This window comes from Pinus tabuliformis, chromosome X, assembly GCF_031772625.1.
Source record: "Pinus tabuliformis cultivar Carrire ecotype Pingquan chromosome X, CPIR1, whole genome shotgun sequence".
Taxonomy (NCBI): domain Eukaryota; kingdom Viridiplantae; phylum Streptophyta; class Pinopsida; order Pinales; family Pinaceae; genus Pinus; species Pinus tabuliformis.
Window position 1 is genome coordinate 1,250,465,064 of NC_142308.1, and position 72,089 is coordinate 1,250,537,152.

A 72,089-nucleotide genomic window follows, 5' to 3' on the forward strand; every position below is an offset into this window, starting at 1 on the left:
ATCAGGGGAAGCTACGGTGAAGGCTTTGTGGGTCAAGTTAGGGACTTTGTACCAATCCAAGTCTCTGGTGAATAAATTGTTCCTGCGGAAAAAACTATATAACCTGAGGATGAAAGATGGAGACTCGGTGACAGAGCATCTGAATGCGTTTAATACTGTGGTAAGTCAGTTATTATCTGTTGATATTAAAATTTCAGATGAAGATAAGTGCATCAGTCTATTGTGTTCTCTACCAGATTCGTGGGATAGTCTGGTTATTGCAATAGGTAGCAATGCAACTGCTTTGCAGTTTGATGAAATAGTCTCAGCCTTGCTGACGGAGGAGATGAGACGGAAGAATATGGACAACCAGAATGGTGATGCCTTGTCTGTACGAGGACGGTCCCAGAACAGAAACAAAAATAAGTCATCGAGTGGGAGATCTAAATCTAGAGGGAGATCTAAATCTCCAGGAAAACCTACAAAGGTGGTGTGCTGGAAATGCGGAAAGGAAGGGCACTTCAGAAGGGATTGTAAATCTAAAGCTCCTGATAAAGGAAAGGGATCTGATGATGCTCCTTCTGCAGAGGCGAAAACCACCTCAGATGAAGGTGGGGATGTGTACTTGGCTTCTTCAAGTACACATGTAGATCATGAGGCATGGTTGATTGACTCAGGTGCATCCTTTCACTTCACTCCCCATAGAGAGTGGTTCTGCGAGTATGAGAAATACGATGGTGGTGATGTCTTCTTAGGAGATGATAGGAAGGCTAGAATCATTGGTTGGGGAAAAGTAAAGTTGAAGTTGCAAGGTGGAAGGGTTAGAACACTTCCGGGTGTTCTACATATTCTTGCATTGGCCAGAAATCTGATTTCTGTAAGCAAGTTGGATGATGCAGGTGTAAAGACGGTGTTCGAGAAAGATACCTGCAAGATGGTTCGAGGAGCACTGATATTGATGCGGGGAGTTCGGACTGGAACTCTGTACAAACTGCAAGGTAGCACTGTTGTTGATGGGTGCAATAGTTCTATGGTTCCTGAAAATGGAGTAGAAAATCTAGTGGTCTTTGGAGAGAAGACCATGTTGTGGCATCAAAGGCTTGGACATATTGGAGAGAAGGGCCTTCGAATACTTCATAGTATAGGTATGGTAGAAGGTATGAATGATAGCTCTTTGGATTTTGATTTCTGTGAAAATTGTGTGTATGGGAAGCAGAATCGAGTGAGTTTCCCCTCTGGTGGTAAGAGGACGAAACGGATATTAGAGCTTGTGCATAGTGATGTGTTTGGACCTGTGAAGGTTCCATCACTGGGTAAGTCTGTGTACTATGCATCATTCATAGATGACTTCTCAAGGAATACATGGATATATTTCCTTAAGAAGAAATCTGAAGTCTTTGACAGGTTTAAAGAATTTAAGGCTCTGGTGGAAAATCAGACAGAGAAGAAGATAAAGGTGTTGAGGACAGATAATGGTGGAGAATTTTGCAGCAAGGAATTTGAAGAATTTTGTAAGAAGTATGGTATAGCACGACAGAAGACTACTCCATATACACCTCAGAAAAATGGAGTCGCAGAAAGAATGAACAAGACGTTGATGGAAAGGGCAAGAAGCATGCTCAGTGGTGTCGGGTTAGGACAGGAATTCTGGGCAGAGGCGGTGGATACTGCACGTTACCGGATCAACAAATCACCCTCATCAGCGTTGGAGGATAAGACTCCGCAAGAAGTATGGACTGGTAAGAAACCCTCTCTTTCACATCTGAGGGTATTTGGATGTGATGCATATGTACATGTTCCAAAGGAGAAACGAGCCAAGTTGGATAGTAAATCTGAAAAGTGCATCTTTATTGGGTATAAGGATGGTTTAAAGGGTTATAAGCTTGGAATCCAGTCACACGGAAGGTTGTGTACAGCCGAGATGTGGTGTTCAGAGAGGTAAAAGATGTTATTCAATCTGAAGTCCAACCAAAGGAACCTGAGAAGATAGAGTTTGAGCCAAAGGAGGAAGAATCAGACTCTGCAGCAGAGGAGGAATCAGAAGATGAAGAGCCACAAACTCCGGCTGTGAGAAGATCAGGTCGAGAAAGAAGGCAGCCAGAAAGGTATAGTCCATCTGCTTTCAGTTCAAATTTTGCTTTGTCTGTTACTAATGATGATCCCAGAACTGTGAAGGAAGCAGTGGTTTCAGAGGATGGAAAACTCTGGAAAGAGGCCATGGTTGATGAAATGGCATCTTTGCACAAAAATGAGGCTTGGGATCTGGTAGAGTTGCCGGCTGGAAGGAAACCCATTGGCAGCAAATGGGTGTTCAAGAAGAAGACTAATGCAGAAGGAAAGGTGGAGAAATACAAAGCTCGGTTGGTAGAAAAAGGTTATTCCCAAGTGCCGGGAATTGATTTTGGTGATATTTTTTCTCCTGTTGCCAAGGTAGCTTCTATTAGATTACTTTTATCTGTTGCTGCTGCTTTTGATTTTGAGGTAGAACAGATGGATGTGAAGACAACATTTCTTCATGGGGATTTGGAAGAGGAAATCTACATGAAGCAACCTGAAGGCTTTGTGGTGAAGGGTAAGAAAGAACTGGTATGCAAGTTAAAGAAGTCTCTGTATGGGTTAAAACAGTCACCAAGGATGTGGTATCAGAAATTTGATACATTTATACGGGGACTTGGCTTCACCAGAAGTAAAGCAGATCATTGTGTGTATTTTAAATTAATTGGTGACCGTGTTATTTATCTGGTCCTGTATGTGGATGATATGTTGCTGGTTGGAAATGACAAAGAAATTATCCAGGATTTGAAGACCCAATTGTCCTCCAAATTTGACATGAAAGATCTTGGTGCTACAAACTATATTTTGGGCATGGAAATTAAAAGAGATCGGGCAAAGAGGAAGCTCTGGTTAAACCAGAGGAAGTATGTCGAGACAATACTGCAGAGGTTTAATATGCAGGATAGTAAACCGGTGAAGGTTCCTATTCTTGTAGGTGTGAGGTTATCTGCTGAACAGTGTCCCAAGACACAAGAAGAGGAAGAGGACATGTCCCGTGTTCCATATGCAAGTGCAGTCGGTAGCCTGATGTATGCAATGGTCTGTACTAGACCAGAAATTGCACATGCAGTGGGAGTATTGAGCAGGTTTATGTCAAAACCTGGGAAGGAGCACTAGACAGCAGTGAAGCGGGTTTTCAGGTATTTGCGTGGCACTAGTGATTATGGTTTGTGCTACCAAGGAAGACCAGGATTGGACAAAGTGTTGGATATTCATGGTTTTGTTGATGCAGACTGGGCTGGAGATCTGGATCAGAGAAGATCTACAAGTGGGTATGTGTTTAACCTATTTGGAGGTGCAGTCAGTTGGATGAGTAAGAAACAATCTGTAGTGGCACTATCAACTACAGAGGCAGAATACATGGCAGCCACTCATGCAAGCAAGGAAGCTGTTTGGTTGCAGAGATTGTGTTCAAGTATGGGGTTAGTACAGGGAGCTATAAGAATAAACTGTGACAGCCAAAGTGCAATTTTCTTGGCAAAGAACCCTGCTTATCATTCAAAGACAAAGCACATTGATGTTCAGTATCACTTTGTGAGGGATATGATAGAAGACAAAAAGGTGTTGCTGGTAAAGGTGGACACTTTGAAGAATACTGCAGATGCATTGACAAAATTTGTGAGCTCTGAGAAGTTCTCTTGGTGTAGAGAAACAATGGGTGTTTCAGGGCTGGAAAAATGACTAAGCTCTCCTGTGGCCCCTTGTGGAAAGAAAACAACAAGTGGGAGATTGTTGGGTTGTGTTATATTCTTTCCATGACTAACCTACGTAGTTAAATGGGGGGTTAGAGGGGGGTGGTAGCCCCCCTTCGTTGCGTCGATTGCGCAGCGGGGGGGGTCACAGGGGGAGCGGCAGGCCCCCCTGTCCGGGGGGTTTGAGGGGGGCGGATAGCCCCCCTCTACGGGGTCTGGGGCAGCGCCCCGGGAAATTTTTTTTTGGACCCTATATTAGGTTGGGCGAACCTACCTATGGTTTTGTGCATGATTTTCGCACATGGTATTGGACGCGATGGTTTTTCGGTCCATGGTATTGGATGCTTCGGCATGTATAAATATGTATTGTAACATTGAAAGGAACATAATGAAAAATCAAGCTGGTAGTCCCGGTTTTGGGATCCAGGGAAAAAATCTCTGTGCATATGTGTTTTATGGGTTATGCTCTCGCATTGTTTATTTTCTTTGTTTAAGAATTCGTATGCAGGTAATTTCTGTATAGGGTTAAAACCTACAACATCGTCTAATAATCATATCATAATTGGTGTAAAACAAATCTCCATTAAACCATGAGTATCTAGCACTCAGTTTGATCAGCCTCTTCTTTTCCTTTGGAGTAAAATATGGAGGTGTTTTTCCTGTGGACAAATAATTAGCCAAGTCAGCATACCAAGGATTCACTATTGAAATTGCAAATAAATATTCATCTGGAAAAGAATCTTCAACTAGAACAACCTCACCTGAATTTTGAAGTCTAGAAGGAAAATCTGCCACATGATTCTCCTTACCTAGTCTATCTAACACTGTAATATTAAATTCCTGTAGTAATAACAGCCATTTGGTAACTCTGCCATTAGTGATTGGTTTATTCATTAAATACTTAATGGCAGAGTGATCAGTATGTACAAAAACCTCATAACCAATTATATAATTTCAGAATTTATTCACAGTATGAATGATTGCAAGCATTTCTTTTTCAGTGACTGTGTAGTTTAATTCTGTAGGTGTTAGATTTTTGCTGATGAAATAGATGGCATAATTGAAGGACTCTTCTTTTTGGCCTAACGAGGCACCTACTGCAGTATCAGATGCATCTGTAAAGATGTGAAATGGTAGGGTCTAGTTAGGTCCTTTTAAGACTGGTGTGGTTGATAACTTTTCTTTGAGTGTTTCAAAAGCTTTCTGACAATTCTCATTCCAGTTAAAAGGTGTATCTTTTGCTAGAAGCTTAAACAGAGGTGAAGCTATTTTACTAAAATGTTCAATAAACCTTCTGTAATAGCTTGCATACCCAAGAAAACTTCTTACCTCTTTTTGAGTCTTTGGAATTGGCAAATTGACAATGATATGGATTTTTGATGGATCAACTTTAATGCCTTGAGAAGAAATATAGTGACCTAATACTATCCCTTCATTTAACATCATAAAACAATTTTCATTGCTTAGGGACAGATTAGCTTCAATACATCTCTTCAAAACTTTTTCAAGATTTTCTAATGAATGCTCAAATGAATTAACATACACTGAAAAATCGTCCATATAAACTTCAACACATTCATGAACTAAATTAGCAAAAATAGCTAATACAGCTCTCTGAAATGTAGTTGGAGCATTGCAAAGTCCAAATGGTAAAACATTATAGGCATAAGTGCCCCAGGGACAAGTAAAAGTGGTTTTTTCCTGGTCTTCTAAGGCTGTCCTGATCTGGTTATAACCACTGAAACCATCAAGAAAAAAGAATGATGATTTCCCAGCTAACGTGTCTAGCACTTGGTCAATAAATGGTAGTGGGAAATAATCTTTGAGGGTTGCTTTGTTCAATTGTCTGTAATCAACACAAATTCTCCACTTGCCATTTTTCTTGGGCACTACTACCAATGGGGATACCCACTGACTGTCAGAGATAGGATAAATAAAATTGACTTTCAATAGTTTTTGTAATTCATCTCTAACAATATCCTGAAGCATGGGATTCATTCTTCTCTGCGGTTGCCTCACTGGTTTGATATTACTATCCGTATAAATATGGTGAGTGCATGTTTCAGGGTGAATTCCGTGCATATCGGTGTAATCCCAAGCAAATGATTTCTGATATTTTCTCAATAATTGAATCAATTTTTCCTCCAAAGATGAGTCCAGGTGAGTGCTAATATTCAAAGTTTTTCTTGGACTAATCTCTATGGTCTTGCTCTGTGTATTTGTGATAGATTGAATGGGAAAAATGTTCTGAAATGTTGTTTGCAAAGAATGAATGGTGCATGTTTCCTGAAAATTCTATGCCAAAAGTTCATTTGCAGCATGGTATTGGTCATTTCTTAATCCTTCAGAAATATCAGGTTGAGAAAGGAACAATTCTACCAAATCATCATTATCATGTCCTTGAAAATCATAGATTTGATTGATGCTGAAAACAGATTGAAATTCTTCCTTATCATTGTATTTATCATCAAGCCATAAATTGTGTGCTACTGCTGGTGATTGTGTTGATGGGTAAAGAGTGAGTTGTTTTCTTTTAGTTCCTCGTGAAATAATCATATTACCCGATCTACATCCCATGAATTCATCAACAATTGCTAACCATGGTCTACCAAGGATGATAGGGTGTCCTCCTAAATTAGATTTTGGTTGAAGAACTAAACATTCCACTGGATACTCCTAAGAGTCCAGTGAAACAATTATGTCCTCCAAAATCCCTTCAGGAAGCACTTTAGACCTATCAGCTAGTTCTAGAACAATTGTTGTGTGCTGCAAGTTTGTGAGCTGCAGTGTTTTCATTGTTTCAAGAGTCATCACATTTATTGTGGCCCCAAGGTTAATTAAGGTGTTTGGTATATGTATGTTGTTAATGATTGTAGTGACTCTGGGAATACCAGGATCAACATACTTTTCCATTGAAATGGTGTTTGTCATAAGGCCGGCTAAATGTCCAATAGCATGAATAGTTTGTGGATCAACTCTCTTTTTGGTAGGCTTCTTGAGGCATAGTTCTTTGATTTCTTTAGTATATATGGGAATGTCTTTTATGGCTTGTAATAGTGGAATTTTTATATAGACATTCTTTAACTCATCTAAAACATCAAACTGTGGTATAGACATGGGAAGTTTTGCTTGGACCAATCGTTCTGGAAAAGGTGGTGGATGCAACGGTTGCATTTGTTTATTTTTGATGTCATCATTTTGTTTCCTTTGAGTTGGAGTTTCATTTTCATTTTCTTCGTTTTCTTCTTGTTTTTCAGCTATTGGAAGTTATTTTTGAAGTAACTTACCAGACCTCAGTGTGATATTTTGTAAAGGTAATGTGGGATATGATGGTCCCTCATGTACATTGTAAGCTGGTCTCTCTGCTCTGTTATTTGGATTTGGTACAGGTTGAGCAGGAATCTGGGTGGGTCTAGGAGGTTGGTTAGATGGAAGTTGTAATTGAGGTGGATTTATTGGTGGAGGAGCAGGCAATGCTTGTTGAGTGTTTTGGGGTTGATAAACAACTTGCTGCTGAGGATATGTTTGAGGATATTGCGAATATGGCTGATGATACTGTTGATATGGCTGAGAATATGGTTGGTATGGTTGAGGATATGGTTGATATTGTTGAGAGTATTGCTGGAATGGTTTCCATTGTTGTTGTGGGTAATTTTGGTGTTGCCATGGCATGGGTACATTCCAAGAATTCTGAACATACATCTGATCTTGTGCAGGAAATTGAAAATTTTGGTTTGGAAACATACCTGGAGGTGGAGGTCTTGGTTGCCACGGTCTCTTAGCGCCCATGAAATACACATTCTCCATATCTGTGTTAGCTTCCACATTACAATTCTGCAAAATCTTGACTTTAGAGCAATGAAATATATCATGATTTTCAGTACAAAAGGCACAAACTTGAATGTTTTCTAATGGGCAGTCTTTCAGAGCATGTTTCTTCCTTCATTTTGGAAAAAAGACAACCATTAATTGATCTTCCTCTTCTTGTCTTTTCTTTGCTTTCAGAGTGTCAATTTGAGTTCCTAAGGTACTTAATAGATCTGTTTTGAATTCTTCTAACAAGTTTCCTATTTCAGCCCTTGTGACACTTGCTGAAGCAGATTTTTTGGCTTTAGATGATAGAGCTCTTTTTCCATATCTGGCTTTGCTCCTTGAATACTTTTCACATAAATCAGCAATTTCTTCGAAAGGTAAAGTGGAAATATCACCCTTGCCCATCAAATTAAGATCATCTAAGTATTCCTCTTGAATGCCCTTCAAAAATATGGTTCGAATCAGATCAAGAGACATGGTTCTATGTTTTGATTTTTGTAAATTGTAAACAAATCGTTCCAAATACTCCTCTAAACTTTCATCCTCTTGTTGATTCATTCTAAAGATATCATCTTTACAATCTTTCGATCTACAATAAGGTTGGTATTATTTTAGGAATATTTTTCTCATGCCATCCCAATCAGTTATTGCATGTTCACCAAGTCCCATGAACCATCTTAATGCTGATGCGTTTAATGTTGCTGGGAAGAGTCTAAGCCTATGGGCATCATCTGTGTAACCATATGTTTGGCATACTATGTCAAATTCAAACAAGAATGAATTTGGATCTTCTAAAGCCATGCCATAAAAGTTTGGTAACACAGATGGAGGTATGTTTTTTGTTTTTATTTCCTCATCAGGATTTTCTCCTGGTTCTTGAATAGGAAATTTAAAGGTTGACTCTTCCTCCTCTCTTCGATCTTGATTTTGTGGTCCTCCTGTTGATCCTCCTCCTTCCTCAGCCATTTTTGATAGGTTCCTCTGTTGATTTAATTTCTTGTTCAGTGTCACTTGTTTCAAAGAGAAGTTGTTCTAATGGTTCTTCTCCTTCTTGAGATTTTTCAAAATCAGTAGGTTCAAGGAGAGATTGTTGAGTTATTTTGCTACTTTCTCTTTTTATAGAGGATTCAAGGAGATGTTTCTTCTGTGATTTGTGTGCCAATAGAAATTGTCTCTCAATAAGTGTGAGTCTTTGCCCTGATTTCTGTTTAACCTCTAATTTTTGTATGGTGACTTTCCCAGCTGGTGTTGTTTGTTCAACTTTTCCTAAAGGGTTTGCTCCTAGTGGTGAATTAGTTTTTGGATGGGGGGTTTTTATGAATCTACCTTTATCATCTCTAGATCTAGACATAAGTAAACATGACTTCTAAAATGATGAATCAAAATTAAATCTATGTTTTTGTTTATGTTTTTTTTTTTTTAGAAATCCTCTAGTTGCGCCTCCCCGGCAACGGCGCCAAAATGTAGTGACCAATCCAGGGGTCTAGATTAGACTAAATTTAATGTCAACCAAGGTAGGTAAACTTAGAGGCACGTGTCTAAAGTTTATAGACCTAAAAGGATCTCATCTATCTAAATAAGTGTCTATTGTGACAGGCTACAACACTCTTTTACAAGAGATTGAAATATGTTTCCTTTCACAATTTAAACACTTATATCATCTAATTTAATTAACTGTTCTAAAAACAGAGTGTTACTCGTTTGAGTTCTCAATCCTCTTACAAGGAAATAATTCACAAAAACTCTTTCAAGACAACACACTAAGCATACCAAAGATCAAATGCATACTAAGCATACCAAAGATCAAATTCATGAAAACAGAGTCCATAGAAATATCTTGAAATTCAATGTTCAATTAAACCTTTTACAAAGTCTGATTCAATAATTTTGCAATTGAATTTCCAAGGTACTACTACGAATCATAAAATAACAATTGCAAGAACTTCTAATCAAATTGATCAACTCACATGCAATGAAATAACATCAAAGGCTATTCAGGTCTGAAGACTAAATCCTATGAAATAGAAACAAAAGTGTACGAATCTTCACGTAGGGCCCTTCCACGCTTTGATGGAACACTTAGAAAACTTCAGATGATAAGAACGCTAAGTCATAAACACCACATGAAATTCTACCTTTTGATTAAGTTTTGAGAATTGATTACATTCAAAAAAAAGTTCTTGAATACGCTTAAGTCTGCTCTTGTCTAATCTCTTTTCCTTACCAGCGTTCCTCTTATTTATTAAAATTTACAACCAAATGTACATTCATTATCACTTCAGATGTTTCTACTTTTACAATAAAAAAAGGCTATTTTTTTTTTCCTAATCCTAACTGATTTCTAAAACAAAACGAAATCAGTTTAGGTAACTTCATATTTTTGCTGCTTTTACAACCAGAAAGGCTAGGTTTGACCAGCATTGACCATGTATTCAGGAGCTACAAATTCGATGCTAAATATATTTTCCACCATGTATGTACATCCTAGATCACGTCCTTATCTTCTATTCCGATTTTCCTACCATGCCACGTGTCACAACATAAACCAATTACAAGAAGTCATGACATCCCGTAATTTTGTTGAAAATTTCCAATTTTTAACATAAAAATCCATAAATTAAATTTAATGTAAAATAACAATTATAATGCTTCATTAATCAATTTCAATGGACTATGAGGGGTTTATGGAAGAAAATGATAGATAAATGATGGATTTTTAGAAGAAAAGAATGGCAATAAAATAGTACCAACAATGGCCATCATCTCCTTCTCATAGGTAGATTGTCCTATATTCTTCCCACTTAGTTGTTGGCTAGTGAAAGCCAACGGTCGACCTTCCTACATTAAGACTGCCCCAATACCTGTACCCAAAGTATCACATTCAATCACAAAAGATTTGGTGAAGTCGGGTAGTGCTAAGACTGGAGTAGAACACATGGCATGTTTGAGAGCTGTAAAGGCCTGTTGTGCTTCATCATTCTAGAGGAATGAATTTTTCTTGAGGATTTGAGTGAGGGGCCTAGCAATGTGACCATAATTGCAGACAAATTTGTGATATTAGCCTGTGAGACCCAAAAATCCTCTCAGGCTCTTCAATGTCTTAGGTTGAGGCCAATCCTGCATGGCATGGATCTTTTTGGGGTCCACCCTGACACCTTCATGTCCCACAATGTGGCTCAAACACTCCACTTCTTCCATGCCAAAATAACACTTGGACATCTTGACAAATAATTTATGCTTGTGGAGCAGTTGCAAGAGTAGATCTACATGCCGAAGATGTGCGGCCCAGGTGCGACTGTAGATGAGGATGTCATCAAAGAAAACAAGGATAATTTTTTTGAGATCTGGTTTGACCAGGTGGTTCATAAGGCTCTGAAAAGTGGATGGGGCATTACAAAGGCCGAATGGCATGGTCAGGAACTCATAATGGCCTTCATGAGTTCAAAAAGCAGTCTTTGGGATGTCTACTTCTTTCATGCGGATTTGGTGGTAGCCTGAGCGAAGGTCAAGCTTAGTAAAGAATTGAGCCCCATTTAGTTCATCCAACAAATCATCAACAACCGGGATGGGAAATTTATCTTCGACTGTCAACTTATCAAGGGACCTGAAGTCTAGACACATACACCATTCCCCATCTTTCTTTAGCACCATGACCATCGGTGATGAATAAGGACTAATGCTAGGACGAATGACACCTGCTTCCAAGAGTTCCTTGATTATTTTTTCTATTTCATTCATTTGGGAAAATGGATATTTATATGGGCACACATTTGGTGGTTGGGCCCCTGGGACCAAAGTAATGCTATGATCATGTTCCCCTCTCGAGGGTGGAAGCTCATGAGGCTTGTCAAAGACTAGTAGATGGTTGTTTAAGGTCTATTGTATCTCAGGATGAATATGAACAGGATTGGTTTTGCAGGCTTGGATGGCATTAAATAGAGCTATGACTCCATGGTGGCCCTTTTTTAACAATTTTTCCATCCGATGTGAGCTGATGATAGAGGGAGCTCCCGCCTAGAGTCCATGGAGGGTATGTGTGTGGTTGTTCTGCTTAAAGCTCATATATAACTCCTGGAAATCCATTGTGATTGGGCCAAGTGTGCGAGGCCATTCAACACCGAGGACAATGTCGCACCCTCCCATTTGTATGGAAAAAACGTGGGTCTTTAATTGATAATCCCCCATTTGAAGTTTGACATTTTCATAGCAGCCTTCACATTTCATTGTTCCCCCATCAACAATTTGGACCTGGAAGTTAGAAACTGCCAGGACAAAACAATGCACTGCTTTCGCGACTCTTTGATGGATAAAATTATGTGTATTCCACTATCAACCAAGACTGATACTGGTCGATGCTTAATAAAACCTTTGATTTTGAGAGTTTGAGGTGAAGAAATCCCTGCCAAAGCATGCAGCGATATAACTGGTTCTTCAGGTACATTTTCTTGTTGGTTGTCCTCTTCTTCCTCCTCTAGTTGCTCAAGTGGTGGGGCTTCCTCCGATGCACTGTGATCAGTAGCATCAATTTGAAAAAATTTGTGCTCCTTGCATTTATGCCCGGGGGAGTATTTCTCATCATAGTAGTAACATAATCCTTGCTTTCTTCTTTCCGCCATTTTGGCTAGTGACACCTTTTGAACCTTGAGTGTCTTAGTAGTGCTTTGACCCTGTGGGGGGTGACCCTTGGCGATGAAATTTGGGTGATTGACTGGGCCGCCAACGCTCGTTTGACTTCACAAGCTATCCTGCAAGCCTGTAGCCATGAGCTAGGGTGGTGTAGTCGGACGTGGGCTTGTATGGCTTCTTTGCGACCACTGACAAAACATTCCATGTAGAACTCATCTTGCAGACCTCCAGTGCAGAAAGCTAAGGCTTCAAAGGCTGCAATATATTCATTCACTGTTCCTATCTGTTTGAGCTTAGTGAGACGGCCCAAAAAGTTAGATTCATGGTCAAAGCGATCCATAAGAGCTTTTTTGAATGTATCCCACGTCAAGGGCCTTCCATAGCAACGTTGATGCCATTGCCACCATTGCCATCTTTCATTGTCCAAGTACATGATACCCACTCTAAGATGAGTTGCATTATCCAGGATGTAATTTAGTGTGAAATATTGCTCCATTTGTGCTATCCATGTGGCCGGGTGAGAGCCATCAAATTTATACATGTCCAACTTGGGTGGTCATGGATGGGATTTTTGGGGGGTGCTAAAGAGGTGAAGAGATTGGCTAGACTGACCCTCACTGTTTTCATTTCCAATATATGCCTCCTCGCGTGCCTCCACCTTGCCCTTAGAGAGTGTTGCAGTTATTTCCTTCAGCTACGATTGGATTTCTTTCAAGGATGATTCAAGGTTGTCCATCCTCTCATTCGCCATAGCTTGAGCTCTAGTTTGTACCATGCACTGAGCCGATTTACTTGAAATTTGGGACCGCCCGAATTTTTTGGCACTAACAATTGAATGGTACCACCTTGCTCAGCTCATCGTCCTGATTCTTATGGGCTAAGTCACCAGTAGCACCCTGTGGGGGGGGGGGGGGGGGGGGGGTCTCAGACTCATTTTTTTTTTGTTACTAAAAACTCCTAACAGAGTTTTACTCCTTGCTTAGGAATACTGCAGTAACCAAATCCCGGAAATGTCAATGCTGCCAAAAGTCCTGCGAAAATTATGCCCAAGTATAGGAACCCACACAACTACTCAGATCTGGATGGCAAAACTGATTGATCTGAGAAATCTGAATGGCTGATCAGATAGATCTGAACGACAGAACAAATTGCTGCTATGGATCTGAATGGTTGTTCTGATAAATCTGAACTGTGGAACTGATTGCTGCTATAGCTGCAAAACCCCACTTGCAAGATCTAATCTGGCAGAGATTATGCGTGATCCAGAGATAGAGAAGGGAACTATGGTCTCCAGGAGTGTCAAGTGCTACAGATTGCAATATACATAAGGGTCTGACAGTAGTACTCGGCCCAATTTTTCAGGGCACTAACCAAGGAGGATCAACCATACCCTTAGCCGTACAACCCAACCACCCTATCGTACAAGCAAGTAATCTCTTCGAGTGTTGTTCTCGGTGTACTATAGCAGCAAGACGACCGATGGTTTATCTATGGCGAGGTTTAAAGGGAGCTAGGGGGCTTTCGATATACCCAGAGGGTACTTGGAAGACAGTCCGTGCGCGGTTCCGTCTAATGCGCTACTACTCGAAGGGGTACCCACAGGGGTTACAAGGGAGTCCAACAAGCGTGACCACCTCTTGTATTTCCTGCATGCATGCCTCCCCAAATCCACAGGTTTATGCACTCAATGACAGATCCCATGGTCTAAAGACACCAGAACACATCTCTAGCCAAAAAAAAATTGCTAGAAAATAGAGATCCCATCGGCCTTGGAAAGCGCTCTAATACCACTTGTTATGCTCTTAACCTGCAAGACTATACCAGAATACCAAATATGCAAAGAAATATACCCAGAACATAGAACAATGAGAAATAACAACAAGTATTTTATTTTTCAGAAAGCAATGTTCACTTGCCTCTTTGAGGGGGCAACTTCCAATAGAGCAGAGCTCGATTACAAAATAAGATACCATGCTCCTCGAGGGGAGTCTCTATCCTTTATATAGGATTCATACATGTAATACCATGGGGCAATACCATGGTTCTTATTAATACCATCTATCTAATACCATGGCCCATTTGCAACTAATTGTGGTCCCTTCATTAAATGCGGGTTAACCACTTACAATTATTAATATGGGCTTTATTGACTCTTTACTTAACTATAACTATGACTCGATCCTATTACATAAATAAGGGGGTTAGGGTGGGACCCTAACATGGAGCCACCACACTAAATGGAAAACGAGTTGCCAACCAAGGTCTGGACCGGGTGATTTTCCCCCATTGTTGTGAGCAATGATTTTTGAGGCTTCAATAGAATCCAACAGGGAAAAACCCCTCAAGCCTCTTTACATTAATAAGTTGAATAGAGAAATTATTACAATTGATAGATCTAGCTCTGAGCTCAACTTGAAAAAGAATAATTGTTCTCTCTGATCAATTACAAAATATGGCCAACACTTAGCCAATTATTTTCTCATCAAGCCTCCTATTTCCTTGTGAAATTCTCAAGGGAATTGGCCCCTATTATTTAGGAATTTCCTCCAAATTGATTGCACAATTCCCAAGGATTGATCACTGATTGCATTCAACACATGTACACTCAAGACTAGTCTACAACTAATGTTACATTTCCTTCTGATCTCCATGCCAGTTGAGGAACTCGAATTCTCTACATGCACAATCTATTTTGGGCTGATTGGTCAGTTAACTCACAGTTCGTTGAGTTAGGATGTTTTCCCACTGCACAACTAACCTTCAACTCACTCTATGAATAGTCAGATGTTAGTTAACTGAATACAACTGAAACTAATTGAACTGGATTACTAAAATTTAGCAATAACACATTCATAACTAAACTCCAAGCCCTTTAACTCAAATTTACTAAGTTAATTGAGTGACAAGAGCCATGTCACACTTGTTAACTGCTTCCAAGTTGTTCTGCTGATGTGGAAATTCGATGTACTCTTTTTTATTAAGGCTAAATTCAAATTGAGCCTTTCTTGCTACATTTTTTCAACACTCCCTCTTAGCAAGAAAGGGATTTTCCACCACTCCTATTGTGCACCAGTGGAATTCAAATTAACATCTTGACAATGCCTTTATCAAGATGCCAACATCTTTATCCTCAGTTGGATTGTACTATAGCAACATAATTCTCCTGTGCACACAGTCCTGCAAATGATGATATTAGATATGAATATGCTTGGACCTATCATGAAATACAAGATTCTCAGAGAGCTTAATGCAACTATGATTATCATAATATATCACTGTCAGATCTATCTCTTGACTGAATAGCCCCACTAGCATTTTCCTCATCCATATTGCTTCACATGTTTCTTGACTTGCAACCATGTATTAATCCTCTATTGGGTTGAGTGCCACAAACCTCTACTTCATACTATAACAGGAAATAGATGTGGACCCAACGTTGAAGATAACACTTGATGTACTTTTCCTATTAGATGGAATCCCTGCCCAATATTCATCGGTGAAGCCTTGCAACTTCACTACCTATGTCCATTTGTACCATAATACATATTGGGTAGTGCCTCTAAGGTACCATAACACATGCTTTGTTTCCTTCCAATATAATTTGGTAGGCCTCATCATAGGTTGGTTAAGATGGTTTTTTGCATAGCACATGTCGGGTCATGTGTTCACAAGATATATCAATGCACCCACAAGCTACCTGTAAATGGTATCATCAACTTCCTCACCTGAAGAAGCATACTCCTTCCTCCAGTTTGTAGCTAGAGGTGTCTCCATGGGATTACAATTCTCCATGTGAAATCTCTGAAGTATCTCAATAACATACTTTCCTTGAGACACAAACAATTCACCATTACCTTGCCATACTTCCAGCTTGAGGAATTAATGCATGAGGCCCATGTCTTTCATCTCAAATTCACTTAAAATATCCTCTTTTCAAGAGTGGATAAGATACTCATTCCCTCTTAATATTAAATCATAAACATATAAAACAAGAATAAGCAACCTACTATCTGCCACAATGTGATAGAGATTTCCATCTACTTCACTTTTGGTGAAACCCAATTCTCTGAGATAATTGTCTATCCGAGTGTACCATGCTTGGGGTATCTGTTTGAGACCATAAAATTATCTCTTGAGTCTGCACACATGCGACTCTTGATCATATGTCTCAAATCCTTTTGTCTGCTCTATGTAAATTTCCTCCTCAACAACACCGTTGAGAAAGGCAATCTTCACATCCATCTCGTGGATTTTCTACCCCATATGCACAACCAATTCTAGAATGGACTTGATTGAGGAATATATTGCAATTGGAACAAAATTTTCCTCATAGTCCACCCCTCTATCTGAGAAAATCCTTTTGCCACAAATTTGGCCTTGTACTTCTCGATCCTCCCAACCACTCCATGCTTCAATTTGTAGATCCATCTCAAACCAACCATTGATATCTCTTCTGGTCTAAGCACCAACTCCCATACATTGTTCATCATGATGGATTCATATTCTTCCACCATGGAATTAACTGAAACAGGTTGAGAAACTACTTCCTCAAATGAATCAGCCTCCGTCTCCATGATCTCTATCATGATAGCCATGTACCTTGTGTACCTATTAGGTGACCTCCTCTCCACGCTCGAGAATGTGGGGGCTCCCACATTCTCCCTTGCACCCTGCAAAATTCTATTAGCTTCTCTGGTTCTCTTTCTCCCCTCTCTAGAAGATTCTAGTTGAGTGGGTTCCTCCACTCCAAAGCCTCTTGAAACTCATCCTCAGGACCCTCCTTTGGAGCTATAATTCCCTGCTCTGGTGGGATACTTATCTCTTATTCCAGAGAGAATCTTATCACCTTGTCCTCATCGAACTTGAAATCTCTCCTTACAACTATCATCCTCAGTGAAGGAAGATATACTTGGTAATTGTGTGGAGTTTCATTGTATTTTAAAAAAGCTCCCAACTTTGTTGTAGGCTCAAGTTTCTTCCTTGAATCCTTGGAGACATGACAATAAACTGAAGCTCCAAAAATTCTGAAATGAGACACATCAGGGTTTCTCCCAGAGAAATCTTCCTCTGGTGTGATCATGCCAAGTATTCTATGCAGACTCTGATTCTGCAAGTAGACTGTGGTGTTGCATCCTTCCACCCATAGCTGTAAGGGTAGCCCCCGATAATTCAACTTGTCCCTTGATACTGCCACTATGCTCTTGTTCTTTCTCTTAGCTACCATATTTTGTTGTAGGTTATGGGGTGTTGTCAACTCTCTTCAAATACCTTATTTCTCACATAAATACTTAAAGGCATGTGAAACAAATTCACCTCCATTGTCGCTTCTGAGAGCCTTCACCTTCTTTCTAGTCTCCTTCTTAACTAATGCCTTAAACTCAACAAATTTTGAGAAAACTTCATCCTTCTTCTTCATGAAGAAGATCCAACATTTTCTAGAGACATCATCAATAAAAATAATATAGTACTTATGTTTTTCTGTGGAGGGTGTAGAAAAGGGTCCACAAACATCAGAGTGGAATCGCTCCAAGATTGCATATTCTTTGATATCTCGGCCATGGAATGTGGATTTGACATATTTCCCTAATGTGAAACCCTTGCAAACATCCTGCTAGTCAAGGGAGCCTTTAGGGAGGCCAATGGTAATTTTCTACATGATTTTTAAGACACCTTGGTGTAAATGACCTAGTCTCTTGTGCCAGAGTTCTCCAACATCTATGCTCTACACTTTAACAGTTTTGTTAGGAAACCAGCTCATAAAAAGATAAAAAATATAGATCAATGCCTTAGAATTCAGCCTCTTCGAGGGGGCAACCTCCTTTACACAAATGAACAATTCTTGGATGATACAAATGACAAAACCTCCTTTCTATATATAGGAGTCTAAGGGGTCACAATATAACCAAGCCGACCTAACAATAATAATATAAAGGCACAAAAATAACAATACTAGGATCCTATGGGGCATAATAATAACAATATGGGGACAATAGGGGCACAACAATAACAATAAGGGATACAATGACAATAGTAATGGGGGAATCACTAGTATTATAGGGACCTAACATGCTCCTTTCCTTCAAAAAAAGTGTTGTCCTCAATGCTTGAGTAGTTCTGGGTGCTTCTGTATAAAATTATCATCCTCCCATGTGGAATCTTCAATGGGTAAGTACTTCCACTTGATGAGATACTCTGAAATTGATCGATTTCGTAGCTATCGAGTTCTTGTTTCTTTGACTGCTTCAGGTTCCAATATAATTTTTCCTTCCTCATCAAGTTCCAGCAATATTGTTTGAACCGAAATATTGTCACCTATAACCTTCTTTAAGCATGAAACATGGAAAACTGGGTTCACTCGGGAAGTTGCAGGAAGTTCCAATTTGTATCCCATAGTACCTATCTTTTGCAACACCTTGTACGAACCATAATACTTTGGTGATAATTTATTATCCTTCTTAGCTTGCTTGAGGGACATTTGTTTATATGGTTGTAGCCATAGGAATACCCAATCACCTACATCAAAACTTATTTCGTTGCGATGTTGATCTGTCTGTTGTTTCATTCTATTATGCGCCAAGGTAAGGTTATCCTTTAAGAGATGGAGAACTTGTTGCTAATGCTCAATGTGATCTTCCACTGCTTGAACCTTAGAATTTTATCTTAAATATGATGTGATGGATGGTGGATGATATCCATAAAGTGCCATAAATGGGGTCATTTTTGTTGCAGCATGGAAGGAAGTGTTATACCACCATTAAGCCAAAGGCAACCATTTGACCCATTGTGTCTGTTTATCAGACACAAAGCAATGAAGATATCCTTCCAAACATTTGTTTACTATCTCAGTTTTCCCATCAGATTGAGAATGACAAGATGAGCTATGAGCTAACTGAGTCCCAAGAAAAGAAAATAATTCTGTCCAAAAATTTCCTGTGAAAATGGGATCTATGTCGCTTACAACAATCTTTGGGTTTCCATGTAGCTTTTGAATTGTTTCCATAAATGCAGTAGAAACCGTACTCTCTTTAAATGGATGAGATAAGCAAAAAAGTGTGCATACTTGGTAAGTCTGTCAACTACCACCATGATAACACTTTTTCCTTCGGACTTGGTTAAACCTGTGATAAAAGCCATTGAAACCTCCTCCCAACATTGGCTTGGAATGGATAAGGGGTCTAATAGTCCTGGGGTCTTAATTTTTTCAACTTTATTTTGTTGGCAAACCAAACATTCCGCCACAAACTTTTGAATACCCGATTTAAGGCCATCCCAAAAAAAATCGTTCTTAACCATGTGGTAGGTTTTTAGAAATCCTGAGTGCCCTCCTAAGGGAGAGGTGTGCAATTCCCCAAGAATCTTTTGTTTGAGTTGGGAATTCTTATATAGGCATAATCGATCCTTGTACCATAATGAATCATTTTTCCAGTTAAATGTATCAGATGTACTGGGAGCTTGTTGTATCTTTTGAATGAGTGCCCACACTTCCTCGTCATTCTTCCATTCATCCCTTTCTTTGTTTATCCAATATGGTTGGATAATAGAAATGGCTTAAAGAAATGCTTCCACATCCTCATCTTTTCTTGAGAGTGCATCTGCCACAACATTTTGCTTCCCTTTTTTGTAGATGATTTCAAAGTCATAACCCAACATCTTTGTGACCCATTTTTTTTGCTCTTTTGAAGATAATCTTTGTTCCAAAAAGTATTTAAGACTATCATGATCTATTTTTACCTTGAAGTGTCTTCCAATTAAGTAGGGTCGCCATTTCTTAAGTGCATGTAGTATTGCCAGCATTTCCTTCTCATAAATAGCTTTGTGTAAATACTTTCCTTTGATTGTATGACTTTCAAAAGCAATGGGTCTTTGTTCTTGAATTAAGACAACACCAATTCCATTTCCTGAGGCATCACATTCCACAATAAAGGTTTTTGTGAATTCTGGTGTAGCTAAGACTGGTGCTTGGCACATTGCCTCTTTAATATGTTCAAAGGCCTTCATTGCTTCTGGAGTCCATGAGAATGCATATTTCTTCAATAATGTTGTTAGAGGTATTGTTATTCTCCCATAATTCTTAACAAACTTGCGATAATACCCTATCAAACCGAGAAATCCTCGTAGATGCTTTATGGATGTGGGGATTTTCCATTCCTTAATGGTTTTAATTTTTCTAGGGTCTACCTTAACACCTTCATGAGATACAATATGACCTAGATATTCCACCTCTTGTACTCCAAAGAAACATTTGGACATTTTTGCATATAATTGTTTCTCCTCCAATAGTTTGAGCACCCTGTCAACATGTTGGACATGATCCTTCCAAGACTTGTTGTAGATTAGTATATCATCAAAAAATACTAACACAAATTTTCTAAGGAAGGGTTTGAAAATGGAATTCATCAAACCTTGAAATGTAGAAGGTGCATTAGTAAGGCCAAAAGGCATGACCAAAAATTCATAATGACCCTCATGAGTTCTAAATGATGTTTTTGGAATGTATTCAGTCTTCATTCTAATTTGATGATATCCTGAACGAAGATCCAACTTGGTGAAGTAAATTGATCCATGAAATTCATCCAATAATTCATCAATGACAGGAATGGGAAATTTATCTTTAACAATGAGCTTGTTGAGCTCCCTATAATCTGAACACATGTGCCATGTTCCATCCTTCTTGTGAACCACTACTACTAGAGCAGAGAAAGAACTTTGACTAGGTTGAATTATACCCACCTATAGCATTTCTGCAACCATACGTTCAATTTCACTCTTTTGGACATAGGGATATCTGTAAGGCTTGATGTTTGGAGGAACACTTCCTGGAATCAAATTGATAGCATGATCATGGTCACGAATAGGTGGGAGGCCTTTGGGAGTCTCAAATACCTTGGAATGGTTGTCCAAGACTTTTTGGAGATCTGGAGAAATGGATGATTTTGATGTGGGAACCTCTAGTGAACATAATTGTGCAATTATGCCTTGTTGTTCTTTCTTTAGAAGCTTTGTCATTCCATTAGAGCTGATTATCTTTCCTAGTTTCCCTGCGATACCGCTTAATTCAATTTCCTTTCCTTTTGAAGATGATTTCATGAAAAGTTCTTGAAAATTAAAAGCTATTGTACCCAAGGATTGTAGCCATTAGACTCCTAGTACAAAATCAGCACCACCCATTGGAATGGAAAGCATTGGGCTATTTAATACATATTCTCCCTTGGATAGCTTGATATTATGGAACTTTCCTAAGCAATTTATGGTTCCTCCACTTGCAACCATCACTTGACACTCTGGTGCTGGATATAGGAAGCAATTCAATTACTTGGCTATCTTATAATGAATAAAATTATTGGTACTTCCTGAATCAATCAACGTTATTACCTTTTTCTTCTTGATATGCCCTTGTATATTGATAGTTTGAGGAGTGGTAATTCTGGCCAATGCATTACAAGATATGGTTGGATTCATTTCTTCTTTTTCTAGGGTTTTTTTTTCGCTTCTGAAATGTTGCAGAAAAAAAATTATAGTGAAAATGCCATGATGACCTATTTGGAGCAGCGAAACCCTAGAATCCAAAGCTCTGATACCAAATGTTAGGAAACTAGCTCACAAAAAGATAAAAAGATAGATCAACGCCTTAGAATTCAGCTTCTTCAAGGGGGAAACCTACTTTACATCACACAAATGAACAATTCTTGGATGATACAAATGACAAAACCTCCTTTCTATATATAGGAGTCTAAGGGGTCACAATATAACCAAGCTGGCCTAACAATAATAATATAAAGGCACAAAAATAACAATAGTGGGATTCTATGGGGCATAATAATAACAATATGGAGATAATAGGGGCACAACAATAACAATAAGGGATACAATGACAATACTAATGGGGGAATCACTAGTATTATAGGGACCTAACAGCGTTGCTTCTCAACGAAACACAATACCCACCTCAAGTTTGTATATATTCTTCACTCGAACCCCAATTTGCTTCACTTGTTCGGTAGTTATGTGTCTCATAAAGGATTTCCCTTTATGGAAAATAATGCCATAGCCACAATCTCCTAACACTGCTACAAACTTAACATATTTGAGGTGGAGAGGAGAGACTTTCTCCCTCTCAAAGGTGACAATACCAATACCTGTAGCATTGTACCTCCCATCATCCCCCATTTAGATATGCATTTGGAGATCCTTCTCCTCCAGGCTACTGAAAAAATCCTTGCACCCTGTCATATGGGGCAAGGCACCAGAATTAAGGTACTACACACTCCCCATAATAGTGATGGCCATGCACGTTATTATGGTGTATTATAGTTCTAATTGTGAAGCCAGTACTTCACTTGCTGCTCCACCTGAAGGCTTCTTGGTAGACTTCTTGTGTGAACATTTTGTTACATAGTGCCTGAACTCGTGGCAGTGGAAGAACTTGATCTTTCTCAAGTATTTCTTCTTGCCATTATTTTCGTTGGATTCAAGACTACTCTGGTTCTTCTTCCCCTTTCAAACCAAGGAAAAATTATCTCCATCTCGTGCTCTAGATGAAGTTCCTTCTCTGGAATTTATGATCCTAAACTCTTCTTGAATCAAATTGGACCACAACCTTTCCCAATTCGGTAGTTTTTCCATTCCATTCACAGAGTCCTGGTAGTTGTGCTAGGATTTTGGAAGGCCTATAAGAGCTAGGCTCATCAGGTCATCTTCTATAACATTCACTCCAACTTCTTCAAGATCATCCCAAAATTGTGTAAATATGGAGATATATTACGGAATAATATCATTCTTCTGCATTCTAATGTTTCAAATTTTGTCTTTCAAGGCCAATTTTCTATGGTCACTATTATTTTCGAATAGCTTAGTTAGTTTCTTCCACATAGAAAATGGTGTCTCTTTTCCATGGATATTTGAGACCACATGGTCTCTCACATATTCCAGAAGAATTCTCCTGACCTTTGTATCATCCTTCTTCCATTGGGCTAAGTGTTGTGTATCCGATTGTTGGGGTTTTGCAATGTTAGTTTTGACATATTCTAACATGCCATTATCATTGAGCACTGCTTCCATTTGATCCTTCCAAGCTATGAAATTCGAGCTACCATCCAGATCATACTCCAATCTCAGTCCGTTTCAGGACATTCTCCCAATCCTAAAGAAAGAATTGCTGCACTAAGTTGCAAAATTGAAATTCTTGAGAGACAATTTTGAAATACTAGTTCTAATGTGATTTTAAGGCTCTGATACCATGTAGAAATTTGATAGAAATTACAACTGCTCAAGATTTCACACTAAAAAATAAGAGTCACAATTCTAGTCTATTGATTTTCAGAATGAAATTCACAATTTAAAACAACATGCATAGACATGCAATAAGAAAAACCACAAACACATAGTGATTTCTAGGGGAACCCAATTGGGAAAAACCACTCAAGACTAGAGTTTTCATCAGTTGAATAGAGAAACTATTGCAATTGCTAGCTTCGGATCCAAGCTCAACCTACAAAAGAATAATCGTTCTCTCTACTCAATTACAAACTCTGGCCAACATTTAGCCAATTATGTTCTCATAAAACCTCCTATTTCCTTGCGCAATATATGATTTTTTACTAAACTCCAAATAGTTCTAAAGAATAACATCATAGAATCGATTATATAATGAGGCTTTTTAAGGCTCAATACTTTGGATGACATTAAGAATATCGCTTTATTCAATAGGTTTCATCAAGTCTACGTTTCCCACCACTAAGACTAGTTTTGGAATGTTTTCCAACATGTCAATTATGCATCAGGGTCTACTTTGTCTTGCTTAGAATAAAAAATAGGTTACATTTGCATTTTTTTAATTCTTGGAAATCAATGATACTCATTACATCTTCCAATGATACCTTGGTATTGTCCCTTGGTTATTGGCTTTGGCTTGTTTATTAAAGAAGGTCATGTTCCTATCTGTTGATTTAAGCCACAATCTCCCTGACTTTAATCTCCATACCTATTCTTCATCCCTTGTTATCTTTTAAAGTTTTTGTTGGATTTGTGCTTCTGAAGCCTATAAGTCAAAGGAGATTTCTTCTTTTTCCATTCAAGATTAAATGTTGTTGAACTGAACTATGAATAATTCCCTATCATAAGTTGTATTAGAAATTGATACCTTAACCCAAGATTTGAAGGTCAATTTGATTAATTTTTATTTTTTCTCCCAAATTTGGGGGAGTGTATGATCCAAACCTTTTATGCCTCAATGATTATGTTCAAAACCCTTAACTACAACCTAAAGAAGAATATAGTGAAAAGGAAGTGGCAAATAATCAAGAGAATCTTGAATTTGGAGAATAATATATTTGCGATCAAATATTTCTGATTGGATGATCGAGGACCTAATCAAATATTCTTGGAGCATGAGATTTTTGTGCACCATAAATATGTCCAATCTAGCCACAATATGACCAAGCCTTAACCTTTGGTTGTTCCAACGAAATGTCCTTTAGATGGTTTTATGTCAATCATGTCCCACTTAGTTATTAGATATTCCATCCTTTGTTTGAATGAATCCCTAACAATACTTCCCTTCCCTCTTTTATTTATTATTAAGGATCTCATTGACGTCCCCAAATATGATGTTATTTATTATGTACTTTGTATCTTTTAAAACTAACTGTTATCTCCAACAATTATCCTTTTCCATATAAGTTACTAGCATTTATAAGTTAAATATTATTGAATTGATTACCAAACTGCCAATGAAAGAATCATGATAGAATATAGTGTTGAGTTTGATGGGGAAAAACAAATGCAATAGAGTGCATAGCTCCATAAAGGCTCTTCTTGAGACCACTACCACTCCTTTCTTATTATTTCATTACTTCTTGCATTAACTTAAAGCTTTTGAATCCTCCAATTTGGTCTCATTAAGTACAATACTGGTAAGATGTTTTGATTTTATTAGGGCCTTCAGGGATGTTTCTTTGTTCTAGGAGATAATGTTCATTATTTGGATAAGGGTTTTGGTTTCCACCCTTCTATGGTACATTAGGTCTAGAGTTTGAGTAGATCTTATTATAGATGATAGGTTTTTTTCTGCAATTGTTTGGGTTCCCATAATTTTGTCCTTATTAATTGCTTCATCCATCTTATTTTTTTTTTGTTTTCCATCCTAATTTCTTGTGAGTCTTTCCATTCAATATATGTTCATATTTGTTCTCTTATTCTACTTTCATTTGTGCATTGTCCTTTGGGTTGGTAGGGGGACATCATTTATGAATATTTTAAATTTCCTACAATATGTCTAAGACCTTATCTTCATCTTCTAACAAAAGAAACATTAATATTTGGACCAGAGGTTTCTCCATAGTCGTTGTGACTATTAGCCAAGAAGTAGTTTTACTAAATTTCGACTGAGGGGCTCGCACCCCTCTCGAGTGAAAAGTTCATATTTGTTGTGAAGCATTTGGGAGTTCCCATTCCATACTTGGATCAATGATTTTGAGGGTGGATAGGGGCATGAAACTAGATAATTACCCGTGGATGGAAGATAATGCCCATGAGATTTAGATCCAAATGATGATGAGGGACTTGCCACTAAGGGTTAGGTTTTTGGTTGGAGTTTCTAGTTGAACCCATTTTCTTCTTTATCGTTTAACATTGTACGTCTTTCTCATGTATTTGTTGAGGCATTTTTGAATTCTTCTTCTTGAGATATTTGGAAATTTTTCCATATTCATGATAGGATTCGCACTTAAAGGGTAGTTTTCATAATATAGAGTTTGTTTTGTGTCAGGAGTTATCCAAAGATATGAGGATAACATCTAGAAGGTATTTTTCTTGGTATATCTATACATAGATTCGAGCACATGCAAACATCCATTCTTTTGGTTCTGCCTTGTTAGTGTATTTCCCAAGATCATTTCCTATATTTCTAAGAGATTCATATCCCTAGAAATGAAGTGGTAGGTGTAACCATATTGACACTAATTATGTCATGCCATGTTTCAGGTTGAAAATTGACATTCATTTATTCAAGTACATTCCTTGGGAGCCAATAAAGTCAAGGCCATTCCTGAAGATTAAATTCATGTCTTCCTTGATTTCAAATAGGAAAGCATGTCACCCCCTTCTACAAAAATATTGAGTTATCTACCCTTTAATCAAAACCAACCTATTAGTTTGCATCTAGATAGCCATGGTTCAAGGGAATGACAAGATTCCTATGAATTTTCCAATGCAGCCTCTTTATATGGTTTCTCAAAGTTCTTCTGTGGGTTCGTGTTTCTTCCAGGGTTTCGTATTTAGATGCCCTGCTTCAAAAATATCCTCCTGAGCTTAACTCTACATGCTCTTAACACAGTCCCTCCTGAATCTCGACTATGATCCTTCGAATGGATTCAAGCGATCCAATACGATCCTTCATATCACTTCTTCTCTATGTTATGCTCGAATTACACCTGCAACCTCTATTACACAGAACTTATTCTAGTTCACACGCAAATTATAACTAAATTACTCCATACACACACAAAAACTCAGAATCGAGTTGTTTGTATTAATAAACAGGTATTTACACAGGAATTCTCTCCTTGGCCCAATCTTCTGTATCAGTGGCCTATGTTTTCCTACCTACCCGTAGGCTTACAATCAAACCTCTAACTATCTAACTTGAATAACTATCCCTTGACTATGCCTTTTAGGTTTACATTTATGCAAAAGGATTCTATAACCAATTCCCGGTTTAGATCCATAAAATTCTCAACAAAATCCTAAAATCTCATCTTTATCCCCAAGGATCCTCTTTAGTCCACAAATTAGGAAACCAACTCCTAATCTAAAATTTACAATTGATTCTCAAATCTCTCAACTATCTCAAATCTCTCATGTTCTCCAACATTCGAGAACATTTACAAATATGCCTCACTATACTTAATTAAATCCCTATTCTAGCTTCTCTCATTAAAATCACTCAAAACCTTAATAATTACATTAATTCAACACTTAGGAAGCCAACTTCCTTAAAACACAAGACCCCCCATGTCTACTAAAATACAATATTATTTTGAGGTGAATTCTCCTGCATCAAACTCCCAAAGTAGAAAACATTCATGATCTCGTGATCATGTGTCTTCATATGTTGAGAGAAAACCTTTAGGGTCCCAAACTTTAGTTTGTAGTTGTCTGAATGCTCTGCACCCTTGCTGCTACTGTATGTCTATTGTCTTTTGTTTCATCTTCCTCTCCTTGTCAACCAGGTTCAAGTCTTATTAATCATCCTTCCTGCTGCTATCAATCTTCTCCATATGGATTGTTTCATCATCAATTGCCATTATTCTTCAATCTCCAGTTCTAGCACATCCTTGGACTGGTCCATACTTTGCCACTTACTGTTACCTCTTTCTCTTTGTTTCAGATTGTTGTTGTTGTCCTCTAACTCTTCAAACTGTTGCTCTTCTCTTTGAACTTGTCAAATTCTTACTCTTACTCTTACTTTTTCTGCCTTCCTTTCATCCTTACCCTCTTTCATGATTATCTCTTTCTACATTGAATCCTAACTTTCCAGCGTTCTCTCCAGCAATTGAACATCTCTGTTCCATGGATTAAATTCTTCCACGAAATCCTCTTCTACCATCTTTACTTGGCTGTTCATTTGTGCCAAATTTCCTCCAGCATCTGCAGCTAAACCCGCACTCACAAAACAATTATTAAAATAAAAAAGATAAGGCCTCAGTGCCTCTTCTTCCTTTGGAAACACTTCAGTATGTTGCTATGATTTCTCCTCTTCTATTAGCACATCCGTATGCTGATTCAACCTCTCTAAAGAATTCTCTAAAGAACTCTTAAGACTATCAATTAGTCTTCCCTCCACATCATTTGCTCTAATGATGTCTTTCCAATTTTGTCCACTGTAGTGAACTTCTTCTTTTGCAATCACACTGTCATACTCTGAATTTCCCAGCAAATACTCCAGCAACTCAATTTCTCTGTGACACTTCATAAGTACTTCATCATTACTTATGATTCCTGTATTTATACACAAATTATCAGTTTGAAAATTACAAGGTTCAACAGTCTCAACTGTTGCTTCACATATCAGTTCTTCAGACTGAATTTCATCTCCTTTCACAAGAATTTTTTCCTGTGTTGTCACAGCTTCAAACATCAATTTATTAATAAATTCTTTCTGCTACAGTAATTCACTGCTTTTCTCATTCAAGAGACATTCTCCATCATTCTTTACTTCAGAGTTTTTATCTTCTGAAAGATACTCTTCCATACTTTTGACAACTTCAAAAGATTTCTCATCCTCTGCAAAACCTGTAATCACATCAAAATTATTAGATTCAACAATATAAGGTTTTACATTCTCCTGCTGGTCTGCATTTGTCCAACAGTTCAGAAAATCATCAATAATTCCTTCTTCTTCACCCAGAAATTCACCCTGCTCTGGTTCACAAATGGAAACTTCCATTTCCAACTCATCTTCTCTAATTTTTTCCATCAACCACTTTACTTGCTTCTGTTGTATCCTTCTCTGTAACTTATGCCACTTTACTACCTTTTTCCTCAAGACCCAACCTTGTCTTTGGTTTTCCTCAAGTATCATCCTTAATACATTGAGTTGTTCTTTCATCTCAGCAATCTCTTTGTCAATTTCCTCTTAACTCACTCTATTTCCATTTGCCTTGGCATCCTCCTTCTTCACTTTCCTTCTGCTGTGGTTTTCCTCAGAACCTCTTCTATGACTATCAATAGTCATCTTCTTCTCTATCTCTACGAGTTCTTCACTCACTCACTATGAGATGCACTACAACCTCTGCAACAACAAGTCCTCCCTGCTACCACTTACCTCACCAAGCTTTCCTTTGTACTTGTTCTTTTGGCAAGCCCTTGGTTCTCTGTCTTTGGAACCTCTTTTGAGCACTTCTCTTTCCTCCTTCTAGGCTTCAACTCATCTGCACCTTCTAAGAACAAAATTGTCCTCTTGTATTTCAATCCCAATGAAATACTTGGTTCTAACCACCTCTTATTTCACTTAGAAAGTCTTATTAGCTTCTTTCATTACTTAGAAATTCTACCCACATCCTCTGTGGAATTTCCTTTGTGAGCTGCAACAATACCTCTGTAGTAACAAGTATCCTTCTTGCTACATATGCCTCACTAAGCTTCTCTCCTCTAAGCTCAGTCTGTTAGAATTTCTCTGGTTCTTTCGTATGGAACCAATTGAGCACTCCTTGCTCTAGGTTGCTGCAATCTTATCACCTTCTTATGCTGCTACCTATGCATCAATATAAAGACCACAAACTCTCCAATCTTCAAATTAAAATAAAACAACACATATCATCTCATCTTCAAGACCTCTGCATGATCTTGTTATACCATTATCCTGCACTTTGAATGGATTTTCCTCTATTTCCTTGCATCTGCAAGTTTTGCTACACATTATGTCTGTGTGCCTACTGTTTTTCAGATTAGAATCTGATCTCCTCTTGCCTGGATACACACCTTAAAACATAACTATGTTCTAAATTTTCTCAAAGACCTTTTACACAGAATTTCCTTATTTTGTTTTGATATCAATTGTTTCAACCACAATTATGCTCTGATACCAAAATGATGCCAGCCTAAGCCAACAATACCCACATTATGCAAATAAAATTGCATGTCAATGGTCCCAAGCCTTAATCACCTGATCCATGGTGAAAACCTTCCCAAATTAAGGTTTAGGCTCTTAATTAAGTTTATGTGGAAACGTTACTTTTGACCATCCAGATCTGACCCTCAATTAAACTTTGAGTGGTACTTTACTCAACCTTCAATAAACTTTAGTTAATCTATACCCCATGCATATTAACCAAAACCCACTCCTTAACTTTGGTTATATTAGAACTTAACCCATAAAAGCTTTATCCGCTTTATTTCTATTATAATTCTTATATAATAGAAATACTCCACAAACACACATAAACCTTACCTTTTCACCTTTCCTCGGTCTCTGCACATTTATCGATGCTCACTTTATTGCGTTCAATCTCCATCGTCGATTTCACTTCCTCAGATCAACCACTGTCATGCCATATTTCATTCACGCTCCATAACTCAAATAAACGTCACTCCAGCCCATAAACTTCTCGGGTCCATTCAGGCTCAAGCCTTATTGCACATCACAAATCACATTTCCTTAAGGTCAAGGTTCATCCACTCATGAAATCTTGCAATGTGAAACTATCGATGACCCCCCATCATTGATCAAATCACACTTGATCCAATGGTTAACAACGATATTGGGTGAGGCACTTGCATGAGGATTATCCGTCCGATAAAGCGGTTTCCTCTCTCCTCCGACGTGCTACATGTCGACTACAAAATGGAATTGGGTGACCCCGAATTACCACTTACCACTTTTTCTCCACCCAATAGATAGCTTCCACTTATAAACCCACCTTCTTCCTTAACTATTGCATGAGATGATTGGCGCGTGATGACCGTTAGAAATACGAGGCCATCAAATCTACAGTTTGCAGGATTTCAACTAGCACATGGTTTAAAAAGGGCTTAACCCCCTCAGTTGACTGTGACATAAGACGTTGAATATGAGATCGACAACTAGGAATGAGTGTGGGAATTCAACAACGATCAAGAAAATCTATACTCTCATACCTCTCGCAGCTGCAAATCACCGTCGATCTAACAGATCTATCGATCTAACAATCTAAATCTATTCCTATGCCATTCTTCTGCTGCCATTAATATCCTTTGATCTCAAGGATCCAATGGTTCCCGTTCATCGTCACATCATTTCTTTGTTCCTTTACGTGGTTTCTCAAAGTTCTTCTGTGGGTTCGGGTTTCTTCCAGGGTTTCGTATTTAGATGTCTGGCATCACAACTTCCTCCCGAGCTTAACGTCACATGCTCTTAACACAGTCACTCCTGAATCTCAATTGTGATTCTTCGAATGGATTCAAGCGATCCAATATGATCATTCATATCACTTCTTCTTTGTGTTATTCTTGAATTCCACCTGCAACCTCTGTTACATAGAACTTACTCTAGTTCACACACAGATTATAACTAAATTACTCCACACACACACACAAACTCATAATCGAGTTGTTTGTATTAATAAACCAGTATTTACACAATAATTCTCTCCTTGGCCTGATCTTCTGTATTAGTGGCCTATGTTTTCCTACCTACCCTTAAGCTTACAATCAAACCTCTAACTATCTAACTTGACTAACTATCTCTTGACTATGCCTTTTAGGCTTACATTTATGCAAAAGGATTCTATAACCAATTCCTGGTTTATATCCATAAACTTCTCAAAAAAATCCTAAAATATCATCTTTATCCCCAAGGATCCTCTTTAATCCACAAATCAGGAAACCAACTCCTAATCTAAGATTTAAAACTGATTCTCAAATCTCTCAACTATCTTGAATCTCTCATGTTCTCCAACATTCGAGAACATTTACAAATATGCCTCACTATACTTAATTAAATCCCTATTCTAGCTTCTCTCATTAAAATCACTCAAAACCTTAATAATTACATTAATTCAACACTTAGCAAACCAACTTCCTTAAAACACAAGACCCCCCTATGTCTACTAAAATACAATGATTCTTCTAATTTGAATGCTCCTGCATCACTCCCCCACCTTCTCAGGGTTTTCCTTCAGCTTCTCAAATTCCAAAATGGGTCTGTGCTACTCAGGATGCAGCAGGTTCTCTTGCAGGTGATCCTACAAATCAGCGACATACACGTTCTCAATTCAATAGAGCCTCTTATTTATTGTCTCAAGCTTCAGCATGTTATCACCTAGATTTACCTTAGGCTGAAGGGAGGTAATGCCAGGGTAACCACAAACCAAGCTTAGCTAAGTAGCTAGCCCTACTTGGCCGGGAGAGGGCTCTCTCTGTAAGGATCTCAGTCAATATGACTAGATCAGGTGAAGGATTTTAGGCTAAGTATAGTAGCTTGAAATTTTTGATTGGATTTTGTAGGGGTTTTGCTAGATCAGGAGGAGCTAGGAAGTTTAGGTCTGGGAAATTAGGTCAGAAATGTAGGGTGTTCTATGGGGCAAGGTAGGCATAGGCTTTAGCACTTTTAGGCTTGATGAGGTGAGATGTTTAGGACTAGTGAGAAGCTAAGAAGGGAATGTGACAATCATGGATCCTTCTTGGACTACTGAAAACATGAATTGGTGAATGATTTCCCAAGGCAGAGCACTGATACAATGGATTCTACCTATCAAACTTGAAAACATTCAACTAGAAGGAATGAAATGATTGATGGCATACATAAAACATATAAAAAAATAATCATAGAAGAAGAAACTGTACTAAAACTCCATACCACAAGGATCCCATAAAAATAGTTGCAATTCTTATTAATCTCCTTGCCAAACTGCTTACAATGATGTACAGTCAAGCTCTGAGCATCCAACTGAGTCCAACCCTCTACAATGAGGAAGAAGAAGAAGATATAGGCATTGTTTCAACCTCCTCCCATCCTCAGGGGTTGAATCCCCAATATGAGGAGCTAATCTAACCAACACTGAACAAGAAAATAGGAATATAGGCATCTCAACAACTTGCTTCTAAAAGTGAAAAATTGATTCATTTGGGCTCAAACTAACTCCTAAGAAATGAATCTACCTTCTATTAATATTTATCCATCATATTTACAAGCATGAAATCATTTACATAGGTAAATTATCCACCATGAGAGAGAATCCATGAAAAATAGTCAAAAACTCAGAAAATGATCATCCTGAGCAAAATTGCCCAACACGCAACACCACTGGCCCAACGTGCAGCACCAGTTTCAGGTCTCTTTTGGAGACCTTTATGGCATCCAAATTGATCTCATGATAGCTCACTGGAAAGGTCTTCAAGTCTACTTTCCATAACACTTGGAATTTATGCATTTGGAGCTCATTTGACCCCTCAAAACTTTATTCTCCCAAGCCTGCTTTTGCATGTCCAAAAAGTGGCAAAAATGTCATTTTTAGGGTGTTTTTGGACCTTTTGGTGGACCAGTTCTACCCCAAAAAATTTGAAACTTGCTAGGGTGCATGTCCTCACTACTCTAAATCCAAAAATGCAAGCCATTTCCTCATTGGGTGCCCCTAGGAAAAGCACAGTGCCACCATTTTCCTGTGTGTGCAATTTCAAAATTTGCAAATGACCAAAATTTCTCCAAACTTGTCCAAAATTGGTGTGAAGCACCACCATCATGTGCTTTGATGAGCCAAGGAGGCTTCAGCCAACATTCTAAGTCTATCCTCCTCTTTCTTTCCTTTCAAGGCCCGCCTTAGCCTAGCTTTCATTTTCTTGACCCTCATGTTGCAAATCTTGTTGCAGGTCTTGTAATGATAGGCCATGTGTCTGATCATCTTGTTGTCTCTGTTAGCCTTCCATAACAGCTTCTCAAGGTGTAGGTTGACTCTCTCAAGCCAATTCTCCCTATCATTTTCAATCTCCTGCTCAATAGGAGTCAATGTGACTTGTGTCTCTTTGCCACTTTGCCTTTTTGCCTTGAGCATTTCTAACTCCATGAGGACTTGTTTGTCACTCAATTGTTTGTTTTCTTGCTCTAAGTATGTAATGACATACTTGGCCCTCTCCAAATTGTCCATCAATGCTTGGACTTGAGCCTCCTTTTCCTGTATGATGATGTCTTTGATTTTTTTTTCATCCTGAGTCTCTAAATCAATGGTTTGAGTGTGATGCTACTCAAACTCATCATGCTCTGCTAGATCAAATTATATTTCTCATCATCAAGGTCTTCCTCCTACACCTTTTCCTTCCCTTTGTGCAACTACTGTACCTGTGCCTGCTGTGTTGATGAAGAAGGAAAAGCCCCTTCCACGTGCTGAGGAGAAAACATTTTTCTATGGGCTAATGAAGAAGGCAAGGCCCCTTCCATGTCCTTTGGAGAAAACACTTGCCTATCTGCTGTGAATAATCTCCTAGTGCCTCTCTGATATGTCATGTAAACGAGCACCTCAGTAGTTCTTGTCTCCTTGGCCTCCTCATCTATTTTCACTTGGCTAGAAGGTCCTCCTACTTCTTGAGACACTGGTGGAGGAATTTGAGGACCCCTGAATATGTCATGAGCAATGAATGTCTCCCAAGAGATGTTGAGGAGACTAAGATGATGAAGAACAATGATCTTGATCAGAGAGTAATGATAAAGACTGCTCATCTGCTGAGGGTATGGCTTCTTCTGCACAAAATGAGCCATCTTCTCAATGTTCCTAAACAAGAAATAAGGGAGATTCAACATCCTCGCCCTAGTAAAATGCATGAGAAGCCCAATGTGATATGTGTATAGCCTGGAGAATTTGCCCTCACAAGTGAAATATTTCATGATGATTTTCATCATGGGGACATACTTGTTCTCAAGAAACCTGAAAAGAAATAGTCTCTTCACTTGATTTCTATACTGGGGTTTGATATAAGGCTCATAATAGTGTTCATCTGGGTCCTGGGCCTTGTACCACTTATCACCAACATTAGCAATCCTGGTTGCATCTGAAATGATGGAAGGTGAGACTGTGAATGTCACCCCAGCAAGAGTGACTTTTTTGTTCTAAATATGAGCTACAAAGAGTCTGGTGAGCTCTGGGTGGTATTGGACTCTCTCTACTTGTTCAAAAAACTCATAGCAGCCAAGATATCTAAAACATGAAACAACCAACTGAGAAGCCTGCAATTCCCTAAGGTTTGATGGCTCTTCTCTGATAATCCTACCTCCCTTATGAGGTTTTCTCTGTTGTCTAGTTCTCTCTGCTAAGGTATCATTGTCTGCATTTTCCTCCTCATAGTATCGGTCCTCTCTATCCATGTTTGCAAGGTCTAAGATTGGACACTCCTAGAAAGGGATAAGGGGAATGAATAGGAGTGTTTTAGGAGTGAAGGGATGTGTTAGGGTAGACTAGAAAATGAAGGGTAAGATGTGAATTATGAGAGTGAGGGAGAGGGGTTTTAGGATGAGAGAATATAATGAGGGGATATGTAGTGATGTAGGGAAGAGATTTAAGTTTTAATGATAGGTGATGGGGACAAACAGAGGGGTTTAGGGTTTTTAGGATAATATGGAGTGAAACTAGGGTTTGATTTTTATCATGGTAAATTACTTTAAGCCTTGCATTTGCAAATGTAATGACGAATTAAAGGGAGTATACTTGTTAGAGGGATGAAAGGGTCATTTGAGAGATGAGAGGAAGTTTTCTTGAGAAATGGGAGGGTTTCTGGCCGTTTTGCTCAACACGCAGTGCCACCCCATAGACGCGCAGTACCATCCTCAACGCACAGCGCCAATGTAAAAATACATTGAGGAAATTTTCCAGATGCGCAGCAATGGCCTCTACATGTAGTTCCAAGTCTTCAGCGCGCATCGTCAACTTGCCTTGCCCAGAAGCGCAACGCCACTCTGCCAACGCACAGTGCCAAGCTTCCAATGCCCAAAATTCTCTCAAGTTTGCCTCTTCTTATCACTTTTTGATTTCTTGTTTGCTAAATGAGAGTAATGATCTTTAAAAATGAAATGTGAGGGCTTAAATAGGAGAAGGTTTTGATTTTTCACTTAAAAAAAAAAAACCCACTTTTCTAATGTTCCTTGTTCTTTTTTGAAACCTTGTTTTAATGCCTTTTCTTCTTATATCTTTGCAGGTGGATAAATGCTCAATTTGACTTGAATTTTGCATTGTTTCTTTGTCTTACAGCAAGGAGAGATGCTCGGGTGAAGCTAAGATCAAAAATTACATATAGTGATTTAAAATTACAGATGAAATACAAATAAACTTAAAATACTCTGTTTTCACCTCAAAACCATGTTTTTGAGGTGAAAATTACATTAGGTTAAAAGATAATAATTTTTAGTAGCTATGACTTATAAGCCATCATGCTTGATTTATTGATCATCCTCATACCCTTGCTGACCTTTATTTACATTTTAAAATCAGGTTCTTGACCTTGGTGATGAAACCCTAAGACCTAATGAAATCATGCCCTATGACCTAATGAAATGGACTGCAGATTGATTATGAAACCATAACTGAAGACAATCTGAAGAAGGATCAGCAAGTATAGTCTATGAGGGAAGAATTTAGATTTGCTGAAGAGAAAAACAACCATCAGTGGATCAGTATATCATGACCTAATGGAATGATGCAAAATTTTCAGTATGGGACTCCTAAAATGAAAATGGAAAGAGCGAATTTTGATCCCTAATGGAAGTATGCAGATACTGACACTAACACAACGAATTATGATCTTGACACCTTTGCAGAAGCTTTAGGCCATCCAGATTGGGACGCAACTATGAATGAAGAATATCGTTCATTATTGGCAAATGATACACGGGATCTTATTCCTCTTCCTAAGGGAAGAAAACTTGTTATATGTAAATGGGTTTACAGAACCAAGTTTGGACCAGATGGAAAAGCTGACAAACATAAATCTTTTCTTGTTGCTAAGGGATTTTCACAAGTTGAAGGCATTGACTATAATGAAACCTTCTCCCATGCTGCCAAAATGAACTCTATCCACCTTGTTCTTTCCCTTGCTAACTCTTTCAAATGGGAAGTCCATCAGATGGATGTTAAATTTTCCTTCTTGCATGGGGACTTGCATGAAAAAATCTATATGGAACAACCCCTTGGCTATATAAAAACAGGCCCCAACCTTGTATGTCAGCTTAAGAAATCCCTTTATGGTCTCAAGCAAGCCCCTTGGGCTTGGTATGCCAAAATGGATAGCTTTCTTTTAGATACTGGCTTTTCTAGGTGTCATTCTGACAATATTGTCTACACCAAGAAAGTGGGTAAGTCTCTTATCATTCTTGTTCTTTATGTTGATGATCTTGTACTTACTAGTAGTGATCCCAACCTTATAAACCATGTGAAGTCAAGCCTTAAAAAGAAGTTTGAAATGACATACTTAGGACACTTGCATTATTTTCTTGGTCTTCAAGTCTTGCAAACCAAGGAAGGTATTTCCCTTTCCCAGTCCAAGTATGCATGTGATCTTCTATGCCATTTTCACATGGAAGACTATAAGACTATAAGCCAGCCCCTTCTCCCTTTTAGTCTGGAGCCAAACTTTCAGTCACTTATACTTCCCCTAAAGTTGATGCTACCTTATACCGTCCACTTGTAGGAAAAATTTTGTATTTGACCCATACCCGTCCTGACCTTTCCTTTGATGTTGGCCTTATTGCTCAGTTTATGCAAAACCCACATGAAAGTCATTGGAAAGCAGCTAAAAGAATACTTCGTTATGTTCGAGGTACAGTGCAGTTTCGGATTCATTACATTGCAGAAGCATCTCCTCTATTGGTTGGTTTCACTGATTTCGATTGGGCTGGTGACCTTGATGATCAGAAGTCTACTTCAGGTTATGTGTTCACACTTGGTTCTGTACTTATTACATGGGTCTGCAAGAAACAAAGTGCCATTTCTCTTTCTTTAGCAGAAGCAGAGTATTGTGGCACTGTAGAAGCTAGTAAGGAAGCCCTATGGCTTCGTCAGATCCTGCCAGAGTTTGGCTTTTAGCAGCATCATTCGACTACACTTTGGTGTGATAATCAAAGTGTCATCCAACTATGAAAAGATCCAGTCCAACATCAGCACAGAAAACACATTGAACTACACATGCACTTCATCAGAAAGCTCATTCATGACCATGTTCTTGAAGTGCAATATTGTTCAACCGATGATCAAGTTGCATACATCTTTACAAAGGCTCTCACAGAGGTGAAGTTTACTAAACTTCAATTTATGGTTGGAGTTCAAGAAGTTGTCACTAAGGGGGGATAGGCAATAATGCCTCGTTCCTTCTCCTATTGTGTCATATTTGTACTTCCTTCAATCCTATCCCAAGTTGTTATTAAGGGGGGATGTTAGGATATTCCGACACATAGGAAATAGTTAAGTATAACTTGGTCTAGTGTAGAGTTAGGTAAAGTGTGTTTCTTTACTATGTACTTTTGTAACTTAAAATCTGACGGTCACGATATGTTCTAGACATGAAGTGATTCGACGACTCATTCTCTCTTGGTATTACCAACACTTGATCCGTGGCTTAACACCCGATTGGTCCATGATCTCTATTTAAAGAGCATGTAGGGTCATTTGTAGGGTGACCGTTCATGAGAGAAGCTTATGTAATTTTTCTTTCTTTTATTAATAAATTGCCTGAAGTGGCCACATTGGCTCAGACCGTGGACTGTTTCCCTCTTTGAGGGTTTTAACCACGTCAAGAATAATGGTGCATTGATCTGTAATATGTTTGTGAGCAGTGTCCTTTGGTGTTCTTGAGGAACTTACCCTATAAATTCCTACACATTTTGAAAATGATATCAAAATAAAAAAAATTAAATCTACTTTGTTGGATTCACACAATATAACTCATTTACTCCCTATAAAAGACACAAAGGCTAACAAGCAATTTTGTATTATTCTTTCAAGCTAAATTTTGAAAATGGTATCAAAATAAAAATAAAAAATTAAATCTACTTATATGGATTCACACAATATAACTCATTTACTCCATATAAAAAATATAAGGCATGTCATCTAAATGTAAATAAAATGTGGTAAAAAAAGCTTTGGAGCACCAAACGAATGAAATAACAAATAATGGAAAGTAAAAGAAAAGTGGAAAAATGAAAAGTCGATGAAATAACTCAACATGTCTGATTCATGTCCCCTAAACAATTATTATGAATACATAATAAACATCGTAGTGAAATAGTTGTATTTTTTTATAAGCGAGATGGAAATATTTATATTATGAAAAGTTTGAGTTTACATAGAAAGCAAATGTGTTCCAAAAGACTATGTGGGAACTTGAAAAATATATAGACTAACCATAACTTGTTCCCAGTGTTCTCCATTTAGCCAAAAAGAGTAAAAAAACACTTAATAGCATACTAATTGATTAGCCCTTCAAGAATTCCATGTAATGGATATGTGGGCTTGACAAAAGAAACCCATAAGCACCTATAGTCCAATACATCATAAAAGTCTCCATGAGTGCATAACAGATATAAACTAAACCGACTAAAAGAGACCAAGTGCAAAACTACTAATCTAAGACAATAATTGGAGACATTGCATTAACGTTGCCTTGAGGTATTTATTTTTCTGGTGCGATAATGACAATTGGAGAGTGAGGATGCAAACCAGAGCCAAAATCTGAGTCAGACACTAGGAATCATTCCACCCAGGTCATCCTGGAAACCAAGTCATCCAAGTTACGTCGTATGTCCCAGAGAGTCCTTTCGATCTCCTCCTGCCCTACAAATAACTCATAATGTTTGACTTGCTTGTCACGAATGACCATATGAAGCAAGGTATCCAATTGTCTGTGAAGAGCCACTGAATGAAGAAAGCGAAGTCTCCATTTACAGAATTTTCCCGGATCCGGAGTCCATCTAAATGTGGAGCCAGTAATTTCTGAATCTAAATAGTAAGTTCGGTCACCAAATTCCTTGGCTTCCAGGTGAAGAATCTCGTTTCTAACTTCATAAGGGAAAATATCAAAATGGTAAGCCACAAAAATCCAACCAAAAAGGTGTCGACGTCGTGAAGAAGAAGCACCTATTACACCTCCCCTATGACTAGGGTAACGAAGCCGAGGTGTCATAGGAACAGTTGTCTGAGGCGGACTTGAAAGGGTTAGGAAAAACACAATGTGAGCAGTCGAATAAATAAATCCAGAGAACGTAAGCACCACCCAAGCCCTATTACCACAATATGATAAAGGAAACAGTTGAAATATGTAGGTAGTGATGTGACTAGGAGAAGAGAGCTATATGAAGACGTCATCGAGGAAGTAGGGGACAACCAACTGTATATGCCCTAGGTCAACCAACTCTAGGCCAACCACCTCAATTTGACAATTTGTGGACAAGACTAAACTAGTTAGAGAACTGTAGGTTGACTTATGGACCTATGTTACTAATTATTTTTCAAAACCACAATGAAAATGCTTTGGGATACCACACACCATAAACAAGGTCTAGGAAACTGAATGAAATGTCTGCAGAGTTATGGATTTGAGAGGATGTGGAAGAAAATACAAATACCAGTTCGAAGGAAGGACTTTTCACTGTATATGAACAAATAAAACAAAAACATGGGCACCAACAACAAATAGTCCCCGTGCCAGACCCAAGAAAAACAGGATAAGGAGTGATATGAGTCGAGAAAGGAAACCATGAATGATACAAATAGGTTAAGAGACATGTCTCGAGTTTGCAGAGCAGTAACAAACCAAGACTGTAGTCAGGTGCAAAGAGTAGTTGTTGTGCATCCACGAAAATGAACTAGAGTATCCACCACTCTATAGTAATACCCCCACATTTATAAAGAAACCTCCCTACCAACGAGTATAACAGATGAAAACTAGTGTATGAAGGAGAAATCACATAGACAAGACAAGTGGGTGTTAGGGCACACTTATTAACGCTTGTATTTAACACTCGTTAGCTTTGGTAGAAAGAGAGAAAAAACCAAATCTCTACAATATTCTTAATTTTTGTTACAAACGAGATCAATTAAAATTTCATTATTTTCCTTAGAAAAAAGACCATGGCCTAAAATGACATCACCTCAAGATAAAAAAGTGAGAGAGAAACCTCGTACAGTTTGAATCCATTGCCAAACGCAAACTAAGCCTTGAAAATGTGTGTGCAGGGGTTCCAAATGAATTCATCAACATTACATTATAAAATATTACTATTAAAATTATTTTAATTTTTTACATAACAAAATGTTAAATAATAAACATATAGACACTGCAACCTCTAAAGAAAGAACGAAGGGAATGAAATTATGCACGTTTTATGCAAAAACGGACTTTAATAAATTTACGTAACATATACATGTATAATAACGTATCAAATCAAACTATCAAATCATTAATGAAATCACATAGGGCCACATAAAGAAAATTGGAAAGATACATGTAAATATTCCAAAGATGCATCACATGTAGAAATATGCATTTAATATTTCACTTGTTATAAAATCTAAGATTTATTTTCTTCTACTTAGATGCTTTCTGCTTACATATTATAAACAATTAAGGTGGAATCCTTTTCAATTTTTTACTTATCCTTTCAAATACTTAATCACTCAAACATCAAACGCATAAATATAAATACATGAAAATCTAAATATGAAACCTCAAGATAAGATTAAATTCGTATCATATGTAGACCATAGTGATATCATATAGGTTTATTCTCACAAAATATTTTATTCAAGAAAAATATTTAAATTTATAATAGTTGTACTAGCATTTAGTATATATCAATTGATTTGTCTATGGATTATTATTAATTTGTCTATGGATTATTATTAATATAATTTTGAAAAATGTAATATGCAATGTTTGTTTATATATATAATTAAAAGAATCATTTTTGAAATACTTGATTAGATAATAAATTGAAGATTTTATTGTAACTTTCTCACATGATAACATTATTTAGTATATACATATTTTATTAACCTACTTCATATCGTGCTCAATCATTGATTCTTGCATATTCATAAAAGTGCTACTGAAACCCTTGCCACAATCTCCACCATTGCTAAACTCGCTTCTTGCTCTTCTGCTTGGACCAACACTATCAAAACAACTTTTTGCGCCTCCACTAAAACTATCATGCCCTCCACCAGTGCCATTGCAAGTGAAGAAGGAGGATGCCAAGGCAAATGGCAAGAGAATGAGTCAAGAGGAAATTGACAAAGAGATTGCTGAGATGAAAGAACAACTCAATGTATTAAGGATGATACTTGAGGAAAACCAAAGACAAGGTTGGGTCTTGAGGAAAAAGGCAGTAAAGTGGCATCAGTTACAGAGAAGGCTACAACAGAAGCAAGTAAAGTGGCTGATGGAAAAACTCAAAGAAGCTGAGTTGGAAATGGAAGTTTTCATTTGTGAACTAGAGCAGGGTGAAGTTCTGGGTGAAGAAGAAGGAATTATTGATGATTTTATGAACTATTGGACAAATGCAGACAAATAGGAGAATGTAAAACCTTATATTGTTGAATCTAATAATTTTGATGTGATCACAGGTTTTGCAGAGGATGAGCATTCTTTTGAAGTTGTCAAAAGTATGGAAGAGTATCTTTCAAAAGATAAAAACTTTGAAGTAAGGAATGATGGAGAATGTCTCTTGAATGAGAAAAGCAGTGAATTATTGCAGCAGAAAGAATTTAGTAATACATTGATGTTTGAAGCTATGACAACACAGGAAAAATTCTTGTGAAATGAGATGAAATTTAGTCTGAAGAACTGATATGTGAAGCAACAGTTGAGACTGTTGAACCTTGTAATTTTCAAACTGATAATTTGTGTATAAATACTTGAATCATAAGTAATGATGAAGTACTTACGAAGTGTCACAGAGAAATTGAGTTGCTGGAGTATTTGTTGGGAAATCCAGAGTATGACAGTGTGATTGTAGAGGAAGGAGTTCACTACAGTGGACAAAATCAGAAAGACATCATTAGAGCAGATGATGTGGAGGGAAGACTAACTGATAGTCTTGAGAGTGCTTTAGAGAGGTTGAATCAACACACTGATGTGCTGATAGAAGAGGAGGAATAAAAGTAGCATACTGAAGTGTTGCCAAAGGAAGAAGAGGCACTAAGGCCTTATGTTTGTTATTTTAATAATTGTTTTGTGAGTGTGGGTTTAGTTGCAGATACTGGAGGAAATTTGGCACAGATGAGCAACCAAGTAAATGTGGTAGAAGATGATTTTGTGAAAGAATTTAATCCATGGAACAGAGATGTCCAATTGCTGGAGAGAATGCTGGAAAGTCAGGATTCAATGCAGAAAGAGATAATCATGAAAGAGGGTAAGGATGAAAGGAAGGCAGAAAGAGTAAGAGTAAGAGTAAGAATTCAACAACTTCAAAGAGAAGAACACCAGTTTGAAGAGTTCGAGGGCAGCAACAACAACCTAAAAAATAGAAAGAGATAACAGTAAGTGGCAGAGTATGGACCAATCCAAAGATGTGCTGGAAATGGAGATTGAAGAATTATGGTAGTTGATGATGAAACAGTCCATATGGAGAAGATTGACAGTAGCAGGAAGGATGATCAATCAGAACTTGAACCTAATTGACAAGGAGAGGAAGATGAAATAGAAGACAATAGACATACAATAGCAACAAAGGTGCAGAGCATTCAGACAACTACAAACTAAAGTTTGGGACCTTAGAGGTTTTCTCTCAACATATGAAGACACATGATCAGGAGATCATGAATGTTTTCCACTTTGGGAGTCTGATGTAGGAGCATTCAACTCAGAAGAATCATTGTATCTTAGTAGACATAGGGGGGTCTTTTGTTTTAAGGAAGTTGTTTTCCTAAGTGTTGAATTAATGTAATTATTAAGGTTTTGAGTGATTTTAATGAGAGAGGCTAGAATAGGGATTTATTTAAGTATAGTGAGGCATATTTGTAATTGTTCTCGAATGTTGGAGAACATGAAAGATTCAGGATAGTTGAGAGATTTGAGAATCAGTTGTAAATCCTAGATTAGGAGTTGGTTTCCTAATTTTTGGACTAAAGAGGATCCTTGGGGATAAAGATGAGATTTTAGGATTTTATTGAGAATTTTATGGATCTAAACCATGAATTGGTTATAGAATCCTTTTGCATAAATGTAAGCCTAAAAGGCATAGTCAAGAGATAGTTAGTCAAGTGAGATAATTAGAGGTTTGATTGTAAACCTACAGGTAGGTAGGAAAATAGAGGCCACTAATATAAAATATCAAGCCAAGGAGAGAATTCTTGTGTAAATACCTGTTTATTAATACAAACAAGTCGATTATGATTTTTTGTGTGTGTATGGAGTAATTTAGTTATAATATGTGTGTGAACTAGAGTAAGTTCTGTGTAACAGAGGTTGCAGGTGGAATTCAAGCATAACACAGAGAAGAAGTGATATTAAGGATCGTATTGGATCGCTTGAATCCATTCAAAGGATCACAGTCGTGATTCAGGAGGGACTGTGTTAAGAGCATGTGGAGTTAAGCTTAGGAGGAAGTTGTGATGCAGGACATCTAAATACGAAACCCTGGAAGAAACCCGAACCCATGGAAGAACTTTAAGAAACCACATAAAGGCACAAAGAAATGAAGTGATGATGAATGGGAACTGTTGGATCCTTGAGATCGACGGATATTAATGGTAGAAGAAGAATGGAATAGGAATAGATCTGGATCGTCAGATCAACAGATCTGTTAGATCGATGGCGATTAGAAGCTGCGGAAGGTAGGAGAGTACAGATTTCCTTGATTGTGGCTAAAGTCCCACACTCATTCCTAGCCGTTGATCTCATATTCAACGTCTTACATCACAATCAACTGTAGGGGTTAAGCCGTTTTTAAATTGTGTTCTAGTTGAAATCCTGCAAACTGTAGATTTGATGGCCTCGTATGTCTAACGGTCATCGCGCGCCAATCAACTCATGCAATAGTCAAGGAAGAAGGTGGGTTTATAAGTGGAAGTTGTTTATCGGGTGGAGAAAAAGTGTAAGTGGCAATTCGGGGTGGTCACCCTATTCCATTTAACAGTCAACACGTAGCACGTCGAAGGAGAGAGGAAACTGCTTTATCGGATGGGTAATCCTTGTGCAAGTGCCTCACTCGATATCGTTGTTAACCATTGGATCAAGTGTGATTTGATCAATAGTGGGGGATCGCCGATAGTTTCGCACCGCAAGATTTCTTAATTGGATGAACCTTGACCTTAAGGAAATGCGATTTGCGATGTGCGATAAGGCTTTAGCCTAAATGGACCCAAGAAATTTATGGACTGGAGTGAAATTTATTTGAGTTCCAGAGCGTGAATGAAATACGATGTGACAACCATTGATCTGAGGAAGTGAAATCAACGGTGGAGATTGAACGTGATAAAGTGAGCATCGATAAATGTGCAGAGACCGAGGAAAGGTGAAAAGGTAAGGTTTACGTGTGTTTGTCGAGTGTTTCTATTATATAAGAATTATAATAGAAATAAAGCAGATAAAGGTTTTATGGGTTAATTTCTAATATAACCAAAGTTAAAGGGTGGAGTTTGGTTAATATGCGCGGGGTATAGATTAACTAAAGTTTATTGAAGGTTGAGTAAAGTAGCACTCAAAGGTTAATTGAGGGTCAGACCTGGATGGTCAAAAGTAACGTTTCCGCATAAACTTAATTAATAGCGTAAACCTTAATTTGGGATGGTTTTCACCATGGATCAGGTGATTAAGGCCTGAGACCATTGACATGCAATTTTATTTGCATAATGTGGGTATTGTCGGCTTAGGTTGTGTTGAGGCCCCGAAAATCGGGTCGACAACAAAGGGGATACCCACCCGGTCCGGACCTTGGTTGGCAGCTCCTTATCCGTTTGGTATAGCGGGTCCGACTGGGGATAATGGGACCAGTTTCCCAATCTAAGGGTGTATGTGTGTGTGTGCAGAGTTGGATGTTTCTGATCTAAGAATACTTAAAGCTAATTTAATTCAAACTTTTAAACTAACTCTATGCTATTGTAATCTAATGAGAAACAACACATCTAAGCTATGCTAACCCGGGGTGTATTTCTTCTATTATGCGATCTAAAGAGATTTCAAACAATAACTGATAATAAAGATCATTCAGCTATCATAAGAATAGAAATCAATTAAGATAAACCACTTTGCATAAAAAGTTAGGCAAAACAGTTGTGAACAGCATATCGCATAATAAGTTATTCATATATCAGACATAAATAAATGGCTCCACCATACAGAAGTGCCAAATGGTAACTCATACATTCATGCAGTAACATATAAACAACTGAAAACTGTATATCACTTTAAGAATATAAGCAGAAATGGCCAAGAGATAAAAGTACCATTTATGACTAATCCTACTCATAAGCTTCAAGCAAAAAACGATTTATCTCTATGTTCTAACATCTACTAAGAGTACAAAAGTGCAACATCAGTAGCAGACATCAAATGCAAACATTAATAAATCTCGATCCATCCATTCATCAAAACCTCCTCTGAGGGTGCAGAAGTGCATGTTCCGAGGACAAGTTTTTGACAAATTTTTGGACCCTTCTCCAAATGCAATGAGAAGGGTTAAAATACTACTTCCTAATTCTAATAATAGTGTATTTACAAAATTTGGGATGCGGTTTTCAAATGACCGTCCTTTTTCTAATCTAATTTTAAAGAAAAAACAACATTCTAAAATAAGGCTACTTCTGAATTTGGTCTTTAAAGCTGCAAGTGTTCATCATGGGCTTGAGGAGAGTCGGCTGGCTGACTTCTGCAGTGAGCTGGGCTGCGAAAATAGAATCTATGAGAGCTAGCACTACTTTTTCGGCCGCGTTTATGATGCATTTCTCAGTCATCCATTGACTATGCGGCTTGACCAAGTAAGCCCAGTAACACTCCCAATTTAACCTATTTAATGCTTGGATCGCTTTTCCCTTTTCCTGTGCCTTCTGCTTCCATTCTGCTTCCAGTCGTAGTTTATTTGGTAGGTCCCCGGGGTGCTCTCTTCGATTAAATTGGCCCTGTGTAAATTCTCATTTACACAGTCGATAAGAATGCTTGCTTGCATGGCCGCTGTCCCTGATGCTTGTTCCGCCTGCCGATGAGTGAGCTTTTACTCTGAAATAAATCATCAAACAAATCTTTCTTTCCAACGAATACTTTTATTTTGACGTTCGTTGTGAAATCTTGGGCAACTTCATTTGGGTCAAATGGCCTTGCTAGGAATTTAAATAATTGTAGAAACGTCACATTCTCCACTTCGGTGAAAGCGTGTCCTACATCGAACAATGAAAAGGCCCCACAAGCTACAGGAAACTGAGGCCATATGGCCTTCTTTTTGTCTTTTAGGTCTTTGGTCAGGCCGCCTTCTGAACAGGTTTGATATGCAACTTCCCGAGCCAAAAGTTTATCGGGGATATACAGAGGCAGGATATGAGGAGGTACAATGCTTCCAAACACTCCAATATAGGTGAACCATTCTTCCCCGAACCATCTTGCGATGGGGATGATATCTATCTGTGCCTCGGGTGAGCACCTCAGGGGGTCTTCATCATACATCATTCTATACAAGGGTAAGATAAGCCCGTGACAAATCTGGTAGAAGTGTGGGACGAACTGAGAATCCCATAACATCTTATGATAAACATGGATAGGTAATGGGTCCTGGGTAGTCCATTTCCAACCCATAGTGGGAAATTTAGACACATAACAAATAGAATCCATAACATATGCGGACAGATAAAAAGGAGGATAGATCCTTTGAGACAAGGATCTTTTAGACCGGTAATTGATAATAGCCATGTATAGATTATCAGAAAAGATCTTGGCCTAATCCATAATATCGGCATTTGTGGCAGCATCTATTAATGGTAGCCATTCAGACGAAAACTTATTGATATCCGGCATCCCAAATAATCTACAAAGCATGGCCGCAGCAAAACAATACGGAGAGGTGAGGGAACCAGTGCTATACATACCGTTTTTGTCTTTTTTGAGTGGCTCCTCTTTTCTGGACCAATCTTTGGTGGTCTCTGCTAGGTTTGGGTTCTCTGCCACAAATTTCTTAATGAATTGTGCATTGTAAGTCGTCTGCGGTTCAGGAAGATGATACATAAGCTTTAAATCTTGTGCAGTGAATGATCCGATGAGCCCATGTCCTTGAATCTTGAATTGTCTATTGTTCATCTCTGCATTGTCAAGTATCCACTTGATCATATCCGTATATGGTAGAATTTTGGGCCTTGCTACTATCCGGTGAAGAAATGAACATACTAGCTCCTCTAAGGACGCCTCAGAAGAGCGTTGTGAGCCCACAACAATAGCAACCTTCATTATTCTGGGATTCTCTTCTTCAAGCAGTCTGTACATGCTTTCCCATGTCGATATCCCTGCGTCTCTGTTACAGGTTGTGTTTGTATACAAAGGCGCCATCTCCTTCGTCTTTTCCTTCGCCTCAGAGCCTTGAGCTTTATTTTTCTTTCCCATTTCTTCCTGCATTTGGCTTTGAATCATCTTTACTTCTTCGTTCCTGCAGCTTACGAGTGAAATGGAAATGACTGATCAAGAAAGGTGATGGGAGAGTTTTAAATGCAACAGATATATCAAATATGCCACCTTACGTGAAGTAATTCTTTACAAAAGCACGCGTCTTCATTTCATTTCATAGCTGACAACTAATTCCTTTACTATCATTAAAAGCGCATGATCTTGCGTCAGATTATGGTAAGTGGCTTTTCTTTGAATAGCGTGCCCGAAGGATTCGTGATGAAGCGATTTATGATTTGCTTACGTAACATCGTAGATCGTGCCATCGCAAATCGCACCATCGCAGATCGCGCAAACATACGAATATAATATCGCAGCGATCGCAACATCGCAGGTCGTAGAAGTTTAATGTTTTCCGAATCTTGTCAGTTCATTTCTGCAATATGCGATCTTGCGAATGGTGTTATCGCAGATCGGTAAATCTTGAATTTTTTTCCTTATGAGTATTACTTTATTGCGATGCGATATTATGCTTAACACGAGAGTCTTGCGCATACCGATATTATAGAGAAATGGAGGCATTTCCTATCTTTTTTGCAACGCGGCTTTAAAGATATTTCCCTTATCATAGACTTAGGTTAAAAAATATTCAAAAGACCTTTCTAAGCTTACGATGGTAACCTTATTTTGAAGAAAGGAAACTCTTGTTTTTTTTCTAAAATTTAACTAAGGGTCCCCATTCATTTAGTATTTTGGACAACACTTAAATGAACAAGGGGGGGGGTGTTGCTGGCCACAACAATTGGCGATTCACTTGGGAGAACCAGTTATCTCTGATCTTCTATTGACGTTTTCAAACTTCCGAAACAAAAAAATTTCTCAGAAAACTTAAACTTTATTATAAAAAGATAAAGCATATTATACTTCAAACTGTCAATGATATTTTGTCTCAACCTCTTTCTATTTTAATTACTTGTACCCTCAGCTTGTCCTTGCATTTACATCAGCCATTACTTGGTCTTGTAAAAAATAAAATAAAGTCTTCCCTGTGTAGCAGCCTTTTAAATATGCTCCTTTGTCGTAGGTAGAGCCTCTGCTGCCAGCAGGCGTCCATAGCCTCGACAGGGTTACCTATTACCCAGTAATGATCCTTTATCCTGCTTAAGGTGATCTACAACTCTTAAAGAAAAAACCCGGATTGATACTTTTTCCCTTTTTTATTCTTAAAGAACAATGTCTTGGTTTGGTAGCCATATTATGACACAGTCATTCACTTGATTTACACTTTTGTTGAACAAGCTGGCTCGCGATGAGACCCCTTGTCTTGTGATTTCAATAATCTTAAGTCGTTGCACTGTTTTGGTGGACAGTAATGGCAAAGTCAGCAAGTTATAATATCTGTGATCATGATAAGCCGGCTCATGATGAGACCTCTTATTCTTCAAGATATAGTGTATCCTTGGGTCTTTTTCTAAATGCTGCGATTTTCTTTAGCAGGGAGGAAGTCAATTTTTTTCCTTAAGAAAGTTCTGGACGACAATAATAGAGCTTTTTTTTGGAAGTGGTTGTTTCTACAGGGAATCCTTATTTTGTTATTGATGCCTTTCATTGTACTGACATAAAACAATTTCTTCACTAAGATTGATTTCTTCAAATTTCTTGGAGTTGAAACTAGTATCATATCTGGGTTAAAGTTCTATTGATAATAAAGATCAAGTTTCCAAGAGATTTGCTATTTATAGAAGCAGAAGTTCAAAATCTTGATAGAGAAAAGGTGTCTTTAGTAAATGTCAAATGCTGTTAACCATAGCAAATTTTATTATGGAGAAAAATATTTAACGAAATGAGAGATAGACATTCCCTAGGATTATGTACAGAATAGGGATAATCTCTTCTCTTATTTTGCCTACCAACTATTAAAAGTAAACCTAATAACCTAGCTAAATTACTCCTACTCCTATTCTAACTATATATAGAAAATTAACTAGGTGAAATGATATTTCCAGTGGAACCATCTTTTCATTTTTATTCCTACACGTATGTAACTTTCAAACATCAGTGTTAAGAACAAAACTTTTCTTGGACTGTTAATATTGGATGTGGAATAAGAATGTGTAACTTCAGTTGGAATTCTGTCTGAAATTTCTTTCTCATGAAAACTTCTTTCCAACTGGATACCTATTGGATCTTAAAAATCAAGATGAATTTCTGTTATGGATTGATGATCTCGTAATAGGAAAGATGACAAGCCAGGTTGCGAATATGATTTTTCAGTTTTAATGGCCTGTAACCTACTGTGCGTTAAAGTCAAGCTTTTAGAAATTTCTTGTAAAAGGGAAGTTTCCATATATAAATCACTAAATAAATCAATGAAGAATAGATGGAAATTTCTGGAAAGAGATTTATCAATTGGCGCGAATTGCTGACAAGTTTCGAAAGGTACTTTCCTTCGTTGATGGTGTTTTGGATGCCAAAGAAGTTTTTTAAGGAAGTCTGATATTAATTGATCTTGGAATTGAAAAAGTTCTATACTTCCTTGACACAGTTTAGTTTTCCAAAATGGTAGCACATATTTCGAATGTTCTTTGATAAGGTGCTCAACATACCATAGTAATCTATCAAAAGTCTAAAAATTTAAAACACAATCCGATTTTGTACAAAATGAGTGCAAGTGAGAAAGAAAGAAATGTTTATCTGTACAAATAATGTTACAGCACAACTGGGATTGACTTGGAATATCTTGTTTTTCACAAGAACTGGCCAAAATTATGGGATCCGAGCAATTTCGAATTCTGTCTTGTGAATCAGAAGACAAGTTATGATTGTGAACAGGCATGGGGGTTTCCTCATGATATGAATCATAGATCGAGGTATTGTCTTGGATAGTAAAATCATGCAAATAATCTTTTACTTTGAAATGAGGATTGACTGATATGATTCCTGAATTAGAATATCTCTCATTATCTGAGCTTTGTTGAGTTACTTGGGATAAATCAACAACATCATCGTTGTCAAAGTAGCTATCATAAATGATTTTACAGGTTTCCCTAGATTTCTCTTTTTCGTCATATATTTTCAGACAAGGAAGGTCAAGTGGTTCTTGTTTGAAAATGATCAAAGGATGTTCTATAGCTGTCTTTTTATCTTGAAAACCTAATGATGACTCATTTGAATAATCCTCTGTACTTTTTGAGATATCTTTAATATTGAGAGGGGAAAAATTATCATCACTAAAAACATCAGGATAAAGAGAAAAATGCGATTCTGGAACAATGCATTTGAAAATATCATCATGGAAAAATCTTTGTTCATTAGATTCATCATAGACATCAGGCTTTATATCATACCTTTGTGTACTGATACTTTTTGAAAGAGAAATAGTTTGTTGTTCTAACCTTGGCATCTGCATTTGTTGATTTGCAACGATATTATCTGACCTTGTATCAAAGTCATCTTATGGTTCCAAGGCAGGCTTTCCTCCAGCATTCTCGCTTTTGTCTTCTTGCATTAGAGCATGCATGTCTCCTAGGATTTGGGGACTTTCTTCATCATGGCTGATTTGTATATTCAAATTGGAATTCTCATTCACATTAGAAGAAAATGAGACAAAGCTTGGACTAATTTTTGCTTGATCAGACATAGGAGGCAGGGAATGCTCAGCATAATCTGAAGATTCTTCATCCATGAGTTCAGTTTCAAGATCATACTTTAGACAATTAAGATGAAATCGCATATTAAAATCCCTAACAAATTCATCTTGTTTCCGTAGATAATCAATTTCATCATATACCTGGTCATAGTCATAATAATCAAATTCACAAATGAAAGTCTTGACGAATTGGTCCCAGCTGTGAATTGAGGCAACTGGGAGGGTTCTGCACCATTTTCTAGCTTCTGCCGTGAATGTAAGAGTAAAAATTCTGCATAAAACGCCTTCATCAATTCTTTGAACATCCGAACTTGAAACTCTTTGAATAAATTGAAGAGCATGATTAAAAGCAGAAGAATTATTCTTACCATTGAATTTTACCTGAGACAAGAGTCTTACCACTTCAGGTTTGTTGGAAGAGGTAGGAACATGGATGCAACTCCAAATGGGAAGTTTGCGAGCAGCCATCCTGATTCAAATGTTACAATTGAAAATCATTCCAACAGACACTATGTTTAGGCCCTCCTTCTAGCGCCAAATATGTTGAGGCCCCGAAAATCGGGTCGACAACAAGGGGGATACCCACCCGGTCCGGACCTTGGTTGGTAGCTCCTTATCCATTTGGTATAGCGGGTCCGACTGGGGATAATGGGATCAATTTCCCAATATAAGGGTGTATGTGTGTGTGTGCAGAGATGGATGTTGCTGATCTAAGAATACTTAAAGCTAATTTAATTCAAACTTTTAAACTAACTCTATGCTATTGTAATCTAATGAGAAACAACACATCTAAGCTATGCTAACCCGGGGTGTATTTCTTCTATTATGTGATCTAAAGAGATTTCAAACAATAACTGATAATAAAGATCATTCAGCTATCATAAGAATAGAAATCAATTAAGATAAACCACTTTACATAAAAAGTTAGGCAAAACAGTTGTGAACAGCATATCGCATAATAAGTTATTCATATATCAGACATAAATAAATGGCTCCACCGTACAGAAGTGCCAAATGGTAACTCATACATTCATGCAGTAACATATAAACAACTGAAAATTGTATATCACTTTAAGAATATAAGCAGAAATGGCCAAGAGATAAAAGTACCATTTATGACTAATCCTACTCATAACCTTCAAGCAAAAAACGATTTATCTCTACTTGTTCTAACATCTATTAAGAGTACAAATGTGCAACATTAGTAGCAAACATCAAATGCAAACATTAATAAATCTCGATCCATCCATTCATCAAAACCTCCTCTGAGGGTGCAGAAGTGCATGTTCCGTGGACAAGTTTTTGACAAATTTCTGGACCCTTCTCCAAATGCAATGAGAAGGGTTAAAATACTACTTCCTAATTCTAATAATAGTGTATTTACAAAATTTAGGATGCGGTTTTCAAATGACCGTCCTTTTTCTAATCTAATTTTAAAGAAAAAACAACATTCTAAAATAAGGCTACTTCTGAATTTGGTCTTTAAAGCTGCAAGTGTTCATCATGGGCTTGAGGAGAGTCGGCTGGCTGACTTCTGCGCTGAGCTGGGCTACAAAAACAGAATCTATGAGATTTGGCACTACTTTTTCGGCCGCGTTTATGATGCATTTCACAGTCATCCATTGACTATGCGGCTTGACCAAGTATGCCCAGTAACACTCCCAATTTAACCTGTTTAATGCTTGGATCACTTTTCCCTTTTCCTGCGCCTTCTGCTTCCATTCTGCTTCCAGTCGTAGTTTGTTTGGTAGGTACCCCGGGGTGGTCTCTTCGATTAAATTGGCCCTGTGTAAATTCTCATTTACACAGTCGATAAGAATGCTTGCTTGCGTGGCCGCTGTCCCCGCTGCTTGTTCCGCCTGCCTGATTTGATCGTCCCATTTATTAAAGAGCAATTCTTTATGATTCTCGTTTATTCTGGGTGTACTTGCTCTTTTCCCTTCATCTTCATCCTGCCAAGCTAAGTATTCCATCACTTGTCTGTCACTCTGATCATAGTCACTCCACAATTCTACCACTTGATTGGTGATTTTATCGCTCAGCTCGTAATAGTGACTCCACTGTGATATCTTACGTCCCAAATCTTCCTGTTGCTGCAGTAGTTGCTCATTTAAGCCAATAGATTCTGAAATAAATTCCGCAAGCTTAGGCTCATATTTATGCATTTCTTGTAAAATTTGCAATTGTTTTCCTTTCTCGTCTAGACTTCTTTAATAGCCTATCTGCATCTGCTGAAAGTCTTCCTGCAACTTCTCGAGCTGTTTGGAAGCTTCAATACTATCATTGGCTTGTTGCAATTGTCGTTGTAGTAGCTGTATTTGATCTTATTGTTCTTTCAACAGTTGTTGAACTTCCGATGCCTTGTCAATAGTTGCAGAAGCATATGCTCCTGCGATCTGAGACAACTTAGTGAGATTTTCAGTTGGGTTATTGTTGGGGTCTTTCCATAAGACGTCCAAATGTTCAGCATCTTGTGACAGTGTATTTTCTAGTTTTCTTTTCTTCCTCTGTCTCCTTACAACTGCTTTATGTTGGGGACTATAGAATACGTCCAGTGGGGGAATTTCTTCTACATTAAGTAGAAGCTCAGAAGGTGGAGCGATAGGAATGTGCTCCGTTTCTGTGACACTGCTATGGTTGAAACCACTTCTTGCGCTACCTGTGTATTGTTCATAGGTGTTCTTGGGGCTTGCCCTTCAAGATTGGTCAGCTCATTGAAGGTTTCCCATTCTTTGTCCAGTTCTGTTGTGACGGGTGGCGCTTCAATGACAAGAGGGGGGACATCTCTTGGCAGGGAGGCAATAACCTGCTGTTGCGACATCGCACTTGACTGAGCCGTATCCGTAGTTGTTTCTTCGTTCTTTCCTTGGTTGCTTCCAGACCCTTTAGAATGTTCGGGCACTCCTTGCGCAGTGTTAGATTTAGATCTGGAAGTGCTAAAGTTTCCATTGAGGCTAACGCTTGGAGTTGGTTCTCTGGCAGGCAGTCGGAGCTTCTCTAGAGGAACACTGGCCAGCCTTCTTTCCCTGTATAACATGAATCTTTGGAGGTCATCTGGAGATAACTTCGACTGAGCTTCCCGCAAAATTTCCTGGAGTGAGCTTTTACTCTGAAATAAATCATCAAACAAATCTTTCTTTCCAACGAATACTTTTATTTTGACGTTTGTTGTGAAATCTTGGGCAACTTCATTTGGGTCAAATGGCCTTGCTGGGAATTTAAATAATTGTAGACACGTCACATTCTCCACTTCGGTGAAAGTGTGTCCTACATCGAACAATGAAAAGGCCCCACAAGCTACAGGAAACTGAGGCCATATGGCCTTCTTTTTGTCTTTTAGGTCTTTGGTCAGGCCACCTTCTGAACAGGTTTGATATGCAATTTCCCGAGCCAAAAGTTTATCGGGGATATACAGAGGCAGGACATGAGGAGGTACAATGCTTCCAAACACTCTAATATAGGTGAACCATTCTTCCCCGAACCATCTTGCGATGGGGATGATATCTATTTGTGCCTCGGGTGAGCACCTCGGGGGGTCTTCATCATACATCATTCTATACAAGGATAAGATAAGCCCGTGACAAATCTGGTAGAAGTGTGGGACGAACTGAGAATCCCATAACATCTTATGATAAACATGGATAGGTAATGGGTCCTGGGTAGTCCATTTCCAACCCATAGTGGGAAATTTAGACACATAACAAATAGAATCCATAACATATGCGGACGGATAAAAAGGAGGATAGATCCTTTGAGACAAGGATCTTTTAGACCGGTAATTGATAATAGCCGTGTATAGATTATCAGAAAAGATCTTGGCCCAATCCATAATATCGGTATTTGTGGCAGCATCTATTAATGGTATCCATTCAGATGAAAACTTATTGATATCCGGCATCCCAAATAATCTACAAAGCATGGCCGCAGCAAAACAATACGGAGAGGTGAGGGAACCAGTGCTGTACATACCGTTTTTGTCTTTTTTGAGCGGCTCCTCTTTTCTGGACCAATCTTTGGTGGTCTCTGCTAGGTTTTGGTTCTATGCCACAAATTTCTTAACGAATTGTGCATTGTAAGTCGTCTGCGGTTCAGGAAGATGATACATAAGCTTTAAATCTTGTGCAGCGAATGATCCGATGAGCCCATGTCCTTGAATCTTGAATTGTCTGTTGTTCATCTCTGCATTGTCAAGTATCCACTTGATCATATCCGTATATGGTAGAATTTTGGGCCTTGCTACTATCCGGTGAAGAAATGAACATGCTAGCTCCTCTAAGGACGCCTCGGAAGAGCATTGTGAGCCCGCGACAGCAGCAACCTTCATTATTCTGGGATTCTCTTCTTCAAGCAGTCTGTACATGCTTTCCCATGTCGATATCCCTGCGTCTCTGTTACAGGCTGTGTCTGTATACAAAGGCGCCATCTCCTTCGTCTTTTCCTCCGCCTCAGAGCCTTGAGCTTTATTTTTCTTTCCCATTTCTTCCTGTGTTTGGCTTTGAATCGTCTTTAGTTCTTCGTTCCTACAGCTTACGAGTGAAATGGAAATGACTGATCAAGAAAGGTGATGGGAGAGTTTTAAATGCAACAGATATATCAAATATGCCACCTTACGTGAAGTAATTCTTTACAAAAGCACGCGTCTTCATTTCATTTAATAGCTGACAACTAATTCCTTTACTATCATTAAAAGCGCATGATCTTGAGTCAGATTATGGTAAGTGGCTTTTCTTTGAATAGTGTGCCCGAAGGATTCGTGATGAAGTGATTTATGATTTGGTTACGTAATATCGCAGATCGCACCATCGCAAATCGCACCATCGCAGATCGCGCAAACATATGAATATAATATCGCAGCGATCGCAACATCGCAGGTCGCAGAAGTTTAATGTTTGCCGAATCTTGTCAGCTCATTTCTGCGATATGCGATCTTGCGAACGGTGTTATCACAGATCGGTAAATCTTGAAGTTTTTTCCTTATGAGTATTACTTTATTGTGATGCGATATTATGCTTAACACGAGAGTCTTGCGCATACCGATATTATAGAGAAATGGAGGCATTTCCTATCTTTTTTGCAACGCTGCTTTAAAGATATTTCCCTTATCATAGACTTAGGTTAAAAAAATATTCAAAAGACCTTTCTAAGCTTGTGATTGTAACCTTATTTTGAAGAAATGAAACTCTTGTTTTTTTTCTAAAATTTAACTAAGGGTCCCCATTCATTTAGTATTTTGGACAACACTTAAATGAACAAGGGGGGGGGGGGGGGGGGGGGGGGTGTTGCTGGCCACAACAGGTTGGCATCAGGGAGGATTGTCATCCTCACTGTCATCATCTGAAGAAGAAATATTTTCATAAGTATAAGGGATAGAGAGAGGTGGCACATCCACCGAACTAGGCTCGTAGGCCGATATATTTTCAACAAAATTTACATCTCTTCTAATGATAACATTTTTGGACTTAAGTGGAATAATTCTATATCCTTTGACATCTTCAGAATATCCAACAAAAATACATTTTTCACTCTTAGGTTCTAAAGCTTTGTGTTTCTCATCTGGAATATGGGCCCGTGCTTCACTTCCAAAAACATGAAAGTAACTTACATCTGGTTTAATTGAGGTACATGCTTCTTCTGCAATGATATTATTTAAAACCTTAGTAGGAGTGTGATTTATTATGTAATCTGCATAGTTAATTTCTTCTACCCAAAAATTAAGACTAAGTCCTTTAGATTAAAGCATACAATTAGCCATTTCCTTTAAGGTGTGATTCTTCCTTTCAACTACACCATTTTGTTGTGGAGTATATGGAACAGTATGTTGCATTTGAATTCCATGATCAGTGCAAAATTTGATGAATTTGTTGTTTACATATTCTCCGCCATTATCAGATCTTAGCTTAAGAATTTGATGTCCATATTGTTTCTGAACAAAGGCCTTAAAGGCCAAGAACATGTTAAATACTTCACTCTTGAGTTTTAAGAAGTATACCGAAGTGCATCTAGAGAAATCATCAATGAAAGTTAAGAAATACTTGTAGCCAAAGAATGAAACAACTGGAAGTGGACAACATAAATCACTATGCACAAGTTGTAAAGGGGTTGAGGAGTGCGAAGAGGCACGTTTTTCAAAACTATCCTGATGATGTTTTCCAAGTACATATCCAGAACAAACGCCATCTCTGCAAGATACCATAGGAAGACATGTCACCATATTTTCTTTACATAGATTTTGAAGGGAGCGATAGTTTAAGTGACCAAATTGCTCATGCCAAAGTTTGTTCACTTCATCATTATGAGCAAAAAATATCGAGGGAAGAGTTGATGGCCCAAAGTTGTTAAACTTATACAACCTTGTAGAATCATCAATAATGCCAGTAGCTAAAATCTGTCTAGGATCTCTTAGGTCTTTAATTACAAGATCATGAGGTGAGAATTCAACGATTTTACCTTCACCTGAATGAGTTATCTGATACACATATAGAAGGTTGTAGGATAAGGTTGGAATACATAATACATCATTAAATTGACCATTGTCTAGATGAATAGTTCCAGTCCCTACAACACTAAGTTTTTGGTGTTACAATCATTTAAAGAAGAAAACATGGCTTTGCTTTTGGCCATGTGATAAGAAGCTCCAGAATCAATGAGCCACTCATGAGAATGAGAAGAAGAAGATACATTTAGTGCATAACCAGACAAATATTCTTGACAACCATATGCAGAAAGTGCAATTCCTGAAGATGAAATTGAATTTGAAGAGTGCTCCAAATGGATGTTATGCTTCTTCATTGTTGCTTCCAAGGTTTCCATCTTCTTAAAGCATTTCGATTCTAAGTGGCCATCTTGATTATAAAAGTGGCAATGTCTATCATTCATCTTCCCTTTGTTTTTATTTTCCTTATCATTTTGTTCTTTATATTGATGATCTTATCCTTACTGGTAGTGATCCCAACCTTATAAACCATGTGAAGTCTAGCCTTAAAAAGAAGTTTGAAATGACAGACTTAGGACACTTGCATCATTTTCTTGGTCTTGAAGTCTTGCAAACCAAGGAAGATATTTCCCTTTCCCAGTCCAAGTATGCATGTGATCTTCTACGCCATTTTCACATGGAAGAGTGTAAGCCAACCCCTTCTCCCTTTCAGTTTGGAGCTAAACTTTCAGTCACTTGTACTTCCCCTAAAGTTGATGCTACTTTATACTGTCAGCTTGTAGAAAAAAATTTGTATCTGACCCATACTCGTCCTGACCTTTCCTTTTTTGTTGGACTTATTGCTTGGTTTATGTAAAACCCACATGAAATCATTAGAAAGCGGCTAAAAGAATACTTCGTTATGTTTGAGGTACAGTTCAGTTTGGGATTCATTATAGTGCAAAAGCATCTCCTATGTTGGTTGGTTTCACTGATTCCGATTGGGTTGGTGACCCTGATGATCGGATGTATACTGCAGGTTATGTGTTTAGGGGGGATATTCTCTAATGCCTCCTTCCTTCTCCTATTGTGTCATATTTGTACAAACTTCAATCCTATCCCAAGTTGTTCTTAAGGGGGGATGTTAGGATATTCCAACACATAGGAAATAGTTAAGTATAACTTGGTGTAGTGTAGAGTTAGGTAAAGTGTGTTTCTTTACTATGTACTTTTGTAACTTACAATCCGACGGTCACGATATGTTCTAGACATGAAGTGATCCGACGGTTCATTCTCTCCTTGGTATTACAACACTTGATCCGTGGCTTAACACCTGATTGGAGCATGGAGGGTCATTTGTAGGGTGACCATTCATGAGAGAAGCTTATGTAATTTTATTTATTTTATTAATAAATTCCCTGAAATAGTCGGGTTGGCTCAGGCCATGGATTGTTTCCCTCTTTGAGGGTTTTAACCACGTCAAGAATACTAATGTATTGATCTATGATCTATTTGTCAGCAGTGTCCTTTGGTGTTCTATCTGAGGAATTTACCCTATAAATTCCTACAAAATGTAGCTTGAAAGAACAAATACAAAATTGCTAATGTTAGCCTTTATTCTATCTTATGGTTTAATATTTAAATTAAAAAGAAGTCACATGGAAGGTTTTCTCTATTTTTAATCATCTTGGATTAAATTATATTTAAGAAATGTCATATGCAGTATCATGAATATTTAGGTTGTGCATACTTATTTTCCTTAGATTGGTTCTTGCCATTTCCTACATGTATAAAAATATACAAGTCCTATTTTGGTTCCCTGCCTTAACAATATAGAGAAGCACCACATATTGAATGATATATGCGACATGGTTGTTTCGAATTATTTCTCTTCTTAAAAGAGGAGAGTATAAAAATAGTGGTAAGATTCGATGATTTATTTTTTAAACCTTACATTATAAATTTTCAATACCATTAGTGGGGTTTTTGGTTTCAAAATTCCGCATAGATTTTATTATTATTATCCATTAAGGTATTTGATTTCATAAAGGAATCTGCTTGGATTTGTGAGTTTTGATTTAATTAGTTAACAAGGAATTTGAATGAGGATGTCTTTGTTCTAGAGGAGTTTTGTGTGTTTGATAAAGATTGCAATTAGCAAGATATGGGTTTGAGTGTGATTTTGATTTCAATTAATTTATTGAAAACAACTTCCAAGCTTTTGTAATTTTTTGCTGTGACACATATATTTATAAATATAAAGGTTCAATTTAAATTTATTATATTTTGTTTTTGGAAAGCATTGCACTTTATATTCAAACTTGTTAGGTAGTGTAACACACCCAAAACCTTAATGACTAGGGCTATTGGGTGTAATTAGACCCAACCTTCAAGGTTTATTATGAATATTGAATTATAAAAAATAGTCTTCTCTTCATCCCCTCAAATCATAATTCTGACACTAATATTGTTTTTTTCTCATCGAGATCTTTCCAACAATATAAATTTCATCTCATTCTAAGCTTTGGGCATAAATTCATGCTCATTTGAAGTTTTTCCCCTTAGGTCCACATCATGATTCATGCATGTGAACATGGCTAACATATGGAAACTCTTGGCCATGTGTTGGCCCCACACTAGTCCACATCCCTAGTCTATGTATCATACTAGATATTTCCATATTGATATTTTTATGAATTGCACCCATTTAATCCTCAAAAGCTCTAGTATGGTGATATAGTGGTATGGCTCAAAGTTTCAATATCCCAAAGGCCAATATGCTAATATGGATCGTATTGTCATGGAACTTCTTATATGTCATTATGGTTGATCATGTAGGTTTTAACCCCATACTAAAATTACCTGCATATGAATTCTAAAAACACAGAAAATAAACAATGCAAGAGCATAACACATAAAACACATATACATAGAGATTTTCCCCTTGATCCCAAAACTAGGACTATCAGCTTGATTTTTCATTATGTTCCTTTCAATGTTACAATACATATTTATACATGCTGAAGCATCAAATACCATAGACCGAAAACCATCGCATCCAAAACCATGTGTGAAAATCATGCACAAAACCATAGGTAGGTCTGCCTAACCTAATATAGGGTCCAAAAAAAAAATCTAGGGCGCTACCCCAGACCCATAGAGGGGGGTTACCTACACCCCTCAAACCCCTTGTGACCCCCCGCTACACAATCGGTGCAATCAAGGGGGGGCTCCACCGCCCCTCTAACCCCCGGGTTAACTACATGGGTTGGTCATGGAAAGAATATAACACAACCCAAAATTCTCCCACTTGTTGTTTTCTTTCCATAGGAGGCCACAAGAGAGCTTAGTCATTTATCCAGCCCTGCAATACCCATTGTTTCTCTACACCAAGAGAACTTCTTAGAGCTCACATATTTTGTCGATGCATCTGCAGTATTCTTCAATGTGTCCACCTTTACCAAAAACACCTTTTTGTCTTCTATCATATGCCTCACAAAGTGATACTGAACATCAATGGATTTGTCTTTGAATGATATGCAGGGTTCTTTGCCAAGAAAATTGCAATTTGGTTGTCAAAGTCTATCCTTATAGCTCCCTATACTAACCCCATATTTGAACACAATCTCTGCAACCAAACTACTTCCTTGCTTGCATGAGTGTCTGCCATTTACTTTGCCTCTATAGTTGATAGTGCCACTACAGATTGTTTCTTACTCATCCAACTGACTACACCTCCAAATAGGTTAAACACATACCCACTTGTAGATCTTCTCTGATCCAGATCTCCAGCCTAGTCTGCATCAACAAAGCCACGAATATCCATGATCCAGGTGGATATTGGTGGCCACCTGCCAAGTCCACCTGGACCCCCACCATTGTCTTTCTCAGCATTTTCAGTTTCCTTAATTGTAGCACAACTTACTATTTTTAGCAGTTTTTCGGGTCCTGAACTTCCGGAGCCGTTTTGAGGCCCTAAACGACGTTTTTTGGGAAATCTACCGCTAGCGATTTTTCTGATAAAAATCGTCTTTTCCGTCGTAGTCCTCGGAGAGATCTTTCCAACGGGCTATCATGCACGTCAAACGGAGATAGTATGACCAATTCGCGACCCCGGGAAGTTGATGTACCAACTTACCCAAAAACGGGGCCCACAATTTGGCGTTTCATCTTCTAGGGTTAGGTTTTGGAATGTGAAGGGTTTTCTATTGTTTCTCAACAATAAATAGGCCTCCGAGCCTCATTGTAAGACAGTTCAGAGGCATGTAGCCATCACATCTCTTCTCAGAGATAAGCTACCATCGCCCTAGCTAGTTTATTTCCATTTCTGTTGTAAGCATATTTGAGTATTTTCCATTAATGAAATGAAGTATTATTTCCGCTGCATCTTTGTGTATATGGTTATCTCTGTAATTTGTTGCGTTCCTGTTTAAATCCGGATCAGTGGTATCAGAGCGGTCTGCTTTTTCTCTGTTTTTCTTTGCATGTCCCCAACAAGGTCGGGATATAAGGAGTTAGGGCTTGAACTGGTTGAACCTTTGCAAGACCAGCCTCGCAAATCCCGACGGCCTCCCATGGCGGACGAGAAGAAAGACGAGGGGGCAGGAGATCCCATCAAAATCTTGCTCGAAGAAGCCCTCGAGTGACAACGGAACGCGATGATGGACAGTTTTGCCCAGATCCTTCAGCGGCTACCGAGAAGCAACGCATCGGCTTCCAGCAGCTACTCTGGAAACGCCACACCCTTTAAGGTACAAGTTAATTTTGAAATCCCCATATTCGAAGGTCAGATAGACGCAGATGCCGTAGATAAATGGTTAAATCTGCTAGAGGGTTATTTTTCTGTTCATGAATTTTCGAGTCGGGAAAAGATTGTTTTTGCTCTCCTCAAAGCAGCCCCCCACGTCAAGGACTGGTGGGAAACCTACTGCGAGCAGAATGATGAAAGTACTGGCTCACTATTTTCAGCCGCGCCCACCTGGGATTCGTTCCGGGATGCTATCAAGGAGCAGTACTACCCTGTCGGGAGCTATGAGGATGAATACATAAAGTGGACCACGCTGCGGCAGGGAAGGGACCAAGACGTGCCGGAGTTCACCAATCTTTTCCATACCCTTCGCACAAAGTTGGGTATCAAGGATTCAGAGCAACATTTGATACTCAAATACCGTGGCTGCCTGCACAAGTACATCCAGGAAGAAATACAATTCCTAAACATCCCCTCGCTCGGCGCAGCATACCGGTATGCCGTCAAGGTCGAGCAGAAGTTTAAACAAAAGAAGCGAGACTTTGGATCTGCGAATCCAAAGCAGGGGAAAGGTGCCCCTAAACCACAGAACAAAGGACAAATCCAAGGCGGGACAGCCCAAGACAACCAGCCGAAGCTGCAAGCAAAGAACAGCGCCGCGAAGCCGAGAAAGGACACTGGAAAATGGTGCGAGTTCCATAAGAGCTCCACTCACAACACAAGTGAGTGTCGGGCCAAGCAGTCACTGGTGGCTGAGCTAAAGGTTTCAGAATCAGATGCATGTTCCGACACGGAGTCAGAACCCGATAAGGGGTATGAAAAAGGGAAGCAGATCATTGATGCGGACCCCAGCGCCACTGTTGCTACCGCAAAGATCCAAAAAAATGAACCCGAAGATCTAGAGGAGGAGGAGCGTCTCTTCCACTCCCAGATGTGGGTAAAGGGCTCCCCGATACAGTTCATTGTTGATAGCGGGAGTCAAAAGAACCTCATTTCGGCAGAGGTCGTGAAGCGGTTGGGCTTACCGACCACATCACATCCACAACCATACACCATTGGGTGGCTTCACCAAGGACGAGATCTTCGCGTGAGCCAGCAGTGTCGCCTTCCATACAACATCAAGCCCTTCACGGATGAGGTATTGTGTGACATTGCTCCCCTTGAAGTTTGTGATGTATTACTAGGACAACCATACTTGTGGAAGCGACATGTTGTGTACGAATCAAGGCCCCGTGCAGTTATTATTACATTGGGAAATAAGTTGTTCAGGATACCAGAGGTAGCACCACCTGCCGCCCTCTCTTTGATTACTGCAAAACAATGCAGTAAGATCATTTCCAAAACCAGGAAATTTGTTTTCCTGATGATACGCCCTCAAGGAAAGAAGAAGACAGTGGCTGCGGCCTCCAAACGGGGCCCCTCTGCACGACAACTACAGATGGACAAGATTGTGGAGGAGTACGAGGACATCTTCACCTCCCTGGCAGGGGTTCCTCTGCACTGTCAAGTCAAGCACTCCATCGATCTGACCCCAGGTGCACCGCTACCCAATGGACCAATTTATCGGCGCTCCGTTCTGGAGAACGATGAAATCAAGAGGCAGATTCAGGAGCTCCTGCAGAAAGGTCACATCCGTCCGAGTTCATCGCCCTGTGGGAGCCCGATCGTGTTGGTACAGAAGAAGGATGGGACGTGGAGACTCTGTATTGACTATCGGGCGCTGAACAAGATCACTGTCCGTAATAGGTACCCGATCCCACGGATTGATGACCTCCTAGACCAACTAAAGGGGGCGAAATATTTCAGCAAGATCGATCTGAAGTCAGGATATCACCAGGTACCAATCGAACCCTCAGATGTGTGGAAGACTGCCTTCAAATCCAAGGAGGGCCTCTTCGAATGGTTGGTCATGCCTTTCGGATTGACGAATGCTCCTGCAACCTTTATGAGGCTAATGGATGACATCTTGTGGCCATTCACCAACTCCTTTGTAGTAGTATACTTGGATGACATTCTGATCTTCAGCCAGAGTTGGGAAGAGCACCTCCACCACATCCGACAGGTTCTCCAAACACTGCGGAAACACAAGCTATGTGCCAATTTGGAGAAATGCACTTTTGGCATGACCGAGGTTCAGTATCTGGGATACATCATTGATGAACAGGGGGTGCATGTCGATCCAGCCAAGGTCCAAGTCATTCGGGATTGGCCCTCTCCAACCACTCTAACAGAGCTACGCAGCTTTCTAGGTCTTGCCAACTTCTACCGCAGGTTTGTGTTGGGGTTTTCTCATATTTCTTGGCCCTTGAGTCAAGTCACCAAGGGCGGGGCGAAAGCAAAATTCTTTTGGTCTGAATCTCAACAGAAGGCATTCAGGGAGTTGAAGGATCGCCTCTGCACGGCACCAGTGCTTGCGTTACCAGATTTACAACAACCATTTGAGGTCGAGACAGATGCCTCTGACTATGCTATTGGGGCAGTCCTTACTCAACATGGACATCCAGTGGCATATCACAGTGAAACACTTTCAGACACAGTCCGGAAGTACCCCACTTATGATAAAGAGATGTATTCCATTGTACAGGCCTGCCGACAATGGAAGCATTACATTTTGGGGAAGGAAACGGTCATCCACACAGACCACCGACCTCTGCAGTTCATACAAACCCAAGGGAAATTGCAAAATGATCGCCATCAGAAGTGGTCTACATACCTGCAACAGTTTCACTTGAATATCAAGTACAAAAAGGGCAGCACCAATAATGTTGCAGATTGCCTCAGTCGACCACTGATCATGGCGCTAACCACCGTGCTCAACTCCTGCGGGCACGAGACTTCTGATTGGCCACTTCTCTACAAAAGCGACCCAGAATTCGGCCACACATACCAGACACTCTTGGAGGGTCGGCAGGTTGCAGATTTTCACCTCCAGGATGCCCTATTATGCCACCTCGGTCACCTTTGTGTTCCTTCAAGCGAGCGTGCCAAGATGATTTGGGAAGCGCACTACAGTTGGGCTGCTGGGCATTTCGGGGTCGAGAAAACAGTGGCAGTACTGCAAAATTATTTCTATTGGACGAATCTTCGACAGGATGTTGGGAAGTACATCCGATCATGTACTGCCTGTGCCATTGCCAAACCGACCATTAAGAAGCAAGGCCTCTACACCCCGTTGCCTACCCCTAGTCGACCTTGGGAATCCATCTCCATGGATTACATGTCAGGCCTTCCTTCCACTAAGCATGGAAATGACTGTGTTTTTGTGGTCGTCGACAGGTTCTCAAAGATGGCCATTATGATGGCCTGCAAGAAGAATATCACAGCAGAAGCCACTGCTAAACTCTTCTTTGAACGAGTGTGGGTGCACTTTGGGATCCCACAGTCTATCATCTCAGATCGAGACAGTCGGTTTCTCAGCACATTTTGGTCCAGTCTCTGGTCAATGATGGACACCAAACTCACGAAGTCCACAGCCTTCCATCCTCAAACTGATGGCCAGACAGAGGTTGTCAATAGGATGATTGTGCACATTCTGCGCATGTATAACTCAAAGCATCCACGCACATGGGATGAGAGCCTCCCCTATGTTCAGCATAGCTACAACCGAGCTCTTCACAGCTCCACTGGCCATAGCCCTTTTCAGGTGGGTTTGGGATTCTAGCCACTATGCCCCATTGATGTGGCCATGCCACTTGCAGCTACTCACATGAATTCAGCTCATGTCCAGTCCGAAACAGATAAGGCCACCAGCTTCATTGAGCGCATCCAACATATTTGCCAGCAGGTCCATGAAATTCTTGAGAAATCAAATGCCAAGTACAAGCAGCGACATGATCAACATCGGGTGCCACACAAGTTTCAGGTGGGCGACAAAGTCTGGTTGCATTTGCAAAAGGAACGCCTTACTGGAGCCTATCGGAAATTGAGACCACTCCGATATGGTCCTTACACCATTACTAAGGCTATGGGAGACAATGCATTTGAGCTCAGCATTCCCCCATTCCTTGGCCTGCACCCAGTGTTCAATGTGGACCGCCTTCGGCCATACTTTCCACCATTGCTAGACACATCCGACATTGCAGAACAGCTCAAACCCACATAATTAAATCCAGATTGCATGGAACAAGCTGCAACTGATCGGATCATGGACACACAGATCAAGAACACTCGCCAACAGAATATCCAACTGTATCTAGTTGTCAAAGCAGGCCAACTCCTTCAGCAGGGCAAGTGGCTCACCAGGGAACAAGTTCAGCAGAAGTTTCCTCATCTCATGGAGGATCTCAACGCAATGGGGACCATTGCTTCCTAAGGGGGGAGGAATGATCCAGGTGGATATTAGTGGCCACCTGCTATCATGCACGTCAAACGGAGATAGTATGACCAATTCGCGACCCCGGGAAGTTGATGTACCAACTTACCCAAAAACGGGGCCCACAATTTGGCGTTTCATCTTCTAGGGTTAGGTTTTGGAATGTGAAGGGTTTTCTATTGTTTCTCAACAATAAATAGGCCTCCGAGCCTCATTGTAAGACAGTTCAGAGGCATGTAGCCATCACATCTCTTCTCAGAGATAAGCTACCATCGCCCTAGCTAGTTTATTTCCATTTCTGTTGTAAGCATATTTGAGTATTTTCCATTAATGAAATGAAGTATTATTTCCGTTGCATCTTTGTGTATATGGTTATCTCTGTAATTTGTTGCGTTCCTGTTTAAATCTGGATCAATCCAACACTCTGTCAAATCCTGGTCTTCCTTGGTAGCACAAACCATGATCACTAGTGCCACACAAATACCTGAAAACCCGCTTCACTGTTGTCCAGTGCTCCTTCCTTGGTTTTGACATAAACGTGGTCAATACTCCCACTGCATGTGCAATGTCTGGTCTAGTACATACGATTTCATACATCAAGCAACCGACTGCACTTGCATATGGAACACGGGACATGTCCTCTTCCTCTTCTTGTGTCTTGGGACACAGTTCAGTAAATAACCTCACACCTATAGGAATAGGAACCTTCACCAGTTTACTATCCTGCATATTAAACCTCTGCAATATCGTCTCGACATACTTCCTCTGGTTTAATTAGAGCTTCCTCTTTTCCCAGTTGTTAGGACTCCAAATTGACCACTTTTGACCTTGTATTTTTGTTATAATACTACCCTCTTCAGTCCATAAGTTGATAGCCTTAATTATATAATGACCTAATCATTCCAAGGTATGAAGTAACTCTCCTCATTACTATATGTCTAATCATTCATTACATATTCATGTTATCTTTATAATTAATCTTTGGAGAAGTTAACCAAGTTGCTAAGTAACCGTTGAACTGTCTAAAGTCTGCAAAAATTATAGTTCGTAGTTGCTGCAACACCAGAAACAGCAACTACGCAGTTGCTGCAACACCAGCAACAACAACTATCTAAAGCAAGGAAAACGTTATTTTGCAACAACTGGAACACCGGAATTGGCAAGCGGAAACAACAACTATCAGAAGATCGGCAGAGCTCCATGCTGACACAGCACGATCAGCAACTATCCAAAAAGGGTAAAACACAGTTACAGTTGCTGAAACACCAGGAACAACATGAGTTTACTAAATCAGCAACAATGGTGAAGCGGCAAAGGATAGTACGAGGATTCCAAGAAGACGGTTGAGGTTCGTTTACCAACTGTGTAACAGTAAGAGACCCAAGAAAGAATACACCGTCACACTGGTGTAATGGCATCCTGTAACAAGGATGGATTTCTTATTTTTGACAAAAAGGTTAAACTGAATGAACTACGACGGTCTATTGTAATAGATGTCTCCTCTATAAAGAGGAGACATCTACATTATAAGAGGGGGGAAGAAAAAAACAAGTTGTAAGAGAAATTTTGAAAAACAAAAGCAAGTCTGAATCTTCATTGTAACTGGACATTTTGGTAGATGAATAAAAGGTTGTTCTGAGCATTTAATTCAGCATCTGTGTTCTGGGGAATCTTGTGAGAGGGACATGGCCCACCTTCTTCACAAGATTCACCCATTTATCTTCTGTTAGTGTGTGAGTGTGTTTGAATTCTGTAGCATTACCTCTGGTAATTTCCTTTTGCTGATACTCTGTTTTGTTAGTTGCTTGATATTGTAAAAGAGTACTTCACCGGTGATTAGGAATTTCAGTGTGTATTGACAACTTGGTTACAGGGGCAGGTGCTGAACATCCTTACCCTGAGGATAGGGTCCTGATCCTCTGCTAACAGAGCAACCATTATTTTTCTTTGCAGATTTGTATTCTTAGTTAATTGCTTTTATTTCATCTCTGCAATATATTTTAACTGCTATAACATAGAGTAAGGAGTTTGACAGAAAATAGAATTGTGTATACTACAACTTTTAATGCTTTTAGAGTTAAGTACATATAGTACGAGGTCACCTTTGAAATAAAAGGACTTTCCCAGGTTGATAAATTAATGTGGTACTCGACTGTTTAATCAATAAACAATTCGAGTAGCCAACATTTTGGTGTCGTTGTCGGGGAAGGCGACTAGAGATTTTAAAAGCATTAATGATTTCCTTTTAAGAATAACAGGTGCATGAGAGGACGCAGGAAACCTAATTTCACAGGTGGCAAAGTCGGGGGAGGAAGAAAGACCTTCATTGGTGAAATTATTTCAAAGGCCGAGACATCACATAGGACGAGTTCCCGAAGACCTCAGATCCAGTATTCCTCACAAACAGATCGACAGACGGAGGAAGTACTAGGACCTGAAAGGAAGCTGGAAGCACCAGAGCACACTAAGGAACCGGTAGAAGAACCTGAAGAGACAGAAGATACTGAAGATAGAGCAAGCGATTCAGGAAAAAGACCAATGGAGGATAACAGAGCGGAAGTAAGGGGGGAAAACTCACTCTCTACCCTGGAGTTCCCTATTGGGGAGCTCCTGAGAGGGGCAACCCCTATGAAGAACATTCCACTTTCAGCATTACCGAACTTTCATGGGTTATCCTCTGAAGACCCAGATGAATTCCTATTTGAATTTGATATACTATGTAGGAGTTATGATTATGTGAGCCCTAATCAGAAACTAAAACTGTTTCCAGCAACACTGAAATGGAATGCATTAAGGTGGTTTATGAGCTTAGGAGCTCAGGCAATCACTACCTAGGATCAGATGAAAGAAAGTTTTCTAGACAAATACCAGGATTACTGCCGAACAAGAGAGAGGAAGGAAGAGTTGTTTAAAATGGATCAGAAGGAGGACGAGAATCTGGAGGACTTTGTGGAAAGACTGCAGTATAATCTGCAGCGGTCTGACCACCCTACCATGAATAAAGATATTCAATAAACAATACTGTTGAAAGGGGTATGAGATGACTGCTTGGACATGTTGAATATGCTGGGAAAAGGGGACATTTCCAAGGAACCATTTGATGAAATTATCAACCTCTGTATGAGATGTTCAAGAGGAGCAGTAAGCAGACCAAAAAGCAGGGACAGCGTATATTCAAGAGTCCAGAAGTCAGCAATTGGAGGAGCAACAAGGGCTGAAATAGGTAATTTGTTGGAAGAATTTAAAACTGAAATGTTAAGCTCTTTTGCTTCACAAATTGATGCTCTGCAGGTAAAAAAGAAGCAGGCAGAAGCAGAAGCTGCCCTGGCTATTTTTTGTTCTAAATGCAGAGAAAAACACCCACTCAGGGAATTCCCACTAGATAAGGTACCAGTCTGCACGATCTGTGAAAAGGACCATGAGACCCAGCAATGCCCCTCTCTGCCGGGAATAAAAGCAGCACTGTAGTCAACTGAAGAAGAGGCTGAAGCAGTGTACCTGATGACACAGAGGAGGCAATGGCCACAAAGACAAGGTATGAATTCTAACACAGCATTTAGTCGTTGGAATAATCATTCTTCTTTTCAAACAAATTACCCACCCATGAACCAAATGCAGTACCCACCCTTTAATCCAATGAATTTTCTACCCATGCAGCAACCAAGTCTTCCTTTTGTTGATCCTACCATGTGGAATCCTTGGGCTCCCCAGCAATCGTATTTTAATCAATGGAATCCAAACTGGGCAGCCCAGAAGATGCCATTTCCTCAGCATCAACAATCTCTTTCCTTACCATCCAATACTCCTCCGAATAACCAAGCAATTAGACCACAGCTGCCTATGCAACCTAACCCCAACCCAAATAATAATAAAGCTCTGCAAGTAATTGATGTTCAAAATCAGCCTGTTTCCCCTATGCAATGTAACGATATCCATCTTCGTTCTGGGAGAATTGTTGAACCCATCATTGATGACATTACTGACTCTGATAAAGAGGAAATTGGAAAAGAAAAACCGGCTAACAATAATGCTGAAACAATTGAATCAGCATCTAACAACACTGCTCAAACAGCAGATCCGCCATTCCCTGAACGTCTAGCTCTCACCAAAACGCTTGAGCAACCTAATTTTAACCTTTTAGGCGAACTGCAGAATTTATATTTCAAAATTCCATTGTTGCAAGCACTAAGAGATGTTCCCATTTATGCTAGCACTGTTAGAGATATCTGTATAAAAAAACCTGGAAGAAAAGCTAAGGACCTCCTCACAGTTCATGTGATGGGAGAACTGACTGCTTTGATGACAGAAAAAGATCCTCCTGTGAAATATGGTGACCCTGGTCACCCTACAGTAACAGTTCAGGTTGGAAAAACCTTTGTCTCTAAAGTTCTAGTAGATTTGGGTGCTGCAATAAACATTATGACACTTGAAACAACACAATTGCTGCAGTTAGAAAACTTTATTTGGGAAACTCCAACCATCCTAGAGCTGGTTGATCGCTCTACAATTAAACCTGAAGGAGTCATTGAAGACCTGATAATTTCTGTAGAATCCTGGAATTACCCAGCTGATTTTGTGGTGTTACAAACTAAAACAAAGTTGGGGGGTCATCCACTGATTCTAGGAAGACCTTGGCTAGCTACAGCAGATGCTTTCATCAGCTGTAGATCAGGATCAATGACCATCTCTAATGGACAAGAAACCAAATAGCTTACCCTTTATCCTCATGCTACACCCATGATTAATAATGACAACTCTGTATGGGTAGATTA